Source organism: Girardinichthys multiradiatus, chromosome 2, assembly GCF_021462225.1.
Source record: "Girardinichthys multiradiatus isolate DD_20200921_A chromosome 2, DD_fGirMul_XY1, whole genome shotgun sequence".
Classification (NCBI taxonomy): Eukaryota; Metazoa; Chordata; class Actinopteri; order Cyprinodontiformes; family Goodeidae; genus Girardinichthys; species Girardinichthys multiradiatus.
The window spans coordinates 38,601,456-38,673,544 of NC_061795.1; the positions used below are offsets into that span (position 1 = coordinate 38,601,456).

At 40.3% G+C, this 72,089-nt stretch overlaps 1 protein-coding gene and 2 long non-coding RNA genes across 5 annotated transcripts; all 3 read right to left on the minus strand.

Moving 5' to 3' along the window:
* Positions 1–26,848: 26,848 nt before the first annotated feature.
* Positions 26,849–27,471, minus strand: LOC124877768. Its single transcript, XR_007040601.1, has 2 exons — positions 27,016–27,471; positions 26,849–26,931 (listed from the first exon to the last, which is right to left on the minus strand). It is a non-coding gene; the product is annotated as an uncharacterized LOC124877768 (long non-coding RNA).
* An 8,279-nt stretch (positions 27,472–35,750) lies between these two features.
* Positions 35,751–47,538, minus strand: si:ch73-62b13.1 (Carbohydrate sulfotransferase 1-like). Of its 3 annotated transcripts, XM_047354955.1 has the most exons (4): positions 45,840–46,301; positions 42,946–43,089; positions 40,614–40,785; positions 35,751–37,724 (listed from the first exon to the last, which is right to left on the minus strand). In XM_047354955.1, exons 3-4 carry the CDS (start codon positions 40,750–40,752, stop codon positions 36,598–36,600), a joined length of 1,266 nt encoding a protein of 421 aa, XP_047210911.1. In that variant the 5' UTR covers positions 40,753–40,785; positions 42,946–43,089; positions 45,840–46,301; the 3' UTR covers positions 35,751–36,597. The 3 variants fall into 3 exon arrangements, with proteins under 3 accessions (XP_047210911.1, XP_047210895.1, XP_047210903.1); XM_047354939.1 differs by lacking the exons at positions 42,946–43,089; positions 45,840–46,301 and adding an exon at positions 47,413–47,538; XM_047354947.1 differs by lacking the exon at positions 42,946–43,089.
* A 12,236-nt stretch (positions 47,539–59,774) lies between these two features.
* Positions 59,775–61,139, minus strand: LOC124861338. Its single transcript, XR_007036598.1, has 2 exons — positions 60,068–61,139; positions 59,775–59,984 (listed from the first exon to the last, which is right to left on the minus strand). It is a non-coding gene; the product is annotated as an uncharacterized LOC124861338 (long non-coding RNA).
* Positions 61,140–72,089: the final 10,950 nt, after the last annotated feature.

Consider the following 72,089-nt stretch of genomic DNA (forward strand, 5'->3'; position numbering starts at 1 on the left):
TTAGAAATTCTCCAGACATTTAAAAGGGTAGTTTTTTTTAAAGTAAGGTTAAGATAATAAGCTGACTGATGGAATGCAATTTCCCATCTACAGCAAAGCAAATACAAATAACATAAGAGGTCAAGGATGCAGTCAAAAAGAAATATAAAAGAAGAGAGTCTGAATGGTGAATGCAGAGCCAGACCATGTTTGTATGTAGTTGCCTGGGCAGATTCCTACTTTGTGACCAAATCCAGTAAAAACCATCATACACAATCCACCACTGCACCACTAACAGGATAAGCATCTAATTAGCTGTGCTAAATTATAATTTTATTAACATAGTATCCAACTATAAAGATATTCCTTTTAATAGTTACAGCTGTTACATTTGTCAACTTGTCGTGTGTGGTTTTAAATGATCTTGAGGACAGCAGTCAATAAGGGAGCCATAAGAACCCACATAAGCCACGTGTGCATTGTGAAAACCGGTCCAAAATAATTCTAGCTTGCCTAAACATGGTTTGGATATCCAGATCCAAACCTCATTTAAACAAAATTACTTTCATGCAGACATATATGATCAAATCAGAAAACAACATTAATTTCCAGATAACACAACCTATATTAAAGTCATATAATTCAGCCCGTGTTTTCTCTGAACAGCGAGGCTACTTTTTAAGATATATAGGTTTTTTATCCAAAATCTTCCATGTACTATCCTGAACTTACCTGTTAAGGACCAGGAAAGTTATCAGTAAGTGATAGGAAAGTCCCGTGAGCGTACCAAGGAGGTCCGAGAAAATACACGATAAGTCCCAGGTGCCACTTGGCCAGTTTCAAGGTAGTATACAATAGGTTCTGAGAAGTACCTTCTAGGTTTCCTGTAAAGTTTTGAAAAGTAACCTCTAAGTTCTGTCAAAGCTTTTAGATCTGATTATGAGTACCATGTACACAATCTAACATATCTCAGTCTCTTTCTGCTTGCAGCTATGGTTGGATGATTTCTTTCTGAAATTGAGCCTTTCTGTTTATTTTATCACCAACACCAACTCTTCTAAAAAGCCAGCTTAAAAATGCAATTTGTCCTGTTGAGCCAATGAATGTTCTAACTACCAGGTTAGTGTTGAAATCCATTAAAGAATCCTCCTCCTCCTTTGCAGGGCAGAAAAAAACGAGCACAAGCAGAGCACATCAGAAGACACTCATTGATCTGGAGAATCCGATACATAGGCCTCTGCATCTTGGCTAGTCAGTGACTTTCTGAAGCAGATAAATTTAACTTGAAACTTTTATTTTGGCAAATATATCACACCACACTTTCAAACTGAGTTCTTGATTTAATTTCAATTGCAGTTTGAGCTTTAGCTTTAAGTTGGAGTGAAATCCACCCACAGGTGTGCAGAAAGCATGCTTATTAATTCTGTACGCAAGAAATGAACCCATTCGAATGAAACACCTGCTAATCCCCCAACGCATGAAGTCTTCAGGGAAAACCAGGTCTAAACTGTCTGTGAGGAACACAATGAGCCGGTTCACATTAATTAAATCTGCCATATGCTGGCACACTTTTCACAACATGTCCTGCAGCATAGCAGATGTGACAAACTATCAATTGTTCTCAAAAGGAAATCTATCAGGACTTGCACATGTGAGAATAAAAGAATCAGGCAGGTGCTCTTCCGGGCCTTTTCCAATCAGGTTTGTCATTTTGGCAGGAGATCACAGCTGTCTGTCTGAAAGCTTGCCAAAGGGAGGCTTTTGGTCATATACCCTGTTGTTTCCTGCTTTGATTTTTGTAGCATATTATTGTTTAAAATGGGGCTATACAACTAAGTCTATTTTGTTTGAGGAATTCTTTTTTTCTTTCTCAGTCTTTCTGGCTTGAATTTGTATCAAACAAAGTAAATATGGCCCTGGACTCATTTAATTAAATCTAGGGTTGCCATGCAGTCTATAACTCTGGGACAGTATGAAATAGTAGTCAAGTTTTTTCCAGATATGGATAAGTTTGTCAAAAAGAAGAAAAACAGACTGGAAAAACAAATATTGTTTTCAGACTTTGTTCAATCATATGGTCTAAAAATTGTATAAACATATTAAGAGAATCCATCCATCCATCATTACTTTCATGCATCTATTTGCAGGTTTCATTTCCATAAGCCATTGTTTTCAGGTTCATTAAAATTGTCGTAAGAGGAGAAAATATCCAAGGAGCAGCATGGATGAAATGCGAAAAAAAATATGTTGGTGTCAGAAATCGGGGGAGAATGACTTGTGCAAATTGATAGAAAGACAATAATAACTCAAATTTTCATATGTTAAAACCAGCGTTTGCAGAATACCATCTCTGAATGCCCATGTCAAACCCCTGGAGCAAACAGGCTACCGTAGCAGAAAACCACACAGGGTGCCACTCCTGTTAGCTACAAATGAGAGACTGAGGCTATAATTTACACGGTTTACTGAAATTGGATGATAGCATATTAGAAAACCACTATGAATCTAAATTTCAGCTAGAATATTTAGATGGTATGGTCAGAATTTGATGAAAACACTGATTGATCATGCCTTGTATCAGCAGCTCTGCGTAGTGGTGGTGGAGTGTAATAGCTTACAAAGTTTAAGCACCACAACTCACCTGAGTATTGCTGCTAACCATGTCCATCATTTTATGATCACAGTGCACCCATCTTCTGATGGTTACTTCCAGCAGGATAATGCACCATGTCACAAAGCTCAACTGATTTCAAACTGATGTGTTGACCATAACAATGAGTTCACTCTACTCTACTGGCCTTCACAGTAACTAGATCTTAAACCAATAAAGAGAGGAGAGCCACCCATTACTAGCAAGGTTTATAGATGGAAATCAGGTGCAGGCAAGGAGCTAGAAATACAGACAAGTGACACATCAGTAGACCCTTGAGTAGAATTACAAGAACATGAACATAACTGAAACCATAAAACACTAAAATACAACAAACACATCAAACAGCTCAAAAGACCAAATCAAATATCCAGACCAAATTTAAAAGGGGCAATTTGAAATTTTTGGACAAGTATGTAGTTTAAGTGTTGCGTCTTACATTCTACATACAGTGGCATCAATATATTCCTGATCTGCAGTCTTATCCTCTTTGATTTGGATTAATATATCAAAAGATTATTTAAAAACACTCTGAGGTCTTCATTGCTCCCAAATGGCTATTAAAATTTAAAAACCCCTGAAGATATTTCTAACTTTATTATTCGCCATCATTAAATGTCTGTGTAACAAGTTTGTTTGGGAGGACTTTCTTGCTGCCCTGTTCGATGGTGTACTCATGTAGTTTGCTTAATGGGTCTTTGGATCAATAATTCCTCAAACTGCATCAGTGAGGATTAACTACCCCTCAGAGACTCTTCTTAGGTCAAAGCTTGGTCCATTTAGCAGCTAATTAGATGTTTGTCTATTGAGCATATGATTCTTGTGAGGCATATGTTTCAGCAGAACATGCAGCGAAAGCTAAAACTGCACACCGCCTCCAGTGGGAAAAAGGTTCGTCTGCTTGGCAGATATTGAGTGGGATCTTTGGTTTGGAGTCCAGGCAGTTTCAATTCCTTCAGAGTTTTCTGCTTTGATTTGTTTTGATCGATTCAGAAAACTCTGAAAATATTGAAACTAAATAGAGTCCAATACCTTAGAAGTTCACTCTTTTATTTGAAGTACACTCATTTATTTGAGTAATGCCATGTTGTCTTGTGGGGTTTCTCAACACAGTTCCTTTTACAAACAAACATGAGAATGTAGTTAAATGGTAATTGATAAATCAGTGCAACTTGCATTTTTTCTGTCCAGAAAAATGGTGCAGCATAACTCGTCAGATACCAAAGCAAAAGTTACATGCATTCAGTGGTTATCATGCATGCACTTTCACTTGTTAATCAGGCTGCAGGCAGCATTGGTTGTGTATGGAATAGTCACTGCCAAGAAGAGAACAGACTATAGGTCCTGTCATAACAGACCCCAGTGATTATATTTATGAAATTCAATTACTCTGACACAGATAGATGGACTTCTTGTCAGCGGGGACGTTGGTCATTTGTTAGCATCAGCAGACATGTCATGCCCGAGGCACTGATGAGACTGAGGTTGTGTCACTGGAAACAAAAAAAAGGATGCTGCAAAGGACAGAGGGACTGAGCAGAAAATGAAGAACTGAGGTTTACAAGCTTAATGTAATCCTGGCACTTCAGATACAAATGTCTTAATTACTTGATTGCAGTGAAGATCTTTGACAATCTTATCTGTAGCCTATTGTTTAAAAATAAAATGCATTACTTACAGTATGTATCATATTGGTTTTCCATCAGGGATGTCCAATAATGCCACAATACACCATTTTAAACAAACATGAAATTACTATGGAGTTGTTACCTTTGGAAAGAACCAAGGTAATTACTCTGAATCACTGTAAAAAGTCACTTTTAATATCCGTCAGTTTTAGAACGAGACAGATTTTATTTAAGTTCGACTATGCTCCCCAGAATTTTAGGAATAACTCATCTACTAATGACATTGCAGATGCTGCAGTATCTGCTTATCTTGACTGTGATAAATATTGAGCTACATGCACTGATACTATGATGTTCTGATGTGTGTCACCTAATATGCAATTGTCTATGTAATTTATTTCCAAAGGCATATCTTATACTACACATATGGCTACAGTAGGTCCATAAACTCACATCTTGCACATGTTTATGTGAAGTAGTTTTCTTAAATGCTAGGCCAATGCTAGCATGTTTTTGCTCTGCTCTGATGTGACTTGTTGGTCATTTTTCTTGGAACATATTTCAGTTAAGATCCCATTAATCATGTCAGGAAAAAACGTAAAGCTTTTTCCTTCTTCATATGTGCAGTCCTTTGTCAGGAATATGCAAATTTAACAACTAATGCTTTAGCTGCACTTTGCATAGCTTTCATGAAGAAACACCAACGCCTGTTGAGACTGTTAACATATTTGTGAATGGTGAAAAAACACTTACAGTTGAAGAAAATCTGTATCCATTAGGTCAGCAAAATAAAGAGCAGGGCCTAAAACACAGTTTTGCAAATTGTGCACACAATATCATGAGCTGATAGCAACTCATTTGTCATAAAAAATTACCCACATAGCTCGCCTTTCTTCTGGCAACAAATCTAGATTTTTATGGCATTACCTCAAATGTTTGGAGGCTCAGATATGTTACTTTTTTCATTGGCAGCATATTCTGCCAGGGGCCCCACTCCCGCCCCAAAGCACTAATAGGTGGCCCAGTCCTTGCGCAGGTATCCTTCCCAGTTGCAGTCAAAGCAGAAGTTTACACATCCATGGCTTGACAGCAAATGAAATGTGCATGTTGTCGTGGTGCGACATTTTGGTCTTTGCTTTTGGTTTTGTGTTTTTGTTTACCTTTTTAGCTAGATGTTTCTTATTTGTGTTTTGTATTCATGTTTGTTGTAGTTTTCTGCTTTGGTTATCTTCTGCCCCCCAGTGTGCTCTCCTCGCTCCTAGTTCCCTTGGCGTCGCTTACCTGTTTTCTTAGAAGGGTTTCCTTATTATAATTATTATTATTTATCAGAGTTCTCTGGCACTCTCTTATTTATTAGTTTCTTTTTTGTTACTACTCTCGTCATTTGTTTTCCCCTTTTAGTTATTACTTGGTTTAAGTTCCCTTTATTCTCCTATTCTTCTTAGCTTTGTTCCCCTAGTTCATCTTTGTTCTCCAGCCTCTCCTCTATAGGTTAGCTTTAGTTATTGTTTACTTTAATTCTAGTCCTCGTTTCCTCTGCTTCATTCTTAGTTTTATTCTATCAGTGTTGGTTTGAGTTTGTTTACTTTTGTAGTCAGGGTTTCCTTATGGTTTCTGTTTTACTGAGTTCTTAGGTTCTTGTGTTCCCTCCAGTTTCTCAGTTTCCTTCAGTTCATGTTTATCCTTGATTCTTAAGCTTTATTTTTATCTTGGTTTATAGTTTCATTTAGGTCTGCTTGCTGTCCTGTCTTTAGTTCCTTTCCTCATGCTTTGGTTTCATTAGGTTCACCTGCTCCCCCTGCCTCCTTGTCTCACCTGTTCTTAGTTCCTTTGATTACCTGCCTTTGTTCTCCCTCTGTATATTAGTTGGTTTTGTTTCATTGCCCTTTGCTGGTTCCTCTCGTCTCTCACCTTTGTTTGTTGCCCTCGTCCATGCTTTGAGTTCCGCATGTTCCTGCAGAAACTTTGTAAGTTAGGATTTCTGACTCTTGTTTACATCTGCAGTGTTTTTGTTTCCTTTTTGATATTTTGAATAAATTGAAGACTGCTTGAAATGCTGCGCCCGAGCTCTTGTCTGCACTTCGGTCCACCCCAAAACCCCCCTTGTGACACATGTACAAAGCCAGCAGTGGTTAAGAACTAAAGTAAAATAAATCAAACCAAAGGTGCATTGGAGAACATGCTGTTTGTCGGCTAAAAAATGTACACATTTTCTGTTTTGATGTATTTAAAAAATGTGTGATTCAAAATCAAATCAATCAATTCATCCATTTTCTATACTTGCTTATATTTGAAGGGGGGCTGGTGCTAATCTCCAGCAGTCATTGGGCAAGTGACAGGGTACACCCTGGACAGGTCTTCAGTCCATCACAAGAAAACATAGACACAAACAAAACAAACATCATGCACAAACACACTCATACCTAATGGCAATTTTAGAGTAACCAAAAATAAAATTAATACATTGGAAATAAAGAGAGCAGTTGATGCTATAGCCAACAAACATTTGTGCAGCCAAATATAAGCAGCTATTTCATGTTTTAAATAATATTATTGATTGTTTTTTGTTCCCCTATCAGCATTACTGGCCTAGCAAGTAAACATGTAGTTGGTGTTTATGAGTTTGAGACAAACTTCTCCTAGGCCCTGTCCACACGGAGACGAGCTTAGCTGTATCCGCAAATGTATTTTGTCGTGTAGGTGTTGGGAGACCAGAAACTTATAATTTTTGATCCCGGGTCTCAAAGTGGAAAGATGTCAAATTGTTGGATCCGTGTGTCCGTATGTACATGCAAAACGCATTTTTTCTGAAACAATGATGTCATAGACCCACCTCTCTTTGAAACTCGCATGTGCCTCTTTGGTGCCTTGTTGGTGTGTTTATTTGAGCATGCCTGGTCCTGATGTTTTTGTCTACTGTTTTTGGCCCACCAATGGGCCTGGCATATATACTACAGCGGTCCTTGCGTGAACTGGTGTGGATGCAAATGTTTTCTAAATTGTTTTTTTATATGATACCGGTGTTGTTTCTGTGTGACAAGGCCTTTATTGCTTATCAATTGTTGCTGGTTTCATAAAAATACTCAACACAAAAACAAATTTTGGATGTAATTTGGCAATTTTCCTTTATAACCTAAAACATTTTACTCAAATTACATCTAAATGTTCACTCTGAACTTAGTCTGTGTTGGGACCTACAGCATTACCTACAACATTAAAACTCCGAAGGGGAAAAGGGGGGTAGCAGAGGACTTCCCATGATGCCACTGCCCATATAAGACCCCCACCCTTCCCACATATAGCTCTCTTCCACGCGGCCTTCCAGAGGGACCGGATAGGGGAGGAAAGCGCGCTGATGTCTTTTGCTGGCAAAAAGACGTAAATTCAACTGGATCCAAAGCCATACGATCATCAATCATATGCAAAGTTAAGTAGAATGAAATACTGCCTGTGTATCCGGTATTTTCATTCATGAACGGGGGATAATTAAGGTACAAGCTGACTGTCTCTCCGAGGCCCCGCAGACGCAAATGGTGTTCGAGAAAAGCCCCGGCCTGAAGGAAGACGGCAGAAACCGCCGCGCACAGGACGAGCCGCCAGCTCTCCGGAGCTAACTCTTTTGTTCACAGAGCGAACGCAGAGGTTAGCTACCGAACTAACCGCTTGTTGACTGTGGATACCTCCTTCATACTTCGCCCTTGGACAACATTCCCTCACCATGGTCAGAGGTTAGGTTTGGGCAGATTAACAGTTAGGATGAAATAATCTGAACGTTTTCATTCTATGAAGTTTTGTTTTGTGGAACCTGGCTATCTTTAGAGCTAGTAGGGTAGCTACGGCACGTGCCGGTTCTGTGTTATTTGTATGTTTTAAAGTTAAGATAAACTTTATTTAAAGGGTGATTTTAACCAGAACATTGCTCATAACGCGCCGTCCGCGCTTATGCATTTTAACCCTTTCATTAATCCTGGTATTTTAAAGGTATGTGTTGATTCTGGTGCTAAGCTATCCGCTTCTTTGTTAGCTTAACAACTAACCGGTAGAGAACATGTGCTACTAAAGACTATTCAAAAGAAAGGTTGTTGGTTTTCAAGCTAGTGAATAACAGTCCCTGAACATCATTTACTAGATTTGATAATTAAGTAAACACCATTAAGCCCCATTTCCAAAATACTCAATAATATTTCTTCAAATATTATTTCAATAAATAAAGGCAGTTAATTAGACACCGTTGAGAATTAGTCATCCAGGAGGTTGGTTTTATTCAGCAGATCATTATTTAAAACGTTATTTTATTAAAATAATATTTTACCTGATCTTGCATTGTGAATGGTTGTCTAAACGTTTGCTGATTATTTCCTAAATTAGTTCCAAGATTAACTTAACTTCATTTCCGGATTCTTCAAGATAATCCTTGGTTCTCAAACATAAACATTGCACGGTAATGTTGCATCACTCTTTTTGGTCATGATTTCCAATCATCTTTAATCAACTTGTTTATATTGTACATAACCCATTATTCTTATCTATTCTTTAATTCTGCTTGGTAGTTTAGTTGAATTGTTTTAGCATAGTAAAGAATTTGTTGATTGAAATATGTTTGACTTTGAGTTGACTTATTTTTGTTAATAAATTCTTGTATTTTAAGAAATTGTGTAAATTCATTCCATATGTGTGCAGAGTTTATGCTGTTCAATAATGCCAGAGCTCTTCTCACACCTTTCTATTTTGTCCTAATACCATCACCTTAATGGGGCTGGTATTCACAGGACAACCCTTAACAGACCGAAATATTATTTGATAAAATATTAATATTAATTATTAAATAATATTCTCAGATTCATATTACAACAGTCTGTGATAACAGCTGCCAAAAACAAACGTTTTACTAAACGTTTTAAGACATGACCAGATTTTGATATCTTGTCTGGCAACAAGTGCTTTCAATTTGCTTGCAAAATCTGCAAAAGGAATATGTTTCTAATTATGTCTCTGATCTTAAAAGAGACAACATTTTATGACACAGGATCAGAGTTTTGCAGTTTCTCTTCTGAAGACTTTGCCAGCTTTGGGACTTATAATATTTAACTATTTTTATTCACCTTTTCTGATGGTTTAGATGGAGCCTCATCACATGTAAAAAATGTTGCTCTTCAAACATTCTGGTACTGGTTCTACTCTCTTTGACGGGAAATCACTCAACCTAGATGATGTTGAACAGAAACCTATTTACTGTATTTTCCGCACTATAAGGCGCACTTAAAAACCTTTAATTTTTTCAAAAAATGACAGTGCGCCTTATAATCCGGAGCGTCTTATATATGGATCAATTGGTTAATTGGTTGATCCATACTGGTTGTACACGGCGCTCTGTCAAAATGTTTCAGTACGACTGGTAAACTACAAAGCCGCACCGCTTGCAGCATTACGGCTACCGTAGTCAGAGGTGTCGCCGAAGTAATAGCGGTAAACACCTGTACTGTGCTTACTCCTAGTCCAACACCACTTGTGTGTGTATAACGTTTGAATGTACTGTTGCAGGAATTGCCTGAACTATATGTGATTAGAAGCTCAGTGTGTGGGGTGTATGTTTCGTGTGTGTGTATGGAAGATGTTGACATTACTCCTCCGGACAGAGGTGGTGCTGTGTGCTGCCGTAGCTGAGAATCAAGAGTGAAGGAGTGACGTCGGTATTATTGTGTGTGTGGGGTGGGTAGAGACGGCGACCGGAGCAGCGGTGTATGAGTCTGTAAGCCCTGTGTTTTTACGTGCTGCAAAGTAATTAAAAAGAACCCCGAATCTCGTCAACAACTCAGTGTTTTGATGCTGTTTCTTCATGTTCAACTCAGCAACGTATGAGTGAGGGAGTTAACCCCGAGGAAACTAGTAACTTCGGCCCTGGAGAAAGCGTCTCCCCTGTGTCATCAGACTACGGTCAGGGGACAGAAACAGGAAAGGTTAACAGTACTAACGTTTGATTTAGTGCATCAAACTGTTTCTTTTACGTGTTTACTGAATCAGGGAAAAGTTCCCTTTCACGTTTTAACTAACGTTTGATTTCAACTTCAACTTCATAGACTCCAATGCATTCCTAACGTGTGGTTGGCTCTATTCAATAGAATTCTATCTAGAGGAGACCTTACCATGAGAGTGAATGGAGTTATCAGAACGCTGGTTTGTAGTGTATTAATAAAGTTTGACTGACTGACTTATCTGACTGTTTTGTTGACATTCTCTTTAGCACAGCTTTATCTAGTGGATGCATAACGCAACCCCAGTCAAACGTTTGACTGCAGTAGCTTCTATTCTATGCGCCTTATAATCCGGTGCGCCCTATATATGAAAAAAGTTCTCAAATAGGCCATTCATTGAAGGTGCGCCTTATAATCCGGTGCGCCTTATAGTGCGGAAAATACGGTACACGTCTGCTCCCTCCAAGATGGAAAGTAAGCACACATTGTTTCCATTTCTATAAGTTGACACTTCATGTAAAACATCTAATTTATTTTAAAAGTGCCTTAAATTGTAAATTTTACATAGGATACATTATTTCTCTCCAGCAATGTTAAAGTACAAAAACTAAAGCAAAAGTAATTCTGTTGCATTAGTTTTTTAACAGTTCTCTTAAATGTAGTGGAAAAGCATAATACCTATTCTTCTCAACTAGAAGTGCTCAACACCCTTTAGCCACCATCATAGTAGGCAAGCATTAGACAACGAGGATCACAATGGCTTTCAAACAGACCAAAACAAATTATATTGATATTCTTAACCGATGTGCAAAAGAAATATACATCCAGAAAATCACTGCTGTTGGGATTGACCCATATGAGGTCAAGAAAGGAAACTGTCATATTGTAAGGTGGAGCAGGACCAAAATGCAGGCGGGAGGATGAGAGCTGCATAGTGAGTTGACAAGATTTAATGATAACTGACAAACACTTACACAGGGAACGCAGGCAGGGTAACAAGCAAGAACACAGACGTGGAGCTGGGGATGTATGCAGAGAATCAGGTGGAGAACAATGAAAACCAGATAACTAAATACTAACACGAATGCAAGGAGAACCAATGAGCTAGAAGGGGAACCAATCATGGAAACATGAAATGGCTGGTAGACAAGTGCAGCACCAAGATAGGACTACTAATTAACATGATGAACATGGAGAGCAGGGAGGTGACAGAACTCAAGTAAACAATGACTAGACTTAATATAAACACAGGAATCCAGAAAGCAGTCCAAACACAAGAACAAATCATGAACCTAATCCTCAAGGAATAAGTTGACACAACAGCAACTGAAGAACACAAGCAGGGATGTGCAGAGGAACCAGCAAAGGACCATAACACAAGAACCTAACAGAGGCGGATTGTGACAGAAACAGGTCAACGGGACAATTTCCCTCCGATCTCTTATTATGACATAGTTAATTATTAAGTGAACACTAGGAATGTCTACACAATGGAGGAGATTTATGACATGAAATCCATAGATGCATACAATGAATGTTTTATCAGCTTTGGGAAGGATGTCAAAACTCTTCATGTCAATAACAAAGTTCTGGTGACCGGCAGAGTAAGTAATTACAATAACATACACGTACATCAACAAGCTTAGCTAATGTAGCTTGTGTATCAGTAAATATCACTGATAGTTATCACAGTATTACTACATTATGATTTATTTTCACTATAACTGCTTTTGATACAAAAATAAGTGGTAAAAGAATAAATTATCTGTAACTATTGCTTTACAGCAGAGACATACTGAATCATGAAAAGTATAGTTCCAGTACGCATACAGTTATACTCTTACACTGTTCAACAAAATGACTGATATGGAATTTTGTTTTTGATTACCAGAATAAAAGTAATTGGAACAGATTCTTGACGTTTTCGAAGGCTGGTCCTTGCAGTCGGTGTTTTCAAGCCAGATTTGCTGACATTCGGCACTCATCTCCTCAGTATAAGGTCCTTCATATTCTTTGGGGCGTAGTGTTGTAAATAAGCGCCGTTTAACTAAATAATCTGAACTGAAACTATCTGTGTAGTTATGCTGTTATAGGCTTAGGCTGCTGGAGGACATAACGACCACTTTCATCCTCTTCGCTACGTTCTCACACTACTCTCCAATTCTGCATTATTTGCTGTTATTTCAGCTTTTAAATTTGTTCTGTCTCTTTTCTCTTCCTAGAAGCTACACCTGGCCTGGCTCTGTGTCTGCCTGTGACACCTTTCTGGAGAGGGGAATCGTCCGAGCTTCTGCTGGCAACAACTTAATGCTCACCTTCTAGAGATGATCCACATGACCCTGTCTTTTAGTGTTTAACCCTTTCTCTCTCCTAGACATGGAACTTGACTGAGCTTTTACTGTAACTAATTATATGTGCTCTCTTTCAGACTCTAACCTTGAAAACTGGCTCAGAGTTTATCTGTTCTTTCTTTCTAGGTGAAACGACTAAAGGAGCTACATCCATTAACATTTACTTTTCCTTCCCATAGAAAGTACTCCTAGATCAGTGCTTCTTTGTTCTCTTTGTGTCTCTGCTCTGTTCTCTCAAACCCCCAGTTGGTCGTGGCAGATGGCTGCTCACACTGAGCCTGGTTCTGCTGGAGGTTTCTTCCTATTAAAAGGGAGTTTTTCCTCTCCGCTGTCGCTACATGCATGCTCAGTATGAGGGATTGCTGCAAAGTCAACGCCAGTCACTGTCCATTGTCTCTACATGCTCAGAACCAGGCTCAGTGTGAGCGGCCATCTGCCATGACCGACTGGGGGTTTGAAAGAGCACACAAAAGCACTGATCCAGAGGTAGGCCTACTTTCTATGGGAAAGAAAAGTATTAATGGTAGTAGGTCCTTCAGTGGCCCCATCTAGGAGAGAAAGGCAGCTAAGCAGATTAACTGTGAGCCAGTTTTCAAGTCTAGAGGATGAATAAGAGCACATACTGTTAGTCACAGTAAAAGCTCCGCAAGTAGCTATGTCTAGGAGAGACAGGGATAACACTGAAAGACAGGGCCAAGTGTATCATCTGTAGAAGGAAAACATTATGTTGTTGGCAAACTTTATAGAAAGTATTCCCATGTAAGGTAACTGTTGATGAAGAGACAGGGCTACAACTTTTGATTGGCAGTACTGCCTCCTTATATAATTTTCTTTGCAATATATTCAGTTAAATAGCTCATATTGCATTTCAGTTACTAATAACAGCTTTTTAAATTCAGGTGTAAGGAAACGATACAGAACTCTAATGCAGCAAGATTCCTGAATTGTGGATGAGTTGGCAAATGTAACCATCTGGGAATTTGCTAGAGAAGTACTGATAGCATGAAGATTGAATGAGCAAAAAGGCAGAGGTGTCGACTCATTCCAATGTGTGTTACATAAAAAAGAGAACAGTAAAAACACAAGGAAAGAGAAACTATGTGAGTGTTTCAAAGTGGCACTGAAACCCTCAGCAGGGGATGAGTGGGCTGAGAAACTGAAGGCCAAACGAATTTTGGAGCCTTATTTGTGATCCAATCTGAGCCAGTAGAGTTGTGTTCACACTTTTCTCTTACTAACTCTGTGTTGCATCAACCCACGCCTCCTTTCATGCCTTGGTTCTTGTTTGAAAGACTTTAATGAGGCAGGAGTAGAAAAAAAAAAAAAATCAGACAGTTTCACGCCTACAAGCTACCAAAAATGGAGCTTGCAGTGAAAGGAGGACAGAGATGCCAAGCAGTGAAAGATGGAAAGGGGAGATGCCCCCTGTATGAAACGTCTCAGTGTTGCTCACTTGAAAAAGATTTGGACTAGCTTTTTCTGAAACCTTCCGGTGGAAAGATTATGCCTAGGGTAAGATGCTTCAAAAAAGCCACCAGTAGTGAGACTCACATACTGTATTCTATTGAAAGCACCCCGAGGAGACGAGAAAACATAAAAGTGTTGCTCTGAGGAACTCTGAGACCAATTCTTTCTCTCCGTCTGTTTTCTAATATGAACTCCTATTTACAAACTATTGGTTTTAAATCTACAACATGTTTATTTGACAGATTTAGACTAAATAAATAAGCTCATAAACTTGATACCAAGAGGAAAAATATAAAAAAATAAGTATGTAGATAATGTTGTTGCAGTGAAAATCCCCCTTGAAGGCAATACCATGGATGTCCACTTGAGCAATATTTTTGGTTTAACAATGTATTCATCTTACAACATGGCATGATGCATTATACCAGTTTCCCAGTAACGAAACAGGACAAAGTTTTATTATAATATTTATAATCAAGTCCTCAATATTTTGAGGAAAACTTAAAACCCTAAAGTCCATTTTCAGTGCATTGGAAAATCTAAAAGCCCCCTCTGGTAAAATGCACCAGGACTTTTTTATAAACAGAACATAAGTTTATGTGTTTTCAAATGTTTAACTTATACAGGTCCTTCTCAAAATATTAGCATATTGTGATAAAGTTCATTATTTTCCATAATGTAATGATGAAAATTTTACATTCATATATTTTAGATTCATTGCACAATAACTGAAATATTTCAGGTCTTTTATTGTCTTAATACGGATGATTTTGGCATACAGCTCATGAAAACCCAAAATTCCTATCTCACAAAATTAGCATATTTCATCCGACCAATAAAAAAAAAAAGTGTTTTTAATACAAAAAACGTCAACCTTCAAATAATCATGTACAGTTATGCACTCAATACTTGGTCGGGAATCCTTTGGCAGAAATGACTGCTTCCATGCGGCGTGGCATGGAGGCAATCAGCCTGTGGCACTGCTGAGGTCTTATGGAGGCCCAGGATGCTTCGATAGCGGCCTTTAGCTCATCCAGAGTGTTGGGTCTTGAGTCTCTCAACGTTCTCTTCACAATATCCCACAGATTCTCTATGGGGTTCAGGTCAGGAGAGTTGGCAGGCCAATTGAGCACAGTGATACCATGGTCAGTAAACCCTTTACCAGTGGTTTTGGCACTGTGAGCAGGTGCCAGGTCGTGCTGAAAAATGAAATCTTCATCTCCATAAAGCTTTTCAGCAGATGGAAGCATGAAGTGCTCCAAAATCTCCTGATAGCAAGATGCATTGACCCTGCCCTTGATAAAACACAGTGGACCAACACCAGCAGCTGACACGGCACCCCAGACCATCACTGACTGTGGGTACTTGATACTGGACTTCTGGCATTTTGGCATTTCCTTCTCCCCAGTCTTCCTCCAGACTCTGGCACCTTGATTTCCGAATGACATGCAGAATTTGCTTCTCAAAATATTAGCATATTGTGATAAAGTTCATTATTTTCCATAATGTCATGATGAAAATTTAACATTCATATATTTTAGATTCATTGCACACTAACTGAAAAATTTCAGGTCTTTTATTGTCTTAATACGGATGATTTTGGCATACAGCTCATGAAAACCCAAAATTCCTATCTCACAAAATTAGCATATCATTAAAAGGGTCTCTAAACGAGCTATGAACCTAATCATCTGAATCAACGAGTTAACTCTAAACACCTGCAAAAGATTCCTGAGGCCTTTAAAACTCCCAGCCAGGTTCATCACTCAAAACCCCAATCATGGGTAAGACTGCCGACCTGACTGCTGTCCAGAAGGCCACTATTGACACCCTCAAGCAAGAGGGTAAGACACAGAAAGAAATTTCTGAATGAATAGGATGTTCCCAGAGTGCTGTATCAAGGCACCTCAGTGGGAAGTCTGTGGGAAGGAAAAAGTGTGGCAGAAAACGCTGCACAACGAGAAGAAGTGACCGGACCCTGGGGAAGATTGTGGAGAAGGGCCAATTCCAGACCTTGGGGGACCTGTGGAAGCAGTGGACTGAGTCTGGGGTGGAAACATCCAGAGCCACCGTGCACAGGCGTGTGCAGGAAATGGGCTACAGGTGCTGCATTCCCCAGGTCAAGCCACTTTTGAACCAGAAACAGCGGCAGAAGCGCCTGACCTGGGCTACAGAGAAGCAGCACTGGACTGTTGCTCAGTGGTCCAAAGTACTTTTTTCGGATGAAAGCAAATTCTGCATGTCATTCGGAAATCAAGGTGCCAGAGTCTGGAGGAAGACTGGGGAGAAGGAAATGCCAAAATGCCAGAAGTCTAGTGTCAAGTACCCACAGTCAGTGATGGTCTGGGGTGCCGTGTCAGCTGCTGGTGTTGGTACACTGTGTTTTATCAAGGGCAGGGTCAATGCAGTTAGCTATCAGGAGATTTTGGAGCACTTCATGCTTCCATCTGCTGAAAAGCTTTATGGAGATGAAGATTTCATTTTTCAGCACGACCTGGCACCTGCTCACAGTGCCAAAACCACTGGTAAATGGTTTACTGACCATGGTATCACTGTGCTCAATTGGCCTGCCAACTCTCCTGACCTGAACCCCATAGAGAATCTGTGGGATATTGTGAAGAGAACGTTGAGAGACTCAAGACCCAACACTCTGGATGAGCTAAAGGCCGCTATCGAAGCATCCTGGGCCTCCATAAGACCTCAGCAGTGCCACAGGCTGATTGCCTCCATGCCACGCCGCATTGAAGCAGTCATTTCTGCAAAAGGATTCCCGACCAAGTATTGAGTGCATAACTTTCCATGATTATTTTAAGGTTGACCTTTTTTGTATTAAAAACACGTTTCTTTTATTGGTCGGATGAAATATGCTAATTTTGTGAGATAGGAATTTTGGGTTTTCATAAGCTGTATGCCAAAATCATCCGTATTAAGACAATAAAAGACCTGAAATATTTCAGTTAGTGTGCAATGAATCTAAAATATATGAATGTTAAATTTTCATCATGACATTATGGAAAATAATGAACTTTATCACAATATGCTAATATTTTGAGAAGGACCTGTATATCCCTCCAGGTCTGGGAATGCCTTAGAATCCCCCATAATGAAGTGAGAAGTGTAGCTTGGGAAAGGGATATGTGGGCTTCCCTCCTGGCTCAGGTCTCTCCACAGCCTAATCTTGTCATGGGTGGAAGTGGTGTAGGACTTCCAATGCAGCCAATTGGAGGCAGGCAGAATAATGATGAAAGTAATGGTTTAATGAAGTGAATAGAGCTTATGTAGTTCATAAGTCAGGACAACAGAGGAACACAGGAGCATAAGAGGGAGCAAGAGCAGATGAACCTGACAGTAATCATAGGAACCATGAGGGGAACAAATGGGCAATTCAGCAAAAAGTGAGAGCTTAAATACTGTCACAAGTATTAGTGGAGCGAGGAGCATTTAAGTAGACTAGAAAGATTATAGGAAATTCTGGCATTTACTGTAGATGCAAAAGATGAATAAAATAGGGATTGTTTTACACATTTGCATAGTGTTCTTAATGTTTGCGCTGTATATTCCAAGACTATACGAAACTAAGCTTATCAGAGGAAACTGGAGTTAATTGTTCAGTCCAAAGGCACAGCTGGGGATTGAAATGGCCAATGCTGCATTTTCATCACAGAGCCATTGAGCATTCACTTTTACAAGTGAATAAAACACCCAACATGTAATTATGGTGTTATTGGTCTAATTAAAATTAGGTCTATTAACCACTGTAAGAATGTTATTGTAATTAACAATCTATTCATGTACTCATTTGACTTGCAACAAACACTGTACAAGTTTTAATACACTAAAAATTTGCAAGGGTTTACACTTTTAATTTTAATGGACTATTTTGTTGGCGTTAGGATCAATATTTAATCTAATTTAAAATAACGCCAATGTTTTTTTACAAAACAAGCTTGAGTGTGATTTTTACATAGATACGACTTTAAATAGGTGACAATAAACATGAATTGCTTTTGTTGGGTTTTATTGCAGACTTTTCCATAGTTTTTCAACTTGACCAGCAGCAAGCAAAGCAAAGCAAAGAAGCAAACAGACTGACTGTAAATATTCAGTTATTTACCCACTCAGCGGCGGCCTGCTGTTACTTGCTTCATGCTTGATTCTGTGTTAGTTCTCATTTTCTGCCCCTAGATGAGCTGTCTCCCTTGCCAGAACTCCTGCTGTTACCTCATTGTGCATCATAAAATAGCTTCAATATAACACAAGCATAGCCGCTCCTTAAAACAATACATTTGTAATGCTTATAAACTCTGATTGCAGTGTCCATAATTATCATTTGCTGTATCACTGTGGTTAAGCAATCACCTTATGCCCTCAAGCGTGCTGTTTTCTACCCAGCAGTGCAAAAAAGGGTGAGATCAATTGGGTGTTTGATTTTTGAAAAGATGTAAACTTGTCAGCCTTCTGATAGGTGCAATAATCAACGCACAGGCTGATTAAAGAAAGCTCATTAAGGTATGCACAATGATGTGAAAATGTTTTTGTCTCTTTATAAAGTTCTTCTGTTTTTGTTTTTTTGTCACACTCAAATGTTTCACATCATTAAACCAATTTTAACACAGAGATCCGTCATAAAGACAAAAAGTAATCTTTCAAATTATGATTTCAAATGGGCAGCTGTGGCAAAAGTCTTGCAATCTGAAAGTTATGGTTTCAGTTCCACTTTCCACCTACCACATGGGAGAGGGACTTAACCCCAACTTGCCTACCAGTGTATGAATGTGTGTGCATTTGTTAGTGGGTAAGTTGGACTCTAGAGTAAACTGCCTTGAGTGGTCAGTATGACTAAAAAGGCACTATATATATTCAGTTAATTTAATATGCAAAAAAGGCCACGCAAACAAACCTGGCCCCTGTAAAAGAAAATAATTGCCCCCTGTGATTAAACACATTCCTTAGAAAGGTGAGTTCAACATTATTAGCCACACCAAGGGTGGATTACGGCCTAACCAGTAGACTCTAAAAAATGCTTTAATAGAACCTGACAATATTCAATAGACTAAAATACTACATGTCATCCAGAAGGAGTGAATGCTGCAAGTCACTGACTCGATGCAATCTGCTGGGTTTCCTTAGATAGAAAAGAATGTTGACCAATTTGAATAATTCCCTGAATTTGGCTGCACTGTCTGATAACTAGATCAATTGGAATGAATATACTTGACTTAAAATCTGCATGTTTCGATTGAATTGACTTTGTCAAGTGCCTTGAGACAACATGTGTTGTAAATTGGCTTTTTATAAATACACTGAAATTAATTTAAACTAAACCAGTGGAGAAAACAGGAAACAGTGGTGAATCTTCCAAGGAGTGGCTTTTCCACCAAAATTGCTTAACAACACAAAGATGACACATCCAAGAGGTCACAAAAGAACCCAGAATAACACATAAAACAATGCAATCCATCTTTGCCTCAAATGTTGGTGGTGTTTATTATGTGAACAACAAGAACACAAAGGCAAGTCTCAAATTTTACCTGAAAACATATTGATATCCCTGTGGATAAATATTTTGCACTCACCAAACAAAAAGTTGCATTTTTTGGAGGTGTACTCTTTGTATATCTCAAACTAATGCAAAATTTCAGAAAGAGAAAATTATACCCACAGTCAGATGTAATAGTGGCAATGTGATGGTCTGGGGCTGTTTTGCTGATCTAAGACCTGGGCAGCTTGTCGTAACTGATTGACCAATGAATTCTGCTCTCTACTAGAAGATCCTGAAGGAGATTGTCTAGACAATGGTTTGTGAACTTAAGATCAATGCACTTGGAATACACAGCAGGAGATTCACTGGTGTGTTTTTTTGACCTGTAGTGTGTTGGAAAGTTACTGCCGATGACCTGCCGACATTTACCTTGAGGAGCTCTACCCAGACACAGCTACGCCAGCTGGCCGTTTGATGATTGTCCTGAAATCCCTATTATGAAGATCAGTGGTAAACACAATAAATGATGTGAGACTGAACTCAAACACTGTGAAGAGATGTCTTAAAAATGTGCAGTTTATTGGGAAACATACAACAAACAGTTGGTTATGAAAAAATCTGACCAGAAAAAAAAGAGGTAAAGATGAAGAGCGAGGCAGCTTCGTGTTTGTGTGTGTATCTGTGCTGAGCACATTTGGGGGCAAATAACTGTATGTGAAAGATGGGTGTGACAGAGGCTGATGTCTGCTAAGGACCTGTGTGGCCCTGGTAATAAAGATACTGTGGTGCAAAGTGGTTTCATTCATTCTTAAATGTTCCATAATCTCGCTGTAAATTACATCTTCGGTTCCCTGTAAGGAGAATTGAAAATGCAAACTGTTTGTGGAAGTGCTACCAGGATTTTATGGTCACATCAACCGAGGACAAGCAGCCGGACTCAAAACTGTAAGAGTTTCATTTATATTCTCGTAATATTCATATAGAACATTTCAGATGTGATGGACTGTGTGCACTTAGTTTGTGCTAAATTATAGGCTCCTGTAAATTACTGCTCTCAGTTTTCAGGCTCTCAGTCTGAAATTGTGTCCTCTGTGAGCAGCTATTTGTATGTGCTGCTGCATCGTCAGGTTGATCCGAATCTGAAATAATAATTTCCTGGAGACATTTCTTCAGAGGCACTTTCCTCAGGTAATTTTAACAGGATCGCCAATATGTTTTGTGCTCTGCTCTTAGCAGCCTATCTTTCTTAAATGAATACCTTTCTATATGGGAAGCCATTCATGTTGCTCTCAGAATGGGAAAGATTGCTCCTTTTTCTCTGCTGCCTGCCTAGCCTGAAGCACTACTTATCTTGTTCTGAACACACATGATCATGTATGTTATATGTGCAAACACACATTGATATTGTTCAAAACAATCAGTTGTGTTTCACTTTGACAGCCTGCAATTTGTGGACTTTCTGGCTGCTCGCCTACATAAAGACCATAAAGAATCAACCAAAATGATGAAGGCGGCACACCTGCAAATGGAGAAGCAACTCCAAGGGCATCTCGCCTCCTCCTTCGCTCCCACATCTCATTACCATCCAGCTAATGGTTAAGCCTGGTGATTACAGAGGGGCGTTGGGATGGAGCAGGTGGGAATTTATATGATAGAGCCGAATCGACTGACACTAATACAACAGTAGCGACGGAAGGTCAAGAGGATGCTTACTCCCAGAACAGAAAACTGGTTGACGCTGGTACTGAGCTCTGTGTGGCCAGAGTCATGTAATTTTCATTAGGAATCTTAATAGGAAGTAAAATGTGTTTCATAGAAACAGCTGGTTTTCATTCATCTATTAAATAATAAAGAAATAAGGATAAATTGTTTTAAAAAGCAAACTTGTTGCTACACTTGTTTGATTACTTAAACAAACAGCAAATCTAGATGTGGTAATGAAAACTTGGTGGAGTTCAAACCAAGCCTCAGAATGGGGAAGAAAGAGGATTTAAGTGACTTTGAATATGATCTGTTTGCCAGTGCAAGAGAGGCAAGAGGCTACTCTGAGAATTTCAGAAACAGATCTTCTAAGATTTTCACAACCAATCTTTGGCTAAACAGAGAACAGAAAAAGAGAAAAATCCACTGAGAGGGAGTTATGCAGACAAAAAAGGGGAAGACTTGTTCAAGATGATAGAAAGGCAACCAAGGTATGAGGAATACCATCTCTGAAGGCACAACACATTAAACCTTGACATAGATTGGCCACAGCAGCAGAAGACCATTCCATGTGCCTCTCCTCTTCAACTAGGAAGAGGAAACTGAATCACCAGTTTGCAGACGCTCACCAAAATCAGAAAATAACAGGTTAGAAAATTCTCAGTTTCAAACATGACATTCAGATGTTAGGGCTGGAATTTAGACTAAACAACATGAAAACATAGATTCATCGTGACTTGTGGTGGAGGTGTAATGAGTGCCACACACTTCATACCACAGTTTGTGTCTCTAAATATCAATTACCATCACTTTAATACCACAGTCCACCTAACTATTGTTGGTGACCAGCTGTTGCTGACCATATTCATCCTTTTACACGACAACGTGCCTAATGTTTGATTGTTACTGTGAGAAAGATGATGCAAAACATCACAAAAGGTCAAATCATCTCAAACTGGTTTCTTAGACATAACAATGAAGTCCAATGGTGTCCATAGCTATCAAATCTCAGTTAAACAATGAACCTTTGGGATGTAGTGGAACAGAAGATTTGCGTCACAGATGTTCAGCCATCAGACACATTCTTCAACCTATGCCATGAATAGGGTCCAACCCTGTTCTGGCAAGCTGAATCTAATAAAGTAGTTGGCGAGCGTGAATCGTATTGTATTTCTGAAGAAAAGATCTTTTCTCCGTAAAGTAGACAAGTTAAATAAAGATTTAATTTGTACAGAAAATGGGAACTTTCAGCTTCTTTCATTCTCTGTTGCTCTGTCATACAAAACACAATTACAATGAGCTAAGAGCTGGAATATAATAAAAAGGATTTTTTGTTTTTTATAAAAACACATGCTCTTTTAAGTTTTTTTTGTAAGTAAAAATACAGCAGCCAGACGCGAGTCACTGGGCCCCACTCTGGAGCCAGGCCTGGAGGTGTGGCACGCTGGCGAGCGCCTGGTGGCTGGGCTTTCACCCATGGAGCCTGGTTGGGCAAAGCCCAAAGAGGAAACGTGGGTCCTCCTTCCGATGGGCTCACCACCCGTGGGAGGGGCCAAAGGGGTCGGGTGCAATGTGGTATGGGTGGCGGCCGAAGTCGGAGACCTTGGCGATCTGATCCTCGGCTGCATTAGCTGGCTCTTGGGATGTGGAATGACACCTCTCTGGTGGGGAAGAGCCTGAGTTGGTGTGTGAGGTAGAGAGGTTCCAGCTAGAAAGGTGTCATTCCACATCCCAAGAGCCAGCTAATGCAGCCGAGGATCAGATCGCCAAGGTCTCCGACTTCGGCCGCCACCCATACCACATTGCACCCGACCCCTTTGGCCCCTCCAAAATGGTGAGCCCATCGGAAGGAGGACCCACGTTTCCTCTTTGGGCTTTGCCCAACCAGGCTCCATGGGTGAAAGCCCAGCCACCAGGCGCTCGCCAGCGTGCCACACCTCCAGGCCTGGCTCCAGAGTGGGGCCCAGTGACTCGCGTCTGGCTGCTGTATTTTTACTTACAAAAAAAACTTAAAAGAGCATGTGTTTTTATAAAAAACAAAAAATCCTTTTTATTATATTCCAGCTCTTAGCTCATTGTAATTGTGCTTTGTATGACAGAGCAACAGAGAATGAAAGGAGCTGAAAGTTCCCATTTTCTGTACAAATTAAATATTTATTTAACTTGTCTACTTTACGGAGAAAAGATCTTGAGTTGGTGTGTGAGGTAGAGAGGTTCCAGCTAGAAATAGTCGGGCTCACCTCTACGCACGGCTCTGGCTCTGGAACCAGTCTCCTTGAGAGGGGTAGGCAGCAGTTCGATGATCGACTTTCTTGTTGTGTCATCTGACATGCGGCCGCATGTCTTGGACACTCAGGTGAAGAGGGGAGCAGAGCTGACCATTACCTGGTGGTGAGCTGGCTAGATCGTTGGGGGAGAATGGCGGTCAGACCTGGCAGACCCAAATGAATCTTGAGGGTCTGCTGGGAATGGCTGGTGGAGTCTCCCATTAGGCTCCCATTAGAGCTTCAACACCCACCTCCGGGAGAGCCTCAAACACGTTCCGGGGGAGGTGGGGGACATTGAGTCCGAGTCGGCCATGTACTGCACCTCCATTGCAAGGTGGCTTACCAGAGCTGTGGTCGCAAGGTTGTTGGTGCCTGTCGTGGTGGCAATCCTTGAACCCGCTGGTGGACACCGGCGGTGAGGGATGCTGTCAGGCTGAAGAAGGAGTCCTCGGGTCTTTTTGGCCGGTGGGACTCCGGAAATAGAAGTACACCACCAACACTGTTTACAGTGGGTGGGTGTGCTGTTGACCTCAACTTGGGACGTTGTGGATCGGTGGGCAGAGTACTTCGAAGACCTCCTCTATCCCACCAGCACGTCTTCCACTGAGGAAGCGGAGCCTGGGGACCTTGGGGCGGGCTCTCCAATCTTCGGTGCTGAGGTCACCGAGGTGATTAAAAAGCTCCTCGATGGTAAGGCCCCAGGGGTGGATGAGATTCGCCAGGAGTATGGGGTACCAGGCCCTTTGATACGGGCTGTTAGGTCCCTATATGACCAGTGTCAGAGCTTGGTCCACATTGTCAGCAGTAAGTCGGACTCATTTCCGGTGAGGGTTGGACTCCGCCAAGGTTGCCCTTTGTCACCGACTCTGTTCATTACTTTTATGGACAGAATTTCTAATCGCAGCCAAGGTGTTGAGGAGATCCATTTTGGTGGCTGCTTTTTGCAGATGATGTGGTCCTATTAGTTTCATCAGCTCGTGATCTACAGCTCTCACTGGAGCAGTTCCCAGCCAAGTGTGTAGGGGCCGGGATGAGAATCAGTCCCAGGCCATGGTCTTGAGCTGGAAAAGGGTAGAGTGCCTTCTCTGGGTCAGGGGGAGGTCCTGCCTCAAGTGGAAGAGTTCAAGTATCTTGGGGTCTTGTTCACGAATGAGGGAAAAATGAAGCGGGAGATCAATAGACAAATTAGTGCTGCTTCAGCAGTGATGCGGGCGCTGTACCAGTCTGTCGTGGTGAAGAGAGAGCTGAGTCAAAAAGCAAAGCTCTCGATTTACCAGTCAATCTACGTTCCTACCCTCATCTATGGTCATGAGCTTTGGATCGTGACCGAAAGAACGAGATCACGGATACAAGAAATGAGTTTCCTCCGCAAGGTGTCTGGGCTCTCCCTTATAGATAGGATTTGAAGCTCGGTCATCTGGAAGGGACTCAGAGTAGAGCCGCTGCTTCTTCACGTTGAGAGGAGCCAGTTGAGGTTGCTCGGGAAACTGGTTAGGATGCCTCCTGGATGCTTCCCCGGAGTTCCGGGCACATCCCACCGGGAGGAAGCCCAGAGGAAGACCCGGGACACGCTGGAGGGACTATGTTTCTCGGCTGGCCTGGGAACGTCTTGGGATTCCCCTGGACGAGCTGGCCCAAGTGGCTGGGGAGAGGGAAGTTTAGTTCTCTCCACTTAGGTTATGCATGGATGGATGGATGGATGGATGGATGGATGGATGGATGGATGGATAAAAATACAGCAGTCGGGTACTTCCTATGACAATGAAACTCAATAAAAAGTTTCTGAACCTTTATTTCTTTTATATTATTTGCTTTATAAAAAAATAGAAACCCTCCATATTAAAATATTACTGTACTTGGGTACCAAGCAGTCAGTTTTTTAACACAGTGTCCTGATTTCTGTACATCTCTGTTTAACAAAAATGTCATTATTGTTAAAAAAATTCTCAAATCCATGAATGTTGTCTTTTTCTATTGTTTGTACACACATGGAAATCTTGGTCAGGCCATTGCAGTCCAGCCGTGTAAAAAAAAAAAATCACTCTCTCACCACAAGATGATGCAAGAGCAACTTACTCAGAAATACAGAGAGGGAATAAACACATTAATATTTGAAACAAAAAACTTCTTGGTGTGTCTGTGTTGAAGTGCATGCACCCTAGAAGCTGTGGAGTGACAGATGTCAGCATGCGCCCTCTGCGCATGTTCACAAACTATCACTAGAATGAAAATTCTTCTATAGCAGATAGATTTTTTTTATTTGAAGAAAGTTTGCAAGTCATAGCATGAGTTCTAACCTCTGTACCTCTGCTCTGTACATCAAACCACAAAAACTAGAAACTAAAATGTGAACATTGAGGCACTTTATGGCACACTTGTATTAGTTGGGAATTACATGAAAGACTTTGACTTTAATAGTCTAGGGAAAATACATTTTAATTAGAAGTTTAAAAATTGTACTAAAACTCTTTCAGTTTATTTGAATCACTTAAAAATGCTCAATTGTTACAATAAATTCAGAGTTACAGAAAACAATCAGATGAATGCAGTTCAGCAAAAGCCTTTTAATCAGCCATCATGTAAAATCAGGTGCGCTGAAGCCAGGAAACATCTAAAACATGTAGGGCGATGGGCCTTGAGGACCAGGGTTATAAAACACTGGTCTAGTTTAAATAATAACCAATCATACCTTTAATAACTTTTACACAATTTTTAAGTTAAAATCACAAACTTCAATAAACTTTGTGGAGATTTAAATATCAACACATAAGAGTAAAGTAGAAGGTAAATTATAGATGCTTTCCACATCTAGAGATGTGCCCATTCATGCCCATTGTCCTTTTTAAAATATTTCATGCCCAGTCTGATTGGAAGGAGAGCTTACGTGAACAGACATGTTTCCTCCATTTCTCTCCATTTCTCTATTTGGATTTAGATCTGGACTGTCATTCTAATGCATCCGCATGCTTTGATGTTAACCATCCCATCTCTTGTATCTCTTGTAGTTTGTTTAAGGCCTTTGAACTTGCTGAAAGATGAACCTTTTTCCCAATCTCAAGTCTTTTAAGGCCTCTAATGCTGTTTTCCACTAGTCCCTACTCAGTGCGGTTCGGTCCGGCTCTACTTGCTTTTTAGGCTTTTCCATTTGTAGCTGTTACGTGGAACCATTAGTATTTTTATTTCCTGCTTGCTTCCAGTTCCAAACTGGAAAGGTCCTAAAACTGTCAATCACTGATTGGGTAGGAGGCGGCATTACTAGTCACAGCATATCTTCAACCATTAAATCATTGTACAATTGTCATAATGGGGTTTTCTTAGACTCTGAGATACACAACCACGAGGACTAAGACAGTATTTTAACAGTTTATTTAGAAACGCGAATAAAGGTTGGACTGGAACCAGGACTGCAGCTGGCGGAGGAACGCGGGGTCTCTCTGAAGGAGATAGACAGAAGCTGATAAACACTCTGGGTGGAAACGGAGAAACTGTGAATGTGTTCTTTGATGATGCTGACTTACAGGGGTGGGGTTCTTGGCAAGTCCTTCTCCATGGTGGCTTGAGGCTGACAGGCTGTGAACAGTTTTCGGAGAAGTGCTTTGTTTCTTCTCTTCCAGGAAACTCCACTATGGTTGGAGGGTTTTAACGTTGGAGGGTGGACAGGCAGGTTGATGGGTGATTCTCAGGTGGCTCCTGAGAAGTTGGGCTTGGAGTTGGAAACAGAAAGGAGGCTCAGGGCTGAAGTGTTGAGGCTGGAGTTCCCAAACTCCTCTGAACATGACACAAGTGAAAACGGAGACCAGAAAGGTTCCACAACTTCCATCAGCGAAGGGTGATGTGCAAGGCAGGGGGAGAAAAACAAGGAGGTCAGAGAAACTGCTTGGAAGCAGGACTACAGAGAAGCAGAGGTCTACCATGCCAAGTGAGAAAACGAGCTGACGCCTCCCTCTGGGTTTTCATTCCATAAGTATCCTAGCTGATTGCTCTCAGATGAGCAACACCTGTACAGCAGCACCTGCCAGTTACACCCTGCACAGAGAGAACACAGCACAAAAACACAGCCTGCATGCAGCCTGCACACAAACCACCGTGGATATGACAACGATTGGCTTATTGTGTATATGACCACTTAGCTTGTAGTGCTTTATCCCTTCCCTCTCTCTCTTTTACTTATCCAGAGTGCTTTGTTTTGACACCTGTAACCTTCTCTGTCTCTTCTTTCACTCTGAGTCTGACAAAAGCTACAGATCAAGCAGCGAGTCCTCCATTGTTGTTGGGTTTGTGTCACATACAAATCACATCATGTTACTTTTGCAGACTTTAGGGCTGCCTTGCTATTGACAATCCCGCCTGCATTGAGATGGAACCCAATCGTAATGGAAAACGAACCAAACCATGTAGAGGAGAACCAACCCAAGACTGAGTAGGTGCTAATGGAAAAGGGACATAACAGGTTTTTGTATTTAGGTCCATCCATATTCCATCAACTCTGACCAGCTTCCCTGTTCCTGCTGAAGAAAAGAATTCCCACAGAATAATGCTGCCACCACCTTGTTCCACTGCTGTATTTGTGCTAAGAATGAATTATTAATTATTTACTTCTGAAGGTAGTTGCTTGCACTGAATTTTATTTAGGGGTGTCCGAGTAAAAGGGACTGAATACATATACACACCACACTGCCCAGTGTTATTTGTAAAAGAATAAAACATGGACCATGTAGTATTGAGTAATACTTTGTGTTGCTATTACACATATAAATACATTGACGTTTTGCACAAATTGTAAAAGCAATGCATAATCCTTAAAGTGGCAGTAAAGAGGTATACCAGTACCTGTAATACAAGAAATTCAAAGATTGTCATAAAATTTCGTTGTAAAACCCCACATACATTTATTAACTTTAATGAGTAAAAATGTTTTGTTGGATGGATGACTATGTGCCTTATCTCCAACAAGCTTAAGCACTATCCAACAGAAAAGCCTTAAACTGGAGGCAATATTAGAGAAAACTTTCACCTGGGAGACCTGGGTGTGGGACTCCTCTGAAAATGCAAAGCTGTTTTCACACTAAGCACTAGACAATTTGCTCTGGGTGTCTCACACAGTTGCTGTTCACACATTTAAATCTCTGCAGATGAATCAATGCTGAAGATGTACTCTCACAGATGGAGGTGCAAAGGTGGAGGAGCGTCTGTTTAGAGCTCACAGGATGCATGACATGATGCAAAATGTTCTGTTAACTTATAGAATTTATCTCAAAATCAATACTACAGATATCCACAGCAGGGATATGCAAAACAATATGTATATTAGCAGAAAGCAAGTGTGTAGGTGTAACACTTGCACAATCTCTTGACTTTCTGACAAACTTACAGTAAATATTTTGGAAGATTATCTGCTACATTCACACATCATCTCAATTGACAATCTTACACAAAGAAGATTGGCTATGACTTGAAAACCAGATTATCTGCGAACACGACACAGGTCTGCAATGTTCTGGGGGAACTTTGTGAATGTTTTGCATGACCTAATTTTGAGACTTTAGTTTGCTCTCACTTACTATTTGGGTAAATTTAGGGTATGAAGTGAATTGGTAAGGGTTCAGATGCCTCAATTTTAAACAAAGCTTCTCAGTGCAGTGCTCTCATGGAGTGTAAGACTCACTGTTATCTGACACACCTAATCCAGGTCTAGGAAGAGTTATAATCATCTGTGATTTCTAGAAACAGAAAAGAAGCACTGTTTAACTGTTTGACAGGCCTTTGAGGATGAGAACTGCTGATGATAGGTGTGCTGTTATGTATTTCCATTCCACAGCATCCAACACATATTTGTTTCCAGCATTGATAAGACCTGAATTTGTCAGCACAGTTAAGGAGACAGAAAGGGGTTGTCTGTATTGAGTGGAGAAGAAATTGGTAATTAGCTGCTGGCTGACTCAGGCCACTCGCAGCTTTGTGTGTCAGGGTGGGGATGGAAAAACCGATGAAGTACATCTCCAGGCATGTCATAAAGCTTTGCTTTATTGCCAGTTTGTGTAGCCTTGCAGATTAAGTTCAAAGGAAGTGGGCTGGTCATTCCTCAATGCATCTTAAATCCTGCCTCTCCTCAGCTAAATCTGTAGATCAATTCTTTGTGCTGAGATATCCCTAGTGTCAGCAGCTACAAGAAAGATGGGGAAACTGGGAGCCTAAAAATACATTATTAAAGAAATAATTTCACCTCAGATTTAGTACTACTTAGGAAGCAACGTGAAGGTTCTATTTAAATTGCATATTTTCTATCACTCTGCCGTGGCTTTCATCAGCATCATAAGCAAGAAAGCTCGTAGCTACTTGTGGGAAAGAACCACAGCCTCTGTAGGGATGAATGACGCCTTTTCAATGCAATGTTCACATTTAAAAGGAAAGAAAATCACAGCCACTCAGTGGTTTGTCTATTGTTTATACAATGAGAGCCTCCTCAGAAACTACTTAAAGTGTTTATCGCAAGACGGCAGCTCCACATTAGAAGAAATGGGATGGTGCCTGGAGACGGCACATGTACATTCTCTGTTTAGACACAAAGACCAAAACAGACGCAACTCATAGTCGTCAAATCGCTGGTTACTTTGCACTGCAGAGACTGAATGATACGTATATTGTTCCTTTTAGGTGTGAAGATACATTAAACATAATACATGTATTTGCTGTTGTTGTGATGGAAACATGAGTCACAAGAAATACTTCAAACAAAACAAGGCCAGAAGACATCTAAATCCAACATGAATGACAAAACACTGTGCTCATTCAGTCATCGAAATGGTTCACAGTTATTTAATTAAAAATCCCAAATAACAAATAACAGCGTACAATCTGTAAACACATCCAGTACATAACCTTGGCACTCTTGCAGCCCCACAGAAAGCAGAGATTATAATAGGATAGGACAGTAAAGAAAAAACAGATTTATTCACATGTTCTTAATAGAAACAACATAAATGTTGTGCTCTGCAAACTATTCCACCCCAGCAACAACGATGATGGCTCTCTTGTGAAAGTGTAGACAATTAAGACCAGCTAATACAACCTTGTGTCGTTCAGATATGAATGTTTTCAGTTCTGGGATTTCTTTAGTTTTCAATAAACCGACAGTGATGTAACATCTTTATGGAACAGGTACAGGAATCATTACTGATAATAACTTTACAGAGCCTCAAAGAAAAAAATAAAAACTATCGCTGTAAGTATCTGAAATTCAAAAGCCCACAGGATCTAAAATGGCTGCTGTGCAAAAGGGGGACTTTATTGTGTATGACCCAAAGTATAAGTATTAAGTTCATCCATTAAAAAAATGTATCCATCATCCGGTGTAGATTTTTGGCTATTTTTAGATGTGACTCAGCATTGGATTGCTGTGCTATCTATTTAGGGTAACAAAGTTTATGAGACTTGGGAGATGCCCCAAGAAATGTTACTACACACTGTAAAAGTAAGACTTTATAAAAAGAAACTGAATACAGTTTTTAACAAAACATGGACATCTAAGCATTTATTTACTAAACTCAAGGTTAAAATAGGAACATTTTTCTAAGAATACGGAGGGTTGCAACTTCAGTTTGACTAAACCAGCATGACAGAGCATTTTCTGTTTAGGTTATCTAACTTTTGAAAATATTAGTGTAACATGTAAAATCTTAGATCTACTAAACAAAGCATGTTTCATTGATTTCTCTAGGTCCAGTGATAATAATGTGTAATTAGTGTAGGATCTCTGCTCCTCCCCTTCTGGTTGGTTGTGGCAGCTCATTGTCTGCAGCTGCAACGCATTCTCCTAATGAGCTCATGGGCTTCTTAAGGTAGCTGCTGATACAGACCTTTGCTGGAACATAACCTCAGTTATGTGGACTCCTGTCTGTCTGCCTATCGACCTGCCTATCGACCTGCCTACCTGCCTACCTGCCTGCCTGCCTGCCTGCCAACATCTGGTAATACTCCCTCCTAAGGACTGCACTAGAAATATTCTCATCACCTGTACTCTCTCTCTCTCTCTCCTTGGATTCCTGGGTTTACCTCCTCCTCCTCTGGCTTCTGGACAACTCCAGCTCAAGATTCCTTAAACAAAGTCTATAGTAGAAATAAACCTCATTTACCGTCTTATCCTGTGTGCTGAGTCTGTTTCATCCTCTGGGTTGTTCTACTTCGACTATCTAAGCAATTCATGATAATTAGACCTTTTTAACCCATAAGTCTCATCCCCAAATTAGGCCTAAATGCATTGAAAGTTAGGCTTGGTAATTATATTTTAACAACCTCAACAATCTTTTAACCACACTCAACATCAATTGATGTGTTTTTGCCAACATTATTTTCAAATTTTATCAACATTTTCACCTTGTTTAGGCAGAAAGCAACATTTATTTTCAATGTCTACTCAATGCAAATTTGTTGCTGGGAAGCTTTAAATCTGGCGGAGCTCTATTCTGAGATTTGTCTACAAAAATATAAGATTTCAGTCTCATCTTGGCTCCTACTACCTTTTTATATCACCTTTCTCAGGGATAGAAAGTTTTTATATTGCAACATAAAATTGTTACTACTTTTACACCTTTACTCTCACTCATTAAATTTCAAAACCAAAGCTGCTTTCACACAAAAACATCGGAGATGTTAAGAAAGATGTGTGAACAGTTGAGTCTGAGTGTCTTTTGCAGATGCTGTTTACACATACCTCACAATGGGTGATTTTTTTATTTGCTGCAGATGCACATCATACCGCTAGAAATCGAGGTGAAGGGATGAGGAGGAGCGACTGACTTCATCTTACAGGAGGCAAGACATAATGCAGATAATACAGTGTGGAAATTGCTCGGCTTTATTTTCAACACACTGCAATGGGAGATGACGCTCCTTGTTCTGCTGGAACTGATATCACAGTTATCTGAAAGCATCTTGAATGGAAAGCAACATACAGGTCTACAGAAAAGAGAAAGAGGCAGCTGCATTCACCAGCCTTTTCCTCAGGAGGATTTGCATTTTTACATTTGCCCCTACTTCTAGACGTTTAAATCGGGAGCTAGATGTAAAACATATGCAAGGATCCCAAAGGAAATGTCACGAGCCAGTTTTTACAATAACTCTCTAATACATATAAGTTTTCTTAAGATTTTGCAAGGTATTTCTTAAATAATTAGCCTGTGATATTACATAAGGCCATTAGTAGCATGTTTTATGATGTTTTCATGTAGAGCAGTTTTCTTATGTGCTAGGATTGCTTTAACATGTTCATGCAGTTTTGAATTATTCCAGGGTGGTTACAGTTGACTGTGTGCTGACAAAAATAAAGTTGTTCTTGTGATTCATAAATTAGTATTTTTATTTAAGCATGTTAAAATCTGATGATAAGAGTTTCAGCTGAGCTCTACTGTTTTCAGTGGAGAGTAGATCACACGTCAAAGATAGACAAGGAACTGCAACAGCCAAGTCTCTCATGTTAATTGTTTTTTAAAGAGAGAAAAACATTTATGGTTAAGCTCAAAATTATGGAGATCCATTCAGTTGGAATTGATGCATGCAAGATAAAAAGACTATATTTAAAGAGGTTATATCATGCCAAATCTATTTTAGCTCTTAAAAAACATTTTCCGTGTATTGGGAGTCTCTGAAAGTCTGGACAATTTGTATTTAGTCACTCCAGATCCTACCATGATGTATTTAGATGCTTTTTGGGTCATATTTGGTCAGTCTGTTCAGATTTTTCCCTTTTCTATTACATTTCGTTCTCTATTACATCACAGTATTTTCTGTGGAAATTCTAAAGATGGTCATGGACTTCTGGCTAACCAATCCAGTGAATCCATTTTTGTTCTTGCAGTATTCTTGTAGTTCAAGTTGAAGGATGCAGAAGCAGCAAGCGCAAAAATCTAAATGTTCTGTTGTCGGGTGTATTAACCCACACCAGTCATTACACCGTCCCCCAGGATCAGAACCTCTTCGGAGCACCTAGTTACATTTTATTTTTCATGGAAACGTGCCAACATCAGTGTTTCTGCAACCTCGGCCAGTATGAAGAAGGATTAGCCGAAAGACTCCATCTGTCTGAGGGGTCAGTTCCTTCTGTCTATGGAAGTGATGGACAGAGCAACGAGGTTTGCTGCAGATAACGGTAAAATGACAGCAAGCTTGATTGTTGAGGTCTTGACATAACTTACTGGCTGTTGTTCTGATAACTCAGCTTCGTGCCTCCTGCTAATGTTAACACTGTGCGCTCGCTTTTAGCTCCTTAAGGACATCACCTTATTGTGTGTTTTGAATAACAATGTTAAACAAACAGTTTTGGAGTTTGTTTGATTGCCCTATTTACCTTGGGAAACACATGATCCAAATGCATTCAGTGATGTTCTTGATGCTAGCGTTAGCTAACTCATTAACTTTGTTGGAGTCTTGTTTAAAAGTTGTGTTCATTCAATTTGTGGTAGCATTAACATTTTAAAAGATATCTTAATGTACCGTATTTTCCGCACTATAAGGCGCACTTAAAAACCTTTAATTTTTTCAAAAAATGACAGTGCGCCTTGTAATCCATACTGGTTGTACACGGCGCTCTGTCAAAATGTTTCAGTACGACAGGTAAACTACAAAGCCGCACCGCTTGCAGCATTACGGCTACCGTAGTCAGGGGCGTCGCCGAAGTAATAGCGGTAAACACATGTACTGTGCTTACTCCTAGTCCAACACCACTTGTGTGTGTATAACGTTTGAATGTACTGTTGCAGGAATTGCCTGAATTATATGTAATTAGAAGCTCAGTGTGTGGGGTGTATGTTTCTTGTGTGTGTATGGAAGATGTTGACATTACTCCTCCGGACAGAGGTGGCGCTGTGTGCTGCCGTAGCTGAGAATCAAGAGTGAAGGAGGGACGTCGGTATTATTGTGTGTGTGGGGTGGGTAGAGACGGCGACCGGAGCAGCGGTGTATGAGTCTGTAAGCCCTGTGTTTTTACGTGCTGCAAAGTCATTAAAAAGAACCCCGAATCTCGTCAACAACTCAGTGTTTTGATGCTGTTTCTTCATGCTCAACTCAGCAACGTATGAGTGAGGAAGTTAACCCCGAGGAAACTAGTAACTTCGGCCCTGGAGAAAGCGTCTCCCCTGTGTCATCAGACTACGGTCAGGGGACAGAAACAGGAAAGGTTAACAGTACTAACGTTTGATTTAGTGCATCAAACTGTTTCTTTTACGTGTTTACTGAATCAGGGAAAAGTTCCCTTTCACGTTTTAACTAACGTTTGATTTCAACTTCAACTTCATAGACTCCAATGCATTCCTAACGTGCGGTTGGCTCTATTCAATAGAATTCTATGTAGAGGAGACCTTACCATGAGAGTGAATGGAGTTATCAGAATGCTGGTTTGTAGTGTATTAATAAAGTTTGACTGACTGACTTATTTGACTGTTTTGTTGACATTCTCTTTAGCACAGCTCCATCTAGTGGATGCATAACGCAACCCCAGTGAAACGTTTGACTGCAGTAGCTTCTATTCTATGCACCTTATAATCCGGTGCGCCCTATATATGAAAAAAGTTCTAAAATAGGCCATTCATTGAAGGTGCGCCTTATAATCCGGTGCGCCTTATAGTGCGGAAAATACGGTAGTTTGTGTAAAAATATTGTCAGTAATGCTAGTAATGGGATTACTTATTTTGTTACTGCTGTGAATTCCTTAACGTTTCTCTGCTATTGTTTAAGAATTTAAATTTTGCATGTAGTCTACTAGGGGGCAGGGGTGTTCAGTCAGTCCTCGCGAGGTCCTGACATTTCCCTGCTTTAACACACCTGATTTAGATGATTGCAGCTCAACAAAAGCCTCTTAATCAACCATCACTGTTGTTTGTTGGATTTGATAGCTCACAGCTACAATATTAATTTTAGTGCTGTTTTTCTCATGCATTAGTAAACGTAACACATTGTTGGTGCAATGAAATTGTATATACTTCCTGTTTTTAGACATTTGTTGATATTTATCGAGGACAAGTAATGGAATCTTGTTTTTTTCAGATGTCTAAAGCAATGAGGCAGCTAGGTGCCATCATTTGGCAGCACAGGCCGAACGGGATGGAGTGGCAGGCTTCGCAGCCTGGAGGCGGGCGGGGTGTGAAGCATCTCATTTGCATTTAAAGAGACCACAGCAAAACGAGATGGTCAAAGAAGAAGCTTAAAAAAATGAGTAAAATGAACACCTGAGGAGCTAAAATAACGACAAATTCAAACCAAAGCATTGCAGTTCCACTTTATACAGACCACATCTGAATGGTTTAAATAGGAAAAGGAAGGATTTAAAAGCATGATAAGTCCCCTTTCATGGGATGAAAAAAGATTATAGGTTTTTATTTACATTTTAACAAAAACTCGCATGGCTAAATTTTGTTCCCTTCTAAATAATCAATGGGAAAGATTTTTTGGCAATATAGCAGTAAAATGCTTTACATAATTACTGAGAAATTTCCATTCATCTGTTCAAATGAGCTCAAAATCATTGCCACTGGAAAATCATTGCATTAGCCTTTAGCTCCACCCACAGATTATCTATCAGATTCACAGTGGGACAAAATGTCAGTGTTACTGTAAATCAGAAAAAACATATTGGTGAAATTAAGATTACCTTAAATCTTAATCTGATAAAGATATGAATATTTTCGGGTTTAACTGTAGAAGAAGAACAGCCCAGCTTTTTAGACCAACAAAATTTCTAGCATGGCCTAAATATAGTCACACAAGTTGTGCACATGAAAATAGGCTGTGACTTTTAAAAACTGACTAACCAAAAACAACATGGCACAGTTTAGCCTTGTTTGAGACCCCGGGCCAGTATCTAAGTAATATAGGTATGGGTAAACAGCATAAATAGTTCAATCAATATTGCAACATTCTGTTTCCCAATATCCCGCATGTAAAAAAAAAAAGAAATTGGCACTTTTGACATATTTAACAAAAACCCACCAACAATAGCAAAGTACTTCAGGCATCAGTCAGAATTAAATAAGTTACATTCATTTTATCAGGATCTTGACAGACAAATCTCAGCATAGATACATTTATAAATAAGCAGATTACTTGCATCATCATGTGACAGGCTGAAATGTTCTGTGCTCCACTAAACTTTGTGACAAATTTCTGAGTTCGGCAGCAGAATGAACCTGTTTGTATCCAAGCAGAGCCAACGTGTCACTGCAAAGATTCTGAATCGTTCTCACAATGTCAAAGCTGAGACGAAGTCTCCAGCTTTCTACTGTAGCTCTGGAGTCTCTCGTGGTGGAGTATTTATAATTCCACTCAGAAGGGGCTGACACATTGCTGTTGGTGTTTTTCACAATCCACATCCTCACCCTGTCTTCCATCTCTATCCCCACAAACCTGTATATCTCAGTCGCCCTGGCATTCGGGTTAAGAGCCAAGTCCTCGTACCGCACCAACATGTAGCGTCCTCGAAGCCACGGTGGTCTCTGCAAGCCTGTTTTTGCAGAGGCAGCCATGTCCTTACAGGTGCTGGTAATCTGTGAGAGATCCACGTATCGAGGCTGGCGTCCAGTAGCGTTCCATATTTTCCAAGCACGAAACTGGTCAGAGAATGCCATGATGCGTGAAGCGAGGATGGCTCTGGGATCTCTCACCAGATGGATGATCTTCAGGTCCAGACGCGGATCTTCCGTCAGAGTCCGTAGGTCTCCAACCTCAGGAATCCGCACAGTTTTTATGGCTATATGTCCTCTTGACATACATGACGTAGAGGCTAAAGTGAGGTTCAGAGCCCCACACTTCTTAGGACACCAAATTTCATCAGGCGAATCAGATATTGCAGCAACCACCCCTTCCAAACAAACTGGAGGAGAACAGAGGGCACGGCTTGAGCTCCGTCGGAAAAAAGAACTTGTGATATGGTCCTGAGGCTCAGGGCGGATATAATTCTCCATGAAGTGAAGGTCGCAAGTGTACAGGTTTAAGAGGAGGTCCCTATATGCTCCCAGCAAGGCCCGACGGTCTAAAGTTCGACGTAGCCTGCTGCTGGAGTTGGTGAAGGCCTGCTGGACGTGGTAGAGGGGCTCAAACACATAGAAGATCCCGGGATGCTGGTTGAGGAGCTGTCCGGTGAAAGAGGAGCCACTGCGCGTGGTTGCAAAAAGCAGTATATGCTTCTGAGGCAACTCGATGGGCATCCAGTTGTCATCGCACAAGGCGGCCCATCTGGAATCTTGAGCACAGGAAAGAAAAAATAATGTGCTTTCAGAATTACTGTCAATCATTATTATGTTCTGACTAAGGGTGACAGGCTTTAAATAACTCACTTCGGAAAATGAGAAAATAATTACTTTAAGGCTCTGAGAAAATGAGGTCCTTAGCTCATACATGTGAACTACAGTACTATTTGTATCCCTTTTATCCTGGGAAACTGCAGATTAAAGCCAATGAAGTTTAAATAATTTAGAGAGTCAATATCCAGGAGACGGGTTATAAAATGGTGGATTTCTAAATATAGAGCCAAATAACTGATGTGTAATTACTGCTAATGAAGAGTTGATTGCAAAGGGTTTTTTATACAGGAGCCTGTTGCTGGCAAGTTACATCTGTGCTGTGAGAGGATAGTAATGGTAGTAAATGGCAGCATAATTGCAAGTTAATTATGCATTTTTCATTTCTCTTTTCTCCATTTACAGGGAATTCCCATTTTTAGTGCTCAGCTTTCCTTTTTATTTTGCATCTGTAACAGCACTGATGTTGAACACTGATTCTGAAAGTCTTTGTTGAAATTATATTACCAATCAAGTATTGAATGTTTCTCTGTATCCCCAGATGATGCATTTTAAGTTTTAGGCACTCAAAAAACAGTGTGGGGGGGAAAGTACGGAACATGTCAACGTATTTCTCAAACAATGTATTTCTAATGGGGTTACTGATATGAAATTCACACCATGTCAGTAGCAAACCAGGTAATCCTCATACAAAACTAAATCAAAACAGATATGTCAATAAATTTACTGTGGAATGACATTGAATAAGTATTGAAGTATATACAGAAAAGAAATGGTAAAAAGTTATAGAAAGCCAAGAAAATACACTTCTAATTAAAAAGACATTTGTGAATTTTGTGCTGGTGGATGGTAACTGATTTTTTAGTACATCTTCAAAATGTAAAAGATGAAACAAGAGCAAGAGCCAAAATATAGAGTTTAGGAAAATTAGTAAAAGCTGCATGTTTAGGACCATTAGCCGTAGAAATTCTGACTCCATCCGAATCTGGCCTTCATGTTATTTTTTGTCAGGCAGTCACATTCTCACTACTCCTGACAGTGATGACCCGGTCATCACTGTCATTTTACATTGTTCCCTGTGTAAAATCCCATTGAAAAGCTCTCGGTATGGATGGCAAGTGAGGTTTACCAAATTGGATGTCAGTTTTAGACTCTAAATACGTAATACTGAAGCCATCTTCTCCAGATGGAATAACAACCCAACTAGCTTGCTAAAACCCTTTATCAAGCATGTGTAAAAGAATTTATGAAATTAACAAAGAGAGCAGTGATGCTTTTCACTACTGAGGTTTTTTGATGCCTTTAGTTGTGTTTTGTGGATTCTTTGGGCTTTGGTCTTCATCTTTTGATCAGCTGAACAGCTTGTTCAAGTTTGAATTTTGTCTTTTTTTTAATACTTTGCCTAGTCTGTTATTTCCCCCTGCTGCAGATCTTGTAGCAGTGCAAAAAGTGAATAGTTGTAGTGTTTCCCTTTGTCTTAGAAATTTTAACTGTTTTAAAGATCAAATCTGTCAGTGTTTAGAAATCAATCCCCCGCATCGGTGCGATAATATCTAATGGTTTAGTTCTAATTGAAGGCCAATAAAATGGTTTCTCATCAACAAGGTGTCCCACAAGAAGCATGTTTTGATAGGTAAAAGCAAAAGTACTCCCTCAAGAACTCTACAACCCTACTTTTGCAAAACATAGTAATGGAATTGGTTACAAATGTGTTTGTAAACTTCTAAATTTTCCAATGAGTTTTATTGAAACCGTAATGTGAAAGTGGAAACAATATCATTTCACTACAAACCAGCCACGATGTGCTGTTCCACACACAATTTCTGACAGATTTTAAAAAATAATCAAAAGAGTTGTCCACAAGCCAAGGAGCACTCACAGAGAGCTCCAGAAAGACCTGGAATTAGCAGCTATGGTTTTTAAACATTAAGTAATGCACCCACCACTACAGACTGTTTGCACACAAGACTCCACTGCTGGAGAAAAAGCATGATGAAGTTAATTTAAAGGTTTCTGATGAACATTTAGACAAGACGTTTGAGGGGCAAGATAAGACCAAAACTGAACTTTTGGATTTGATTGAACACACCATATTTGGCACCACACACGACTTTCAAAAACATTACAGTAGAGGTGAGAACATCATGGTGTGTTGCTGCCTTTCATTGTATGGTACTGGCAGATTTCATATAATTGACAGATAGATGAAGAAACTTTCTTGAGGAACATTCTTGAGAAGAATCTAAATAGTAATCAATGGTGTATTTTTAAATAAGACAATGATCCAAAAGTCTTTCAGAGAAATAAATAAAGTTGCTACATAGGCCCAGTCAATCACCAGACTTCAATCCAATTGAAAATCTGTGGAAAGAACTGAAGAGCTGAATGCATAGAACAGATTCCCAGAACCTTCAAGATCTTAAGACAGTTTGCGTGGAAGAATGTGTCAAGTTCAAACCATAACAAGGCATGAAGCTAGTTTCTTCACACAGGTCACGTCTTGAAGCTGTTATTACAAATAAAGGCTTTTAAACTAAGTATATAACTGATTTCTGTGTGTGTTCTCCCCTTGTTTGTTCATTGTGGTCCTTCCATTTATTTACACATAATTTTATAATTGGAGGAGTACATCATTTATGAACTAGTTGGTTTGATTTTCTGTACGTGTGGACAACTTGAATTGTTACCCTCATAGGGTGTGAATTTAATGTCAGTTGCCCTGTTTAAATATATTGAGTGAGCAAAATATTGTTCTGTTCAATACTTTTTTTTACCTGAAGTATCTGCAAACTTTTAAGACTTTAGGACTTTAATGTGCAATCAAACTGTACCTCTGTGGTATCTGCTCCTGCAGTGGTAGGCTCTCTGACAGGGCCCAGGCAGTGAGTCCCTCAGGGTTTGGATAGCTGTGTACTGGACCCCGAGAGATGCACACACCAGCAGCAACACTGTCTTCCAGGAGCACTCCATCCTGCCCCCACCTCCAGCCCTACATCCTTCATGCTGGCATCGCAGCGAAGACAGAAGAAGAAACAAAATGAGATTTTATTTCAGTGGCTTTTTTCTGCTTCTTGCATGTGCAGCTCCCATATAGTGACACCTCTAGGGGATTTACTGATGGTCTTCAGAGCAGCTCTTATTGGAGTTGTTGGGAATATTGCTTAAAGGCAATCCCTGGACAGACATTTGCATAAATGTTTAACATTTTCTTTTCTACAATATATGCCACATTATCGCAGTCAGTCCAGAAGGCTCACCTTAACAGCATGTTCTTCTCAGAAAATGTTTTCTTGAAGTTTATATTCACAACGCTTATTGGTGCATTTAATATTAACCTATATGCATGTGGTGGCTTCTGATATGTAGAGGCAGAAACATTTGAACCTTTCTGACCTAAAGCTAAACTGGATGTTAATTGTGAGGAAGAAAACACTGTAAAATATCTTATCTACAAGGAAAGAAAAAGTGTGAGAAACATTTTCCATTTATGACCCACAGTGGACTGCAAAAGTATGTACTCCCCTAAGATTTTTCACATTTTTCCAGAACTTAAAACGTACGTATTTTTTAAAGAGGTTTATATGTGATAGGCCACCACAAAGTAGTGTGTAATTGTGAAGTCGAAAGTGAAAAGCACAAGGTTTTAACGCAGCAAGTCATTTAGGGTATGCACATTTAGTGAAATCTCTGCCAGTTTTTTTCTGCAAACAAAACAAAACACTACCGAATAGCTCAGTCAGGTGTGATGGAGAGCATCTGTTGACAGAAATTTATAAGCTATCTCATAGATTCTTAGTCAGACTTATATTTATGCTAGGGGTCTGCAACCTATGGCTCCAGAATCACAAGAGGTCCTTCAGACTTTGATCAGTGGCTCTTAATAACTTTGACCACAAATGAATTAAGCAATGTTTTTAAATATATAGGGTATAAAAAGGCTAATTTAGTATGTTTCTTAGTGTATGTTCAAATTTGCATTGCAGAATGACACTAACAGTGAAACAAAATTTTGTGGAATTTTTAGATTGCAAAGTTTGCTCAACCATGGTGTAGACTTTGACTGAGCCACTCTAATCTGTTTTGACCCAAACCATCTAGTGTAATTCTGGGTATATGTTTAAGGTTGCTGCCCTGCAGGAAGGTTAACCACCACCCCAATCTCATGTATTTTGCTGCCAATAACAGGATTTAAATTCCCATACTTCCCTGTATTTAGCTGTATTTGACATTGATCACCCTCCCTGTCTAGCTGAAGGACCATAGCCCTACAGGATGATGTTACCACCACCATGTTTCACAATAAAATATGCGTGTTTAGTGTGATGTATAATGCATACCATTTTGCAGGTAACCCAAAGATAACTGGTTGGACTTTATTTTGCTTAAGGATATTGAAGTGAAGGTTGCTGAATACAAATACATGCCACATGTTTCATATTTTCTTATTGTAACATGAAAACACTGTATAATTCTCCTCCCTCATTACCAATGTACATTTTGTCCTGGTCTGTCACATAAAATCCTAATAAAAGCCAATAAACTTCGTGACTGTAGAGTGACAAAATGTACAAAATGTACAAAATGTCAAGTGGTATGAGAAGGACTTCAAATAACTTAAATATTGTGTATGAACAGTTTAAAATTTCTACATTTATGTCGTGAAGGCTTGACAGTATGTGTGTGCAAAGGTCAGACCTGCATTTGGGATACACAGCACTGATGATCCCGTGTACAGCAGACCAACAATTCAGGACACTTTGCATACTGTTACATAATTGCATTTCATCTTAACTTCCCCCTCTTCTGGGTAATTAAGCCTCTAAGCCCAGGAGAGAGCTGCATACTCGGATAAATATAGCTGTCTTCTTGAGAGAAGTTTCCTTTGTGTGCTTCCGCGTTCTTTGCCACTGGCCATCAAAGACCAAGAAGAGTTGTGGTTTTTCCAGATGGAAGTCATAGGAAACAAAAGCTACCATCCATTCATCACTACATGCAGCAAACTGACGGTAGATAATGACATGTGATCACTGGGTGGAAACTGTCCCTTCATTCCTCAAAGTGGCTTTGCAGGGGCGATCATTATCAAAACCATAGGTAAGTAGCTGATATTTCACATTACTGACAAAAATGAATGTTCCCCTCCCCTTTTTTTAGCCTCCTCACCCTCGTTCCTTCTCTCTTCAATCTGCTTCTTCTTCATTAATGATGTTTATGTGTCCCTGGCAGATTTGTATCCTCGGGAATGTATCACACTGAGCTTTTGATGTTCCATTAATCACAAACAGCGCCAACCGAAAGACGTTTACTCTGTGGGTGAGGGGAAGCGGAATCAAGTTGACATCATGAGACATTCTGTTTGAATACAGTTAAAAAAAAAAAACAGGAAATGAACTTATCAAGCGGAGAAACTTTCTTAGACTGGAAGCTGTAGCCTGACAGAAAAGCAGGAGCACACACCAGTGGTGTGTAGTTTGTCACTTTAAAAAGCAGAACTGTTGGCAGAGGCACATAAAGAATGCATGGATGGGTATAAATAATAAGAACCTTTGACCAGGCTTCTTATCATCACTGACACCTAAATAATGTCAGTTCTATAGCTCTGCCATCCTCATCCCGGTTGCACTGCACAACTGGCTGACCGAGGTGCATCATATAATTCCTAGGCGGCAGGTTTTGTTTTCCTTTCCACTCGTGATCAGGGCTTGGAGCCTTGTTTCTCTTCACCCCGCTGCCCTCCAGAGAATGAAGACTGATGCTTCAATAGATTTCAGCAATTTGATTTGCAAGTCCCTCTGCCTGCCTGTCTTATAACTCCTCCAAAGAATGGACTTGCATCAGAAATAATGGACACTCTGTCAACAGCTGGAAGGGGGACTGCAGGCTTTTTGTATCCCTCATAAAATAACAGTTCTTACAAGCGATAAGAGGCTCGAGGACAGGATCAACTAAAAATTATGCTGTGTGGCTCATGTTTCTAGGGCAGGTTTGAGTTGTAAATTCAGTGAGCGCATTATCTGCTGCAGCTGAGATAACACAGCCGGCAGCAAGAGTGCTGTGGTGCACAGTGTGAGAAAGGTAATTGCCTCTGTGGAAAAACAAAAGCAACAAATGAGGTTAGAACTTAGTGATGAAGGTGGGACTGGGGGATTTGGGATCCAACTTATTGAGGGATAGGGACAGAACCATAGATTTTTCTATTAAGGGCCCCTCGGAGAGTTCACACATCCTCAGAGCAAGGCTGTTTATTGGCGAAGGTTGATGATCAATCCTGAAAAACACAGTGGGGCCAAACAACAGCAGCAGCAACGCCAGGAGCCTACTGCTGGTCTTTCTTGCTCTTTTCTCCATTTATCAATCTCTTTTTCCTCCTCTTTTTCTCTCTGTTTTAACCAATTCCACACATACAGAACTTCAGCGAGCAAGATGCATGTGACCCCTTGGCTACACGAGGAACTCCTGTGTGGAGAAAAGATTAATCTTGTCCAACATTATTCCTAAAGCACACAAATACACACACATACACACACGGAGAGAGCAAAGGCAGCGGGGTGGAAGATGGAAAAATGAAGAAAAAGGTCAACTCTCATCGTGTCTTGTCCGTGATCATGACAGCATTGCTTTTATAGGTTGCTGGTTTAGGACTGGAGGCTGTTCTCATAAATTCAGTGAAAATAGCCACTTCAGTCTGTTTGAGTAAAATAAAAAGATACACCAATCAAGCATAACATTACGACCATTGACAGTTGAGGTGAATAACACATGTTTAAGCTACAGGATAAAATAGGCGAGCATTAAGGTTAGAACAAGTTTGACAAAAGCTAAATTGTGATGACTAAAACAATGGGTCAGAGTATATCCAAAACGGCAGTGCAGTGGTCATGGTTTGCTGTGGCAGTTCAGGTTTTGCTTAAATACACCAAACGTGCCCCCTTTCTTTGGTGCCCCAACAGCGATCTAATTTGTTCCTAATCTTAAAATAACTTTGAAAAGGCCCACTTTTTATGTTTTCTCAAATAAAACATTATGTCTTAAAGAATCACTGAGAAGTTGAGCACAATTCAGTTCTGGTTTGACCAGGCCAAGCACTTTAGATTTTAAAAAGGACACAATCAAATCCATATTCCTTAAAAACAGAGAAACAAAAGCAACAAATCAGAAGCTGTAAATCAGATGGCAAACATGGCTAGCTGCAGTTTACACTCATGTTATCTTACTTACAGTGTTTACAGCAGCATAACACTTATATTGAGACAATTGAAATGTCCAGGCAAGTAATGTCAAGTGCTCATGCCACCCCTAAAGCCATGCCTCCCTGGGCATTGAGCCATATCACATAAAACTAAAACCACCACTGTGCAGCAGTCAGTATCCATCAGAAGTGACCAAGGAAGGAACAGTGCTTCTTTTCAGGGCTCATTGATGCAGGTGGGTGCTAGTCAGGGTGTCGATGTCGAATATTGTCCACCACTGAAAGAACCAACCAGCATCAGAACTTGACTGCAAAGCAATGGAAGTATTTGGCGAGATCTGGTAAATCATTTTTATTTTACATCACATAGATTTTCAGGCTCAAGTGTCTTGCTTATCTGGGGAAATACCAGGATGCCACATGGGGAAAAGGCAAACTGGCCGAGGCAGTGTGATGCTTGGACAATGTTCTGCTGGAAGATCTTCCATCCATATGAACGTCAATTTTTAAACATACCACAGCTGTAGTGCAAGCAATGTCGTAGATTTTTTTTTTTTTTCAATAAAGAGGTGTTGATCTGTGTAAACGCAAAAGGATTAATTTAAAGTTCAGAAGACAGTTTTACAGGCTTTAATATAGGCGAAAACCATTATAATATATCCAATCTAAAAATGGCCTATAATATGGTTATAATATAATAATACTAATAAAGCAAAAGTTTGTGAATGATTAGTGAAACATTCACAAAAGACAAACCCTTGGCGTATTTACTGATGTTTTGCCAGTGTTCTGCCAACAGTGTCTGACTTTAGTCGAGGTTCTCTGCGCGTAAACGGAACAACATCTGAATATAAATAACCCTCCTTACCATCACCGCTTTCAGTCAGATGGTGTATTTCTCCGGCCAGCCCAGTCCCGGACGCTGCATTTGCAAAGCTGTGTGAATGAGAGAGAATGTGCGTGTGAGTGTGTCAGTGGCCACGGGCGTCCGGAGCCGAAGTGCGTTCAGAGCCGGAGACGCGCTACGGATGGAGAGCGGCTGGGAAAGGAATCGTGTGTAACCCCTCCGTCCAGAGCCCGAACAAATTTCAGGAGCTGAGACATCAGATTAGATGCGAGTTTACCTCCTTCTGCATTACGCTTTCATGGCAGAGGTTCGCCTTATTACGCCCCGGAGATGCATGCCAACCAGAGATGAAGAAACCTACATAGTGAGGAGCGACTAACTCTGACTGCTGTGATACGAGATAGAGAGAGAGCGCGCTTCCTCACATCACCACCTGTAATTTAACTGGTTTGCAAGTATGGGAGGACGTGATGTTTTTCATATAGCCTGGAGGGAGGCTTCATCAGCTCCAGCCAAGCATCGACAATCAGTTCAGCATCCTACCAGCATCCTTCTCCCTGCAGGGATTCAGCTTTCCCCACACACATATATAAACATTTCAATCCCGTGGGGCTACGGTGACACAATGACCTCTATTTTTTCTCATTTCAGTGAAGATGACTGCTATCATCAGATAAAGCCCCCTCCTCACTCTGCTGCCCACTCTCCTCTCCCCTTCCATGGAGGGATGGGCAGCATATCATTGCCCCTCGGAGGGTTACTGTGGGGTCAGATTTAGCCAATGACAGCTCCATTACTCCTGAAAATGTGGGTGGATTCTGTTTGCAGACTTTGAGATTTATCTCAAAGTCTCATTTCTGTCAAACTGACAGAAATGTGCCTTCAGAGAGTTTGTGAAATAAATGCAGGACCATTCCAAGACATCAGGAGGGGTCAACAGTAAGTTGGAGGAGCGGTGGCCAGTAATACAGGTACATCACAATAAAGTAGAGTATCATTGAAAAGTTTACTGAAAATGTATTTTCAGTAAACCAGTTCAAAAACTGAAACTACAAAAGATTCATACACAGAGTGATATGTTTTGACTGCTTATTTCTGTTAATTTTGATGATTATGGCATAAACATAGCAAAAACCCAAAATTCAGTTCCTCAAAACATATTTTTTACACAGAAATGTGTTGAAACAAGACGTGGACTGCAGCTGGATTCAGTGTTTCAAAAACCACCATACACAAACAAATCCAGAATTGTTGCATTCCTTGTATTATGCTTCTAACAATCTGGAGACAAAAACAAGTTGCTGTGAACTGAGAATGCAAAAAACATCAAGCATGGATAATACCAAAGAGACATTATGGGTGCTGTGGTAGCTGGTGGACAATGAGCTTAGCTGTAAGTGCACAGTAAAATCAAATTCTGCCTGGGGCCTCGTGCAGCTTTGGGTCGGCGGTGCTCGCTTATTTTTTTTTTTCATTTCTGCTAGTGAGTGTTCTTCTGAAATTAAATTGTCCACCAGTTTTCAGTTAGTTGTTCTGAATGTTCTCCCTTTTTCGGTCCATATGAGTTAAAAATAGCAGAAGGGTAGAAAATTACCTCTGAAATTGGAAGAAGAGAAGATGAAAAGTCTTCCCACGCAGGTAAAGAGCAGCAATCTTTTTCTGGTGCTGGAGGGTGGAGGCACATTCCCAGTCACAAAGGACGACAAGCTGCCAAGAACACCCAGTGAATGATACAAAAGTGGAGCGTCCTCCTCCCCTCTTTTTGCTGATTCGACCCCTCTGCCAGCCTACAGTATAAATTCCCTGGTTCTGAGCAGCCAAACGCCCCCACAGCTTCTTGGTGAGATTTAAGGAAAAAGTTGAATTTCCTGTAAACGAACACTGAATTCTCTGTGGGGTTCTCCATTTAGCTATGCCCGCACTTTTTCCTAACTTACAAATATAAAGAGCACAGACTCAGAAATGCAAACACTGGCATGAAAGAGTAAGAGTGTCTTTCATTTTGCTTAACAAATGTTTCATCAACCTACGTTTTCAGTATTTCTCACATTCACCCTCAGATCTATTTTAGACATGACAGCAGTATCTCATCTTCTAATGGATGGGAATGCTCCAATGCACTCTCCACTCACATGAAAAGATGCAATCCGTTTAGTCAGGCTGTCACGAGGGGATCCGGCTCTTACAAAGTTCGCCAGCGGAAGAAAGCTGCTGATTCTCTGCACTTCATCTAATTTCACAGCACTGAAACCCAAGCCCCTTTATTCAGGCCTTTCTTGCTGTTTTCCTAGAGTAGGTGAAAGAAATCTCATTTTAGATAATCATGTGCCAGCTGAGACAACTAAATTTAATTCACCAGTCCACCAGCACAAGGTACAATGGCACGTTTTCCTCTGCTTTTAGCTAGTATTTTACCAAATCACTTAAACAGTAAAACGCACTATAAATGCACAGTTGTTTTAATTAAAGCCAAACTTTGATCCCTAGAGAAAGAAATCTTCCAACAATGTGCAGATAATAAATTAAACTAAAAGTAAAAATGATTACAAAGTATCTCTAATATATCTCACTCCATCAGGATGTATGATTCACATCATTTTCTTACTCATCAAACCATTCATGACCCCCTCAGAGGAGGGTAAAAAGACAGTGCTGCCCACTTACAGGTTCCTTCTGTTTTTGCTTTTTTGCCACAGTTAAATGTTTCAAACAATGTAAATACCAGACAAAGAAAACTGCCTTTCCAAATGGTGGTTTCATTGAATAAGGAAAAAAAAGCTATCCAAATCAACTGGGCCCCTATCTGAAAAGGTAATCACCTCCTAAAACTATGCTGATTGTGCCGCTTTTTGGAGTTATCAGCTGACATCAAGCTGTTTGTTCCACCTTTCCTTGCAGAATTGTTTTAATTCCGCCATAGGATTTTTGGAAGATTTTTGAGCATTGGCAGTCTGTTGTCAGAGGGATTTTAAGCCATTCTTCTTGCAGGATAGTGGACAGGTCACTACGTGATACTGGTGGAGGAAAACGTTTCCTGACTCGCTCCTCCAAAACACCCCAAAGTGGCTCAATAATATTTAGATCTGGTGACTGTGCAGGCCACGGGAGATGTTCAACTTCACTTTCATGTTCATCAAACCAATCTTTCACCAGTCTTGCTGTGTGTATTGGTGCATTGTCATCCTGATACACGGCACCGCCTTCAGGATAAAATGTTTGAACCATTGGATACACATGGTCCTCAAGAATGGTTCGGTAGTCCTTGGCAGTGACGTGCCCATCTAGCACAAGTATTGGGCCAAGGGAATGCCATGAAATGGCAGCCCAAACCATCACTGATCCACCCCCATGCTTCACTCTGGGCATGCAACAGTCTGGGTGGTACGCTTCTTTGGGGCTTCTCCACACCGTAACTCTCCTGGATGTGGGGAAAACAGTAAAGGTGGACTCATCAGAGAATAATACATGTTTTACATTGTCCACAGCCCTAGATTTATGCTCCATGCACCATTGAAACCGACGTTTGGCATTGGCATGGGTGACCAAAGGTTTGGCTGTAGCAGCCCAGCCATGTATATTGACCCTGTGGAGCTCCCGACGGACAGTTCTGGTGGAAACAGGAGAGTTGAGGTGCACATTTAATTCTGCCGTGATTTGGGCAGCCGTGGTTTTATGTTTTTTGGATACAATCCGGGTTAGCACCCGAACATCCCTTTCAGACAGCTTCCTCTTGCGTCCACAGTTAATCCTGTTGGATGTGGTTCATCCTTCTTGGTGGTATGCTGACATTACCCTGGATACCGTGGCTCTTGATACATCACGAAGACTTGCTGTCTTGGTCACAGATGCACCAGCAAGACGTGCACCAACAATTTGTCCTCTTTTGAACTCTGGTATGTCACCCCTAATGTTGTGTGCAATTCAGTATTTTGAGCAAAACTGTGCTCTTACCCTGATAATTGAACCTTCACACTCTGCTCTTACTGGTGCAATGTGCAATCAATGAAGACTGGCTACCAGGCTGGTCCAATTTAGCCTTGAAACCTCCCACACTAAAATGACAGGTGTTTCAGTTTCATTGTCCAACCCCTGTATATACATTGAAGAGCCAGCCATTAATCATTCAGATACATACTGTATTTCACCCATTAGGAGGCACGCATCATTTTGCCCCTTCGCCAGTTTGTACTTTTTCCCATTTTGATCATTTTGTACTTGACTTTTTGAGGTACGAAAAGAAGCCATCAACACAGGAGGTTTCATACCGACCAGATGTCAATTCATACCCACCTTGGGGTAGCTTCATATCCACTTTGAGAGCTGATGATTTCAAGTAATGAAGTATGATTTCTAGCTCTTACTCATAGTCTGCTTTATGAAAATGGGGTTATGTGACTCCAATAAATATTAGGGGGTGGGGTTGTTTAATGTCACTTTAGAGGAGCTGACTGGCACAAACAGCGACTAGAACAATAAATAATGGAAATTTGGTGTGATACAAAAACGTCAGAGTCATATAAAATCAAATTAAAATATACATGAGATTTGAGCATTTTTAAAATTTTATCTCCATACTTTTAAAAATACGATAAATAAATAAAATACTTCTACTACTACCAAGAGACATAGAATTATATGTGAAGGTGAAGCACATGGGTATAAAAGGGTTTGTTTATTTGTATGAAATGGATGGAGGATGCAATGAAATGGTAATAAGTGGGTATAAAATCAAAATGTGATTAGGGGAAGGGCCAAACTGACCCAAACCCCCTGCTCCTACCTATAGTTCTTTAATGTACAGTTTTCACTTCAACATAGACTTTGAATGACACGGGACATTGATAATATTACAAGGTCTGTTCTTTAGATAATGGAAGCAGGGGAGATAATCTTGAAACAGTGCTATAACTCCATGAATATTTTGAGTTATTGCTTCAGTTCTCTGTTCCACCCTGAGTTTTGAAACCTTGCTAAGAGCACATTTTTACTATAACTGTTACAAGATATTAATACAGTAGTTCTAAAATGATAAAAACAGCATTTTCACTGTGTCCTTATTTAATTTCCTTATTACCAATGTTTGTATGCTTCAGCAAAATATTATCAGGGTCTCGGGTCTCTACTATTTTAATTTTGTGCATCATGACCTGAAACATTTGGAAGAAGTCAAGCAAGATTAAATTAAAATTTAGACTACAAATTAAAACAAAATATCAAATGAAGGTGTTAAAATTAATCAAAACTGTTCTTCTTACCAGAACTGTGAGTAATGTTTGTTCCAATAATCATGTATCATTTAATATGAGTTATCTGCATAGGCTATTTTGCAAAGTGGCGTGGCACCAGAAAGGACTGTCCTGGCTTTTTATGACCATCTGTCTCAGGAACTGCTTGAAATATTTTACAAAAACTAAATTTTTCCCCTCAAAATAAGAGAAAACTGATAACTGCTCAGCATGCTGCATGTTTTTCATATCCTTTTCCTTTATTTTCTGATTATCAAATTTTTATATCAGACAAAGATTACCTGAAAAATATTTAAAAGATAATTTCAAATAATTATTTCACTTATTAAGGAAAAATGTAATTTCTCCCCATGTCTGTTACCTGTTTGTGCTACCCCAGGTGATAACTGCAATTAAGCACTTGAAGTGTTTTAATTCAGCCACTCTAGAGGGTTGTTCAGCATGAATCACCTGTTTATTCCAAAGCATTTCAATCAAATTTAAGTCCAAACTTTGACTAGAACAAAATATTATTTTTAATCATTTCCCTGCTGTATAACCCAAGAGAGCTTGAGCTTAAGGTCACAAACTGATGGCAAGAGATTCTCCTTCAGGAATTTCTGGTAGAGAACAGAATTCATTATTCCATCATTTACTTCAAGTCCTTCAGGTCCTGAAGAAGCAAAGTAGCCCCAGACAAGCACACTACCATTATGTGTAACTGTAATGTTATTTTTATAAAATACACTAAGTTTTACGCCAAATGTAAGAGGATGCACACCTTCCAAAAAGTTCAGCTTTTGTCTCATCAGTCACTGGTCTTACACCGATCTTAACTGGAGCAAGTAAGGCCTGCAGCGTTTTAGTTGTTGCACTGGACTCTTTAGTGCCCTTCCTGGCTGAGTTTTCAGTTCGCTCTTGGAGTAATTTTGGTAGGCCAGTCATTCATAAAAAGGTTCGCCATTGTTCAATGATTTATCCATTTGTGGATAGTGGCTGTTATTGGGGTTTGTTGGAGTCTCAAATCCATTAGCATGACTTTGTCAAGCTCTCCAGGGCCAGTGATGTTGTTAATCTGTTCTTGAATTTTGTTGATCAGGGCATGATGTGTTGCTTAGTGAGATCTTTAGCCTACAGACCAATTCAGTAAATTGGAATATTGTTGAAAAGTTCATTTTTTTAATAACTTAGCTCATTAAGTGAAACATATATAAACTGCACACAAGCTGATGTTTTCAAGCCTTTGTTTCTGTTAAGAGGATTTTCTGCTAATGAAAACATGAAATTTAAGATTAAAGAAATTACATCAGACCATTAAAAAGGTTTTTGATAAGATATGTGGGCTTTTTGAAAGGTATGTTTTATACCTCCTTAAAAATTATTTTCAAAAAATACTCTTAATCTGACAAACAATATTCATTGGAACACATATTCTAATTTATTGAATATGACTGTAATTCATGTTGTCTGTCAGGTTCTATTTAAGTGATTATTTGATTTTAGAGGTCAGGCATATTTAAGTCTGGACTTTGCAAGTGAAAATTAAGGTTGGACCAGTTTATGGTTTCAGAGTCCATACATGTGAATGATCTAACAAAACATGTTTTAACTTAGAATCCTCTTGGTGTTTTGTTGTCACTTCACACACAAATACTGAGATGATGCTGAATGCCAAACAATTTAAAAAATATTTCCAAGACCTCTGAAGGTCTTCAAGAAAAGAACCTTAGAGGTAGTTTGAGCTTTTCCTGGCCTGTAACACAGTATGAAATAATACCTTTACATGTGTTGAGCCCAGTAATATTTTGGACTGTTTTTCCCATTACATTGTCACTCGTCTGTAACTTAAAAGCAAAAAAGACAGGAAGAAAATCTTTTATTTTTTACTTTAGATCAGGTTAATTATTTGTTTTTCACTTAAATTTTAAACAAACCTTCAAATTTCCCTTTCGCTGATTATCAAGAAAGTTAATGCAAACACACTCTGGGAATTTAAGCGAACAAATTCTTTACCATTGGGAGGTAGACTGCATACAATACCAGTGCTCAGAATATATCCTTTGTCTTTTAAAATGATGAATGAATTCAGTTCTGACTTCTCAGTTGGAGTATTTTTTTTGTTGTTGTTGAAGCTCACAGAACCCCAAACCCAATGTGCCTGTGTTGTCTGTATGTTGCCCAGATCAGATCATTAACAGAGGAGATATAAGACATGAATGTCTCTACTTTGGACAGTCCCTTTAGGGGCTCCAAAATCTAAGAAGAATCAGGCAGTCACAGGAAGTCACCCAACTATGGTGTTCCCATCCTGCTTGCCAATTCTATTTAGTTAAACTTAGGTGTTCAAGTGGAGGCGCTTCGCTGACAGGAGGGTGACTGATTTCTTCCAGAGTGATGCACTGGATGGTGAGAGGAAAGAAGAATGTGGGACATGAGGGATGAGAGACTTGGAGAGATTACAGCGAAGGAAGAGCAGGAGGTGAAACGAGGAAGTTTGCACACACCATCTGTGCATCAAAGGTGCAGCTCCACCAGCTTGAATTAACAATATGCAACTGTGTTGTGATTGCTTCTGCTCTCTTGAATTTAGATGGTCTCATTTCCACTCTCGGGTGAAGTAAACTTTACCATTGTTTTATGTATTTTGGCTTTAATCTAGCATTATCTGCACATGAATAAACAAATTGGCTTTGTTGTTTAGATTTTTAACAGCTATGTAATTTAAAAAAAAAGTTTGGCTTCTCCTGGACAAGTTAGCTCTGCCACACTCAGTTAAAAGAGTTGTCTCTTTCTGTCAGTAACAATGCTCCATGTTTCTCACATGCCGAAATAAAATAAATCAATGATTTAAAATTGTTCAGTCTGACCAACTAAAAGATCATTTGTCTTAATGAAAAATTAACTGCCCCTCCTTGAACCGCCACCTTAACGTGGTGGAGGGGTTTGAGTGCCCGAACGATCCTAGGAGGTCGAGAGATATCGACTGCAAATAGTCAGGCTCACCTCCACGCACAGCGTGGGCTCTGGAACCCATCTCCTCGAGAGAGACTGGATTCTCTTCTACTCTGGAGAGGCCCACGGGGAGAGGCGGCGGGCTGGGGTGGGTTTGCTTGTTGCCCCCCAGCTCAGCCGTCTCGTGTTGGGGTTTACCCCAGTGGATGAGAGGGTCGCATCCCAGCGCCTTCAGGTTGGGGACAGGTCTCTGACTGTCGTTTCGGATGATCGACTTTGTTGTCGTATCGTCAGACCTTCGCCGCATGTTTTGGACACTCGGGTGAAGAGAGGGGCTGAGCTGTCCACTGATCACCACCTGGTGGTGAGTTGGATTCGCTGGAAGAGGAGAAAGCCAGAAAGACTTGGCAAGCCCAAGCGCATAGTGAGGGTCGGCTGGGAACGTCTGGCAGAGCCCTCGGCCCAGGGATGTATTCAACTCCCACCTCCGGGAGAGCTTTGACCAGATTTCGGGGGATGTTGGAGAAATAGAGCCCAAGTGGACCATGTACTCCTCACCTGTTGTCAATGCTGTTGCCCGTAGCTGCGGCCGTAAGGTCTGCGGTGCCTGTCATGGCGGCAATCCCCGAACCCGGTGGTGGACACCGGCAGTAAGGGACGCCGTCAAGCTGAAGAAGGAGTCCTATCGGCTGTGGTTGGCTTGTGAGACTCCTGAGTCGGCTGACGGGTACCGTGAGGCCAAGCGTGCCGCGGCCCGGGCTGTGGCAGAGCCAAAAACTCGGGCCTGGGAGGAGTTCGGTGAGGCCATAGAGAAGGACTATCGGAACAATTCTGGCAAACCGTCCGGCGCCTCAGGAGGGGAAAGCAGTGCTTTGCCAACATTGTTTACAGTGGGTGTGGGAGGCTGCTGACCTCGACTGAGGACATTATCAGGCGGTGGAAGGAGTATTTCGAGGATCTCCTCAATCCTGCCATCAGGCATTCCCTGGTGGAAACAGAGGCTGGGGACTCGGGGTTAGACTCTTTCATCACCCATGCTGAAGTCACCGAGGTGGTTATAAAGCTCCACGGTGGCAGGGCTTTCGGGGTGGATGAGATCCGCCCTGAGTACCTCAAGTCTCTGGATGTTGTTGGGCTGTCATGGTTGACACGCCTCTTCAACATTGCGTGGCAGTCGGGGACAGTGCCTCTGGACTGGCAGACTGGGGTGGTGGTCCCCCTTCATAAGAAGGGTGACCGGAGGGTATGTTCCAACTACAGGGGGATCACACGCCTCAGCCTCCCTGGTAAGGCATATGCCAGGGTATTGGAGAGGAGAGTCCGGCCGATAGTCAAACCTCGGCTTCAGCAGGAGCAGTGTGGTTTTCGTCCCAGCCGTGGAACACTGGACCAGCTCTATACCCTCTACAGGGTACTCGAGGTTTCATGGGAGTTTGCCCAACCGGTTCACATGTGTTTTGTGGACCTGGAGAAGGCATTCGACTGTGTCCCTCGAGGTGCCCTGTGGGGGGTGCTCCAAGAGTATGGAATCGGAGGCCCTTTATTAGGGGCCATCTGATCTCCGTACAAATGGAGCAGGAGTTTGGTCCGCATTGGTGGCACTAAGTCGGACCTGTTCCCAGTGCATGTTGGACTCCAGCACGGCTCCCCTTGGTCACCGGTTGTGTTCATACCTTTTATGGACAAGATTTCTAGGCACAGCCAAGGGCCAGACGGGGTCTGGTTTGGGGACCAGAGGATTTTGTCTCTTCTTTTTGCAGATGCTGGCCCCCTCTAGCCAAGACCTATAGCATGCACGGGGGCGCTTCGCAGCCAAGTGTGAAGCGGCTGGGATGAAGATCAGCTCCTCCAAGTCTAAGGCCATGGTTCTCGACCGGAAGTATCTCTGGGTCTTTATCACGAGTGAGGGAAGAATGGAGCGGGAGATCGACAGACGGATCGGTGGGGGCACTGTGCCTGTCGGTCTACATTCCTACCCTCACCTATGGCCATGAACTTTAAGTCATGACCGAAAGAACGAGATCCCGGATACAAGCGGCTTAAATGAGCTTCCTCCTCCGTAGGGTGGCCGGGCACTCCCTTAGAGATAGGGTGAGGAGGGGCTCGGAGTAGAGTCGCTGCTCCTTCACATCAAGAGGAGCCAGTTGAGGTGGTTCGGGCACCGGATGACTCCTGGACGCCTTCCTCGGAAGGTGTTCCAGGCACGTCCCACCGGGAGGAGGCCCAGGGGACGGCCCAGGACACGCTGGAGGGACTATGTCTCTCAGCTGGCCTGGGAACGCCTTGAGCTCCCCCCGGAGGAGGTGTCTGGGAAGAGGGACATCCGGGCGTTTCTGCTGAGTCTGCTGCCCCCGCGACCCGGTCCCAGATAAAGCAGAAGATGACAAGTACGAATACGAAAAATTAACTGAATTTAATTTGTAAAAAAAATGAAAACCATTTTGAAAACCTTTCACTTAAAAGTATGTGTACCTTTGCATTGGTTAATCATCTAAAATCCCAATACAACATTAAAATGTGTGGTTGTAAAATGTGGAGATATTCAAGGGTGTGAATACTTTGTCAAGCACCCCATGTGTCTTGGAGAGTCCAGTTGTCTCACTGCTGTGGCTGTTTGCTCTGTGCACCTGCTGCTGCTGCCCATCGCTTCTTTCTGAAATATTTGATCTATTCTGAGCTCCTTGCCATTAACCATGCGTGTGTTACATGGCAGGCAGCCTATTACACTTCACCTAAAGCTACACCTTTGTGGATTGAGTTATTTGTCTTCTAAATGTCAGAGGCACAAAGAGGATCTGGTGAGTTTACAGTCTGGTTTCTGGCCTGGATAGAGAAGCTTGTTTACTTTCCTGTTGAACTCATTGAATAAATCTGTTGAATGCAGCTCCTGTTTTAGGTCCTGGTTGTTATATCTGACAAACACTTCCTCTGTTGGCCAATAGTTTCATCACATAAATGCGTGATGAAATTTTACAAAGTTAAAGACTACAAGGTATAACAGCACCTCAGCCCCATTCTCTGCAGTTTCTGGGTTTCAGTCTTCAACTCAAATTTATTGAGCTTTTACTAGTTCCAGGTGAGAACTGTTTTATTGAGAACATTCAATTGGCTCTAGCTTCACTTGGATTGTTCCTTTGTAAATAACACATAAATCCCTGTGGCTGCAATCCAACCAGACACATCCACGTCTGGGTAACAAACAGACGGCTATTAGAAAGGAAAACCCCCAGTGGCTCATCTGAATCCTTTCTCACATATCTTTTCTGGCAGTTTGTGGACCTTTAGCTATTTTTCCCTCAGCACCTTTGCTCTAAAACCAGCCCATCAACTGTGCTCTCTGGTGCATAATTGGTGCCATTAGTTGAGTCGGTGACACACTCTCAGACAATATGGCCAGACAGGAACAACGACAAGGTACCCTGTGCTCTATCTCTCTCCCTCTCTGTCTCTTTATCCCACCAACTGTTTCACGCTCACAAGGCTCATAGCCATCACATTTGTTGGAGTAATGGACCTGGAAAATTACAGCAGATCGGCCCTCAGCAGGCTTAGCCTGGCAACCACCAGGGAGCACAGAGCAGACGTGCTGTTTCTACTGAACAAGAGCTCCCGATCGGACAGACAGAACTGCTCCTGGAGCGTTAGCTGTCGGATAAAGGGAGATGCAGGAGGAATCTTGCTGAAATGTACTGCGTCCAAAGAAAACTTTAGATAATCCTCAAATTGGTAGTCTAGTCACAAAACTTTGCATGTTTTTCAGAAGTGAACACAACAGTGTCTCAGACTACAATCATAGATCTGACTTAACACATTATTTTACTCAATTCTGTCATCTCTGCCATTACAATTGCTCACTGCGGATAAACTTAAAACAAAAAGGCCTGTGAGCACTGAGACAGACATGCGCCCACTTCTCTAACATACCCTCCCACACACGCAGATGGTCTGAGGGATGCGGCAGCCATTAAGGCGATCCATTTAAAGTCTCTGGCTGTAACAAGCTGAAGGAAGCCTGCTGCAGGAACTCGCTACTCTCTGAGGCATGAACAATTCCTTGCACTCTCTTGAGACTCTCGAGGGCTTTCTGTGTGACCGAGCCTTTTCTTAATTACACATGTCAACCCTAGGAAGAGGGAATTAAAGGAAAACTGGGTAATGTGGAAAATCCTTTTTGCACGTTCCTCCTTTTCTTTCCATGTGTTCACTCATCAGATTTTCCACATCTTAGCAGCTTATTCACTTTGCCAAATCTCACCCTGTCCCTAAGTATTCAGATGGACAAATAATATACATAAATAGGTACAGTAACGTGCAGAAAAATATTTTAACCTCTTTACCTTTTGCCAATTTTGTCACATTACAACCTGCAACTTTCTTCAATAGACCAACAAAAAGTGGTGCACAATTGTAAAAGTGTAAGCAAAAGAATTATTGTATAGTTTTAATTTTTTACAATTAAAAAACAAAGAAGCTTGCATTTCTGGTTAGGTCCCTGAGTTAATATTTTGTGGAACCACTATGCACCAACTACTAGCTTGGTGCATCTTCTTTTTAAAATAGCTTAAACTCAGTCAGATTGCATGAGAGCAAATTCTTAATAGGACTTGGGTTTGCACTTTGACTGGGCCATTCTAAAGCATGAGAATACTTGGATCTAAACCATACATCACATCTCTGACTGTATGTTTAGGATCACTGTCCTCCTGGAAGGCGAACATCTTCCCCAGTTTTAAATCTTCTGCAGCCTGCAACAGGTTGTCCCTCTATTGGCCTGTATTTAGCTCCACCCATCAACTCTGATCCCCACGTCCACACAGCATGTTGCCACTACCGTGATTCCTATTGAGTGGTGTGTTTAGGGTGATGTGTAGGGGAACTTTTCAGCCAAACACTGTTTTGCATGTAGGCCAAAAAGACTAAAAGCAGCAACGTTTTTGCAGAGAATAGATGAAAAGGATGACATGTTTTTTTTGCTATCCCTTATGTTATCCCTAAAAACATCCTGAGGCTGTTTACCAAACGGCTGTTTTTGTAAGATTAAACTACACCTGGGTGGACTATGTTTACCAATTGGGTGACTTTGGAAAGCAGGTGGTTGCACTGGATTTATTTAGAATTTTCAGAGTACAGGGGGCTGAATGCAAACTCACTTCACAGTTTTCATATGTACATTTGTAAAAAAATCTTTAAAACCAAGTCTCATTTTCCTTCTTAACTATACACTTTTTCCCAATAAAATGCTCTGAAATTTGGGGATGCAAGTAGTCAAAATGTAAAAATGTTCAAAGAATTTCACAACTTTAACAGTATTTAGTGTTGTTGTATTTTTAGTGTTTCAGAAAAAAATTGCTTTGAGATAACATTGACAAAGGGCCTACAGTGAGGTAATGATAATAATTACTACACTCTGTATATTGACAAGATAAACTATTTCTGTAAAAAAAAAAAACCCTGAAAATAAAATTGTAACTGACAGTTTAGGACTTTGCCAAACTTACTAAATGCAGTAAGATTTTATGCTTTGCATAAACCAGCAGAGCAAATATTTTTAGCAAACATCCTATTTCTTCCTGAGGTGTATTAGCACTTTTGTGCATCATAAATATGTATCAGGGCTCAGAAAGGTGAGGTGTGTGGGAGTGATTTGATCGGTCTGCAAAACATCTCGGATTTGTAAAATGTAAAACTTTAAGAAAGCACCAGAGTTGTGTGTTGACCTTGTCATAATGCTTATTGGCGACCTGACCCACATGCAGAGACACCCAGAGACAACGTACTGTTATCTTTGATCTGGTTTCTTTATTTGCAAGCTCAGGAGGATGGACAACGGGTGATCTGGGGCTGGACAGCGTTCGCTCAGCTGGAAGGTTTCTCTGGAGGGTTCGCGGATTGCCAGCTGGTCTGATCTAAGTTTCAAGGAGAGAGGTCCAACAGAGTCTCAGTGGTTCTGGTTTATTCTGAGTCCGGTCCAGGAGTCAGCACCTGAAATCTGCAGGACAAGAAGTGATTAGTACGACTGTACTCAAAAAACAAGTTTTCTATCTCAGAAATCTTCAAAACAATCAAGCTGACCAGAAGGCTGTACCGCAAGGACAAAATGTTCAGGCAACAAAGTGCTGGCACCACGTCCTCTTTATACTGCTCAGCTGAAGGCTCAATGAGCCACACCTGTCCCTCTCCGTCCTCCAGCCAGCCACACCTAGTGGTGAAGAAGAGTTAGCAGCAGGTAGATCACACCTCCAGATCCTGACAGACCACTGATTCCCAAAACATGACTACATACAAAACTTTGGTTGGAGCTGTTTGTGGCACTGAAGGCAACACAGACTAAATCATGAATGCAGTGTTGTTGTTTTTTTTGTTTGTTGTTTTTGTATTTCTTCTGGATATACAACAGCACAGTTAGGAGCACTGTTGCCTTGCAGAAAGAAGGTCCTTCCTGGCTTAGAATTCCAGCCTGGCGTGTTTCTTCATGGAGTTTGGATCTTCTCTCCATGCATGCATGGATTCTCACCAGGTACTTTAGTTTCCTTTCACATCCCAAAAAATTACCCTTAGGTTAACTGGTCTCACTAAGATGGCCTTAGGTATGTGTAAGTGAGTGGTAAGTGTGTGCATGCATTGTTGTCTGTGTTTGTGTCTGTGATGCCTTATGATGGACTGGCGACCTGTCGAGGGTCAGGGTGTGCCCCACCTCTCGCCCACTAACCACTGGGAATATGCACCACACCCCCACCTTACCCCATCCCCCCCACGCCCCACCACCTACCGTGCAAGGATCAGTGAGTATAGAAGATGGATATAGATTTTTCTTCATCAACAACATGTCGCCTTCACTGATTTTAAGAAGCACCAAACTTTTCCCTTTATGCTGCATGAATTTGATCACTTCATTCTAAAGATTTAGGTTTTGCATCTCTTTATTAGTTACATAGGAAGGGTGGTATCCTATTGGTCAAGAAAGGATGTCCATGCAAACCAACAACTTCACAAAATAAAGTTATGTAAAACAATTTTCCATATCTCTTTCCAATCTCAAACTGTATCCTGCTAAGGATAAAGTGTGAAATATTATTTTTTTCCCTCTACTTTCCTAATGTGGCCTCTTTTCTCATCTAGCAAGGGCAGCGCCTGTGAGTGGGCAGCAAAGCCTCGGTGACCCGTCCCCCCTTGTCTTGTGTCATGATGTATGTTTGGATGGGTTGTACTGGAATTGTAATTTCCCCTCGGGGATCAATAAAGTATCTTTGAATTGAATTGAATATCTCTTTTAATTTAGATATTATACATGTCAGGGCATGATAAAACTTGAAATTTGACATTATCAGTGGCACGTTCAAGTGACTTATTCAGCTTGACTGATTGTTTGCAGTTTTTAGCAACAGGAACATAAATCAACCAAGAACCATACTTAATTTCTCACAGGTGGAAGTTTGCTCTACATACTGTACCATAATGTCTTTCTGCCACTTGGAGGCAGTGTCAGCAATACAATATAAGAAAGTTTGTGTTTGTGGGCTAGATTTTGCTGTGTTATTACTGAAGCTTTTACATGCTGTTTTGTGTGTTTTTCCACATGTACTTAGTCATTTGTATTACCCTTTTCAGCCTTTTCTATACAACCCCAAGCGCAAAAACATTGGAATGTTGTTTAAAACGCAAATTATTAGAAAATGCATTGATTTTCAGAGTCCATAAACCAGGGGTGCCCACCCCAGTCCTCAATGGTCTGAAAACACACATAAACTATGTCTACATAATTTGTACATCTTTGTAGATATAACTATGTCTATATCTACCAAGACCTAATACAGCTTTATCAAACCATACTAGAGACCATTCAGAAAGTTGTGTGAAAGCTGCTTCTGATTCAGGTGTCCAGACAATGTTCTCATGAGATTGAAGACCTTTGTCATACATGAAAGCTCCTAAGAGGGCTTCCATACAGGAATAGTTAGGAATAAAATTCCTGCAATATGAAGTCATGCCCAGAAATGACATCAATTCAGGTTTAGGAATATTTTGCACTGCAGCCACACATTTTTAGGAAAGTGTCTTGCCTTCAGCAGAAACAACATGACCTACAAAGGTAACTTCTGTCTGGACAAACTAAAGTTCAGAGAGAGAGGCATTGTGTCCTTCTGAATGCAAAGGTCTCAGGGGTGTGACAGTGTCTTTCTCAAGTTGCTCCTCAGCAGGACAACACAACAGGATATCATCAACGTACTGTAACAAAGCAGAAACTGGGTCAACTCCAATGTGTTAAGACTAGTTTTCAATACAGCATTATATACGGTTGGACTTTCACAATAACTTTGACATAAACAAGTGAAAGTCTAAGGATCTCCTTCACACGCAAAAGCGAACCAAATTGGCTCTTCTTGTCCACAGACACACTAGGAAGCACATTTGAGAGATCAACAACACAAACAAATTTGCACCTGGAGGAACCTCTGACAAAATAGTGTGCAGGTTTGAAACCGTGGGAGTTCTGGGTTGCATACCGAAGCATTTACAACTTGTACATCTTTTACACATCATATTTACTTTTTGCCGACAGGCCTGGAGGCACCTGGGCCAAAATGGATGTTTGGCAACATCAGTTTCAACAAATGAGCCATGACGGGATAAAGGATAACTTTCTAGGCACAATTGAACAGTCCTTTGTTCAATTGTGCTTAGAAAAGACCTTTTAAATACAGAAAGTCGCTCGGAAAACATAAGATTAGAATTTTGTGATACCACAGTCCAATCAGATTCTTTTTCGCACTCTGAGTCAAAATAACCTACATCTGTTTAATCTTGTGTTACAGATTCACAAGACATGGTAAACCAAGCTTTCTCATATTCTTTGTCAGGTCCCAAATACACATGTGCAGTACAGCTGAAATCAACAGAATACATTAAAATCAGAAGAGGGATCTAACCTTCTCCAGCAACTGCTGTGAAAAAAAATAATTTTGCACCTTTCATTTATAAGCATACAAACTGTACAAACTGCGCAGAGACCATTACTCCGGAAGTAAAGGTCTCTGCAATGGGTTTTGTGCCATGGGTCTTGTGACATGCTCCTTCGTAGTCTGTCCCGATGCTGACATAGAGAAAACATAGTTTCCACTGAGTTTTGGGGGTGTTAAGAATTCATCTGACCTTAACATCGGACAAATTCGCTCCTGAGTCTACCATAAATGATATTTTCCTCCCTGAGACTATAAGATCAAAACATTGGAAAAGCCTTGTACGCTTCTGAGGTAAACTGAGCATAGGTTGGGGTCTATATCTCAAACTTCTCTTCCAAAACAGCAATAGTATATTGCACTTTAGTCAAGTCATCACAGTCTGACTGTGATGATTTCACTAAAGTCCAACATACTATTGCTGTTTTGGAAGAGCAAAGCAGCTTTTTGTTGTGAGACACAGAAAAAAGCTTTTAGAAAGTACTTTTTCATGACACTGTATAACTGTGTGAGAGTGCAATTTGTGCTTATGCCACTGGCAGCCTACACATCTAAACATTGTATTTTGTTTTTTGGAAAGCTGGTACATATATTAGCAAGACATTGCTAAACCGCATAATGCATCCATTACAGCAGCGTGGCTTTGTGCTAGAAGAGACCAGGTGCTAAGGTGGACATTCTGTAGTCCAGACTTCACATTTGGAGCAACATGGACATGACTGTAATAAAAAAGGGGATGCTTTACCGTGGTAAACATGGAACGGATCCGATGTTTAAATGTCTTAGTTTATGCATATGATATGTTTGCTGTAGTTCATTGTGTATTAACTATTATTCCACTTTCAAATAATTTACAAAACAATACCAAATGCAGACACTGGGTATCTTTTCTCTGCATTATGAATTTTGCATCAGTAATGAGCTGATGGTGTGACCTATAGGAAACTCTCAGAGTTTTTAAAAAAAACTTTAAAACCCATATGTTTAGATAAGAAAATCTGTGTTTGCTCATTTATTACAGTTTAAAAAAGATATATAAAAATATTAACTTGGGCTTTCTAATGAGTTGCAGCTGTCTCATAATAAAGTGCAGGAATTGTTTTACAGTATGCTGCAGTTTTCTGTGCCTGCAGGGGCCTAATTGGCATCTGTAAGAGAAACAACCCAGCAGTCTTTCTAGATCCAATGGAAATGTGCTTCGTAAAAGACATGCCTGATGATACACAGAATTTCTTTGGTCTATTTAACTTTAACCTGCATTTTCTTCTTTTCCTTGTTCATCGTGGTGTAATAAACAGAAAATCTCTTTCCAATCTATGTACTGATGGTCACTTTGAACAAACTATATTGTTTTCCATACAAAATGCTTGTTTTAAAAAGAAATTTGAAGTGTCACTCTCCAGCACCATCCTTTTATCCAAACATGTCCAATCTGGCTAAAAGGAAAAGCCAGGATGGTTCTGCAAAGTGCAAAAACTGCAATAAATCCTGTTTTTTTAGATTTACAAATAAAACAAATGTGTTTTGTCTGGCTCAAAAATAAGCATAACGAATGAAGTTGCGTATTCAATTACAGATGGGTTTTCTCAGTTTTACATAGTAATAAGATAATTTGTTGTGTACAGTTAACAGAGAAATATTTTACAGGAAAATAATTTGATGAAATTAACTCTTTCTAATACATTTTTCTAATCCTTAAAGGGCTTAAACAAACACAAGTTTTATAGATGATGTTTTATAAAGGTGCAGCATCGGTTTGACTGAGCAGCTTTGCAGACTGACTGAACTAATTAGAATTTATAGTGATAGTCTGATCAACATAGAATTCTGGAGATATCTTATCCAAACAGCAAAAGTTTTCACTTTTTCGAGTTCATGAACATCCTACCACTTCTTCAGATTTTATACTGACTTTTACATTATTCATGCTTCTCCTAAAGTATGGTCTGGTATTGAAAGGAGTCCTAAACCCAGTGTTACTGGCAACCCCGAGGGAGAGCAGAGGTGTTTCAGTGGCCTCGCTGGGCAAGACCTCTGGGATTACAGATTAACAACCGCTGCATATTAAATATCCACATACTGTTGATTAAGTCAATTATCAAGGTCTGAAAAGAGAACAAGATGACAATTTGTTCTCTCATTTTGAAAGTTCTTCAAACTGAATAAGTCATGATAAGGTTGCCAAATGACAAATAAATTGGGGATTATGAATCTGTTTAGATTCTTGGTTTGTGCATGTTCTCGACATGCATGCATGGGTTCTCTACAGGTACTCTGGTTTCCTCCCACTGTCTAAAAATATGCATGTTAGGTTAATTGGTTACCTGAATTACCCATAGATATGAGCATGTGTGCATGACTACTTGTTATGTGTAAAAACAAAATCCTCATTTTCCCCTAAGCATAAAAAACTTGTTTTAGCTTATTTTATTTACTGTATGTATTGCCAAATTCAGCTAAAGTAAAATTAAACGCTGTCAAATTGAAGTTATTATCCAATTTAGGCCACTCTCTTTTGTATATGCAGTTTTTTGGATAAATAATGTTCTATTTTCTCTCTCATATTAAATGTGTTCAATAAACCTTGCTGTAGCACATTTTAGGGAGTTGTGTTTAGCATGCCAGCCAAATTTGGGTAAATAGAGCAAAATTATAGATGTTCAAAAATGTTCATTAAAGGAAAAATTTAGGGATGGTCTTAGCTGCTCCCAAATATTAGATCCAGATCAAGGCAGTTTTTAATAAATAGTATCATAGTCTAGGGCTAAACTCAACACCTTGATACCTGTTACTATACATCATGCACATTATTTTCCAAGTCTAACAAATTTGGGGTTCCCCTTAACAATCTAGTGTTTTTCACTCATTACAATGACGCTGTCAGTAAAAAATAGACTGTATTGTCTGGTGCAGCTTCCTGTCTGTGTCTCGTAACCAGAAAGCTGTCTGTGAAAGGAAGGAAAAACTACTCTTTAAATTTTAGAATGTTTAGAGCAAAGTGACAATGAATTAGATGAGTTAAGTGGGATCCATGCAATGTAGAATATGTAATACGGATTAAGTGTATTGGGTTTTTTTTTTTTACTGCACCTTGAAGCCAAATAATTCACATGCTTATACAGGTCCTTCTCAAAATATTAGCATATTGTGATAAAGTTCATTATTTTCTATAATGTAATGATGAAAATTTAACATTCATATATTTTAGATTCATTGCACACTAACTGAAATATTTCAGGTCTTTTATTGTCTTAATACGGATGATTTTGGCATACAGCTCATGAAAACCCAAAATTCCTATCTCACAAAATTAGCATATTTCATCCGACCAATAAAAGAAAAGTGTTTTTAATACAAAAAACGTCAACCTTCAAATAATCATGTACAGTTATGCACTCAATACTTGGTCGGGAATCCTTTTGCAGAAGTGACTGCTTCAATGCGGCGTGGCATGGAGGCAATCAGCCTGTGCCACTGCTGAGGTCTTATGGAGGCCCAGGATGCTTCGATAGCGGCCTTTAGCTCATCCAGAGTGTTGGGTCTTGAGTCTCTCAACGTTCTCTTCACAATATCCCACAGATTCTCTATGGGGTTCAGGTCAGGAGAGTTGGCAGGCCAATTGAGCACAGTGATACCATGGTCAGTAAACCATTTATCAGTGGTTTTGGCACTGTGAGCAGGTGCCAGGTCGTGCTGAAAAATGAAATCTTCATCTCCATAAAGCTTTTCAGCAGATGGAAGCATGGAGTGCTCCAAAATCTCCTGATAGCTAGCTGCATTGACCCTGCCCTTGATAAAACACAGTGGACCAACACCAGCAGCTGACACGACACCCCAGACCATCACTGACTGTGGGTACTTGACACTGGACTTCTGGCATTTTGGCATTTCCTTCTCCCCAGTCTTCCTCCAGACTCTGGCACCTTGATTTCTGAATGACATGCAGAATTTGCTTTCATCCGAAAAAAGTACTTTGGACCACTGAGCAACAGTCCAGTGCTGCTTCTCTGTAGCCCAGATCAGGTGCTTCTGCCGCTGTTTCTGGTCCAAAAGTGGCTTGACCTGGTGAATGCGGCACCTGTAGCCCATTTCCTGCACAGGCCTGTGCACGGTGGCTCTGGATGTTTCTACTCCAGACTCAGTCCACTGCTTCCGCAGGCCCCCCAAGGTCTGGAATCGGCCCTTCTCCACAATCTTCCTCAGGGTCCGGTCACCTCTTCTCGTTGTGCAGCGTTTTCTGCCACACTTTTTCCTTCCCACAGACTTTCCACTGAGGTGCCTTGATACAGCACTCTGGGAACAGCCTATTCATTCAGAAATTTATTTCTGTGTCTTACCCTTAGCTGTATGCCACAATCATCCGTATTAAGACAATAAAAGACCTGAAATATTTCAGTTAGTGTGCAATGAATCTAAAATATATGAATGTTAAATTTTCATCATTACATTATAGAAAATAATGAACTTTATCACAATATGCTAATATTTTGAGAAGGACCTGTATATTGCATTGATTGTTAGCTTTTATGAAGTTGTGTACTGTCACTCATAATTGTTAATTTCCTATTCCTAAATGAATCAGCTTCGGGACAAAAAGATCCTATCTGAAACATCCCTGGACAACATATTTAGAAAGTGATTCAGACATAGTTAAAAGAGCATGTTTTAAAAATCAATTATGATAGACATGTGCAATCCTCACTGTAAACATATTTCACAAAAAAAGTGAAATACTTTTTAGGGTCAGAGGAGAGGAGTGGTCTTTTTAAACTACAATATTAAAAAAATTACACAATTCAAATTTAAGTTCAACTAAAAACTAATTCACTGTTTGCAAATTGTCCTCGTCATTGTCAAAATCCCCAGATGTAGGGTGAATTCCAGTCCATCCCAAACTTAAGATACAAACATACACATTAATTTAGAGTTACTAATTAAGCCTACATGCATGCTTTAGGACTGTGGGAGAAAACCACAGCACAAGGGGAATCCCACAGAGGCATTTGGAAAACAAAAAGTATGTCAGTTTCTTTTAACTTAACACGTCAGCTTGGATGTTTCTCGCCATGGCAAGGACCCATTTCTTTCTCAGAGATGTTGAAAAAGTTATTTGTTTTATTGTCGGCTTGAATCAGACATATGTGTGTTGTTTGCAGATATTAAATGAATGTGAGATGGCATACTCACATTGCATCAGTGCTGACACCAGTTGTCTCTGTCATTACAACACTAGCAAGAATGCTGAGGTCTGAAGATCTTGGATGTTTCACAAAGCTAGTAAAAAAATAAAAACAGAAGCGATTGTCTCTTTTTAGCAACTGCTAGCATTCTGTTAAACCATGCTTAGACTTGGGAATGTTTTAAAGATACACCTTTTCTTGTTTTCCATGAAGTATTGCAGTGCTTGACACCTAAATATAATCCTGTTGGTATTGTTTCATTATCTGTTATTATTCTCTGGTATCATTCTCTGAATAGATGCTTCTGTTTGAATTCTTTCACACTTTAATTATTTTCAGACTGATTTTTTCCCCTGAAACAAGTCAAGCAACATCTCGACAGGTGAGTGGTCAGACTGGATTTTACTCATTTCACCCACCAGCCATGCAACATACAACAAAACACATCGTACAGAATAACATTCCTTAAAAACTGAAGGAAAAAGAGAAATAGTAACTAATTTGTCTTTTTTAAAAGTCCTCTAAACGTTCTCTAAAACACAACAAGCGTGTAAAAAAAAACTGAAAGCATTAGTAGCTAGCTAATTCAGTTCAGTTTATTTATGTACAACAAATGTCTTCTCAAGGCCCTTTACATGAGAAACAATTTCAAAGCAGTTACAGTCCATAGACAAGGTGGTCAAATAAAACATCTTAACCCTAACCCAAAAAGTGTTCATCTTCGTCCTCACCAGACTGTTTTAATTTATCTGTACAACCACGATTCATTTCACTTGATTGTTCATTATCCTTGTTTCTGTTTGTTGCGCAGGGCTTCTTTTTCACTATCACTATCACTATAACTGCTATGACAAGAAGTCCCAGCAGTCCTCCGGCCACCGCATACCCAGTAACGTTAGAGGGTTCATCTGGCTTAACTTCATGACCTTTTTTTGTGAATCCTGTGTTTGAAATGTTCAAAAAAACATCCTGTTTAAGGTGGCACCTTGCTATGTCATTACTGTGTTCCTCATCGCTGAAGTCATCTTCATTCATATCTTCGTCATTATAATCTTCAGTGTTCAGATTGTCCACGAATTCATTTATAACAACACATTTGTACATCCTTTTATCCGTTATTTTCAAGCCAGAGATGGTCAGCAATCCAGAATCAGACAGTTTCACTCTACCTTTTAGATCATTTGGGATGATAACACTTTCATCATTTGTGTCCCCAATGATTTCATAGGTCTCTTGTTGTACACGGCGGTACCACTGGACTCTTTTATGGTTATCGAATCCAGAAGAGCATTCCAGTGAGACATTTTCTCCTATAGAGGCAACTTTATTCGGTAATGTGTTTTGGGGGCAAAGAAACAAGGAGTACTCGATCTCAAACAACGGAGCAATGCATGAGTACGTTCCACTGTGTTTATCAGAAATGACAGGAATAATTAAGGAGAAGCTTGCTGGTTTTCTACCAGCTGATATGTACATCTGATTGTTACTTGGGCTGCTGCTGTTGATTTGTCCCAGTGGTGTCTCCCATTGCAGATGTTCACCATTACCAGTACAATTTAGAACCACTTTTTCTCCTTTGGAGGCAAAAACCTCCTTGCTTTCACTGCGGTCTGGAAGATATATGTTTTGGAAACTAAGGCAAGTCTTACCTTTCAACACAACGCAGTAATACTGTGGGAAATTCTGTAACACAGTTTTATGTAACACGAGCAGAGCCCCGTTTTCTCTGGCCTCCACAAAACCCTGCATCTCTTTCATTACCGGCTCCAGTGAAACACTGCTATCCAGCAGGAGTGTGGACTTGTACTCTGGATGTAGTTCCTGGTACCAACGCACAAAATTTCCCTCCAGACCAACAGAAGTACTGTTGCATCGAATCTCCGTTCCACCTTCATTATTGGCATGAATCTCTTCAGGTGAAATCTCTTCTTTGCACACAAAGAGCTGTTCTGTGTGATTCTTGGCTACTGTGTGGTTCTTCCAGCATTCTCTCCTGTAGATCCCAGAGTCCAGTTCTGTGAGTCCAATGATATGCATCCCAAGCAGATTCTCATCTTCATTCATGAGAATTCGACCCTGCAGGCCTGCAGGAGGTGTGTTGGGCAGATTCTTCTTTGAGGAGTTACCCAATAGTTGTTCTCCGTCTGGAGCAGATCTGTAAACAACAATATAATCTGCTCCAAAACAATAACCCATCACAATACTGGTGCCATTCTCCCTGAGCACAGTCTCTGGCTCCTGACTGCTGACCTGTTTAAGGAGGAGGAAAAGCAAAAGCTCTGTGAACTTAATGCAGGTCATTTTGGCTCTCTCTTCCACACCATACTGGGCTGAGATTCTGCTGTCTGTTTTATGTATCCACCTTGATTTTTCAGTTGTTCCGCCCACACATTGTGTGTCTTTCTCTTTCAACTGCATAAAGAGAAAGTAAGTGACAGAAAGACAAACACACCCACACCTACACCCACACACACAGACACACACACACACATCAGAGCAAAGTGGCTGTATCAGGTGAAATTGAAATAAAGTAATTTATTTTATCGCTACAAGCCCCTATGAAGTCAACCAACAGGGCTTTGCCAGCACCTCCTGGTTGTTCATTAACTAAGATTGTTTTGTATTATGACAGGATTTCACTCACCAGTAGATGTAGAGTCACCAAACAGGCTGCTTGACAGCAGTTAGGAGTGGTCGAAAGCATTGTGGTATGCAAGCAAGCTTACTGCAACATTTGCAAATGCATGCAATGTTTTTTTTACTATTAAAATGTAATTATATGCTTACTGAGTCAACTGAAAAATCTGAACTGAATCTAGATGTATCAGGTTATTAAAAGAAAGTACTGTTTCAGTTGCCGCGAAGTTGTGAGTGTCTTATTTCATTTGATGATGTGAATGAAAAAAAATGCCAGCTCTCAGGCTTTTATCAATAAGATCAGTTTCAAGTTAGTTAAGGACTGAGGAACATGATATACAACATCTAAAGCTGAATGAAAAGTCTTTATTAAGAGTGCCAGTATGAACACTCAAAGCAGCTCATAAGTCCTCTTAGCTTTGCCCTCATTTTGCATATTATTTCTTTATAACTGGCACATCTCGGTGTTGAATCTGTGCGAATTACTTCTTTTAAAAAGGATTTGTAATTTGAATACACTGTGCCTTTAAAATGGAAACACACCAGTATTTTAGGGAGAGGAAGGTTTTCCCTTGGCTTCTCCAGCCAGTGTCAAAGTGTACTCGGGTAAAGACAATAAAATCGCACTTTGCCCTTCAAGCATTCATTAATGTGTGCTTAAAAACAAAGTGCTAGGCAAAACATATAATATTCTTAATCTCTAAAATCAGATCTAAGGTATTCTTACAAAAAAAAAAAAAAAAACACAGACAAAGAGCTGACTACTTTAGCTTTATTAGGTTGTGTTTAAAAAGTCATCTAAACTTCAGTTTCTGCTGAATATATAAGAAGACTACATTCATGGGCATGTATGATATTGTACACCTCCAATTTCATTTATAACACCCATAAACTTCTAAAACTCTCTCTCTATATGTATGTCAAAAGCAGATTACCTTGGCTTAAGCCTCTCACATCCTTTCAGTGAACCTGGGTATGATATTAGTCACTGCTAGAGTAACTTTTATTATTATGGTTTAGTTTATTTGTATGGTGCCAATTCACCCAAAAAAATTTTTTTCAAGGCCCTTTACAGGACAAAGCCAGTCCAATTAACATAGTTTCTATTATGTCTATTATGTTGGATATTGAGCGTTAACTTTAAAGCAACAATGTTAGCAAAACCAATGGTGAAAAACACTAAACATGCACACTACAATAACTATCTGCCTAAATGGTTGCCACATAGCATAATTTAAAAAATACTCATATTATTATAATTAATGTTACAAAAGCTTATTACTGGGAATGGAGCTGGGTGTGACACCACAGCTAGCTTAA

Coding starts and splice junctions, on each gene's coding strand:
- si:ch73-62b13.1 (XM_047354939.1), bottom strand. CDS start 47,502: ATGTGCCTCCACCCTCCAGCACCAGAAAAAGATTGCTGCTCTTTACCT. Junction 40,786..47,412: donor CTCTTCTTCCAATTTCAGAG/GTAATTTTCTAC, acceptor CTGCGATGCCAG/CATGAAGGATGTAGGGCTGG. Junction 37,725..40,613: donor CAGGAGCAGATACCACAGAG/GTACAGTTTGAT, acceptor CCTGTGCTCAAG/ATTCCAGATGGGCCGCCTTG.